This window comes from Macaca fascicularis, chromosome 18, assembly GCF_037993035.2.
Source record: "Macaca fascicularis isolate 582-1 chromosome 18, T2T-MFA8v1.1".
In the NCBI taxonomy this organism is placed as follows: Eukaryota; Metazoa; Chordata; class Mammalia; order Primates; family Cercopithecidae; genus Macaca; species Macaca fascicularis.
In genome coordinates, this window is record NC_088392.1 from 64908032 (window position 1) to 64980120 (window position 72089).

Here is a 72089-nt window from a genome sequence, read left to right on the forward strand (position 1 = left end):
TGACACATGTTGGATAAATCATTCCAAAGCTATTACAGAGAGACTCACTCTGCCATATGGAAAAAGTGGTTAGGGAACAATTAACTTCAACAATGTATATTGCCCCTGGAAACAAAACTGGGTTAAGCCGCTACAACAAGGCTGACTGCAACCTCTATAAATTAGTCAGTAATAATGGCCATAGTTTGAAACCATAAAGACTTTGAAAAATAGAATAAGTACAAGCCATGAAATCATTTAGGAAAGACCTAACAATAAATGCTGAGGGAGAGACACCAAGTACTTCTTTTCTTTAATTTATCACAGTTATAGCTTAAGTAAAGCAAATGTTTGATGAGTGTGAAGACTCTGGTGTAGTGAGCCAGGATAGGATAATTGGCACTGAAATTATTGCAAGTGTTTAATAAAAGAGCCCTTGTTTATGTAGTGAAGAAGATGTAAACAAGTGAATGTAAATGGAGACACAATGCTTTCATTGCTACATGCCCTGAGACAGCCCTGAGAAAGCTGCTAAGGTGATAAATCTTCAAGGAGCCATTGAGTACAAGTTAATAGAGGAATTAACACAGAGGTCAGTTAAGACCATAAACTAAGTAAATAAAAAATTTTAAATATGACATATCTGAGATGATAGAGCCATAGTCACAGGCCAACAATTTCTGGCTAAAAGACCAACAGTTTGCTACATGCTCAAACTAATAAAGTAAATGGCATCATGAGTAAGAGCCAGTAAAGAGATGACAAGATAAAGAGGAAGGCATGTGTGTTTGGAAGAGCAACCCAGGAACCTCACAGCTCAGATGCCCCTCCCCACTGGGGACTTAATAAAAGCAAGTTTATGTTATTTCGGGACAACTCAGAAAATGATGCCATTGGCTTTCTATTCCAATAATAAATTATCTTAAGGTTTTGTTCATGAAGATTTAGTTATTATAATGTTATATATATAATCATTATAATGATTACACACTAAAGCTTCCTAAGAATTTTTTATCATTATTTTAAAGAAATATCTTGCTTATTTAAGTGCTTGCATGTGTTTTATAGAATTTGGTTTTTTGACAATTGCAACATTTATTCTTAATGCCTCATAGCAGATGAGGAATTTGAGCCTCTGATGCAGTAAAATAATACGTCTAAGATAAACACAGATAGTCCAATGGTAGAAACAACATTAGAACACTTCTTATAAGCTACTTCCGTAGCTTTTTTCTCTCACATAATCAGCCTTCCAAGTTTAAAAGAAATCTGAAATGTAAAATATCAGTCGATTATAAGAAAAACATGAATCCAAGTTGGGAGATACATTTAAATCCCATTAAACTAACTGAAAAATTCATGAGCAATACATGGATAATTTGTTTCTTATTAAAACATTAAACTTGTAAAGAATATTTAGCTGTTCAAATGTCAAGTAACAGGATAGCTATAGTAAGTTAATTAGGTACCAATTCATTGCTAAAGATACTTAATTGACATTTAATAAGCATATTAAATACCAATTAACCAACTATATTTAGTGCTAACTATATTTAGTCAAAGCTGTTTTGTTAATTGCTTGCTCGGTGCCTTACTATCTATGGTCAATAGATTATAACCCAATTAAAGATATACATTAATGTGTTTGTCTATATGTCTCCCTAGTGAAGAACGCTGCCTGGATGTCCATGTGTGGGTTTAACCATCATCGGCCATCTTGGTGAAGAAAACAGCATCTTGCAAGCTATCCCAGCTCATAGAAGGTCTTCCGTAGACAAAAGAATCAGTCAAAAGGTGACAACAGGGATGCAGCGCTCTCCTGTCACTGTTGAACTTGGAGACATGGAGAACTTAACAGGTTCTGGTGAGAGGGGCAGAGGGATATTTGGGGCAGAGTTCACAGCCCCTTTGAGATATCTGTAGAGGGGCTTTCTCAATTCAGAAGCAATAGCCAAGGTGTTTTCTAAATACCATTTTTACTGTCATCTACAGGAGGGAGGAACACACTGATGGTGATAATTGCCTCCAAGATCTCAAGGCTTTCCTGGGCTCAAGAGATGTTGGCTAGCGTTCTTTTTGGACCACTGACTAAATAACACTGTCAGTCACACGCTGTGGGATCTGTATTGTGTATTCTGGTCACAACACATTCCTACAGACATGATGCTTGCAGCACAATAGAGAAGAAGCGTGAAAAGAGAGCGGGGACCAGAGCACATTAACCTTGGCCACTCTTCCCTGACCCCATGAAGGCATTTAATGCATCTTTAGTTCCCCATGTTGGGACTCCTTCCTGAGGTTTGTGTATGCAGAAGAGCAGAACGGTGGTGTGAATCACTCACTCAGAGGGCCGAGGGCAATGCTCATGGTCACTCAGACAACTCCAGCAGGCAAGATGCACCCAAACAAGATTAGTCTTATTTTTGTGTGACAGGGTCTCAATCTGTCACCCAGGCTGGAGTGCAGTGGTGCAGTTTTGGCTCACTGCAACCTCTGCCTCCCTGGTTCAAGTGATCCTCCCACCCCAGCCTCCAGAGTAGTTGGGACTCCAGGGGCATTCCACCACACTCGGCTAATTTTTGTATTTTTGTAGTGATAGAGTTTCACCGTGACGGCCAGGATGGTCTCAAACTCCTGAGCTCAAGCCATGTGCCCCCCTCTGCCTCCCAAAGTGCTGGGCTCCCAAAGTGAGCCCCCCACGTCTGGCTCAAGATTAGTCTTAACATGCCAAGACAACTTAGGAGACATTTCCTAAATGAAGATGAATTGATATTGTAGAAGTCAACCTAACCTTGAAGTTTTGGGGGTACTCTCCATTTTTAAAATAATCTAATTGTTGCACCCAGTGTGATCACGGAGCCTGGACAGAGCCAAAGTACAGGGACATGAACATTCAATTATGAGGTCTACACGATCCTGTGTGCTCTGCAATCCAGAAAAGTCAGCCACTTGGGCAGTGAGCTGAGCAATTAGTTTTGGGAGTTCCCAATAAGGGGCAAAACTGTTCCAAGGATGGCCAGGCACAGTGGCTCATGCCTATAATCCCAGGACTTTGGGAGGTCGAGGTGGGCGGATCATGAGGTCATGAGATTGAGACCATTCTGGCCAACACGGTGAAACCTCGTCTGTACTAAAAATACAAAAATTAGCCAGGCGTGGTGGCACTTGCCTGTAGTCCCAGCTACTTGGGAGACTGAGACAGGAGAATCACTTGGACTCAGGAGGCGGAGGTTGCAGTGAGCTGAGATCGTGCCACTGCACTCCAGCCTGGAGACAGAGTGAGACTCCATCTCAAAAAAAAAAAGAACTGTTCCAAGGGCAATCTGAATTCCAAAGTCCAGGGGAAAAGCTGAGTCAGGAACTGAAGACATTACAGCTATGGAAGGCAGGAGTCAGGGACGAGGCACAGAGTGACTCAAAATTATTCCAGGAACATCTTTTTTTTTTTTTTTTTTTTTTTGAGATGGGGTCTCCCTCTGTCGCCTAGGCTGGAGATCTCGGCTCACTGCAACCTTTGCCTCCCAGGTTCACACCATTCTCCTGCCTCAGCCTCCCGAGTAGCTGGGACTACAGGCGCCCGCCACCACGCCTGGCTAATTTTTTGTATTTTTAGTAGAGACGGAGTTTCACTGTGTTAGCTAGGATGGTCTCGATCTCCTGACCTCGTGATCTGCCCCCTCAGCCTCCCAAAGTGCTAGGATTACAGGCGTGAGCCACAGTGCCCAGCCAGGAACTCCTTTCTTAATACAGTGGATAGATTTTTAAAAGCTGTGGCTTTTGTCTGCAATTGTCTTCCGGTACTGCTGCACCACCTCTGTAGGCATAACCAAAAGAAACTCCTTAGAATAACTGTAATTCAAACATATTAAGGCCAGAGAAACAAATTATGGTGAGACAGAATTTCTAGGTGACAGAATATAGTACGGCACACAATATAACAAGGGTAATAATTTCAAATACAAACAGTTACACATATACTAGGCATGATGATAAAATGAAATGAGTAGCTATAAACAAAGATCATGAATGTATTAATTAGATATTAGTTTAGGGGGTGCCTAGTCACGGTGACCTGGTTGACCTCTTCTATCATTTTTTCCCCCACTGAACAGTATTTTTTAGTCTTTTTCATCATAAGTCCATCAGTGATTATCGGCAAGATTGCATTTGTGTGCAGCAGGGGTGGTCTCCTCTTCAACAACTGCCTTGGGTTCTGATGAGAATCTTCCCATCATCTTGAGACTTGGCAGTGTATTAATATGTAACACTCTTTAAACTGTCCCAGGGCGGGTCAAGTAATGCAATTTACCTCATTTGGCTTTTGCATTGCACTTTCCATTGGAAGGCCTTCTGCACTTTGCACGTTTTCAGTTAATGAAGGATTGCAGTGTGCCTGCGAGCTTTGTTTGAGGGTGCCATGAAATGGAGGAAAAAATTAGCACCCAGAAGGAAATAACTGTTGCTCTGGATAAGTTTGATCAATGAGGGAAAGGAATAAAGAGATTGTAAATGGCATTTGAAGTTTTTAATATGAGGTGCTCTTGAGTAAGCAGAGCGCTGCAGCTAAGGTTAGCAATGAATTAGTTAACACAACAGAAGAACAGAGTCTGACTCTACAGACTGAACCAGAATTTCGATTTTCAGCTCAGTTGGCAGTAGAAGTGAGGCTGACGAGGGGGCTTGGCATAAATCATAAATTCCAAGATATTGTTCTATTGCCTTCTAGGGGGTTGGGTAGGCCACAGCTGACATATAGATTTGAGGTTCAGAATCTAGTTACGGTGTTTACAGAGAAAAGAAAGACAGAGCTAAGTTGAGAGCACAAATTCCACAGGAAATTCAAGATAACTAACCAAATGAAGGATCTTCTGATTGAAGAGAAATGGACAAAATGGGATTCCAGATTTAGTTCTAAAAGTAGGTGATTAGGAAGCAATCTGAATGAAGTATTAAATTCAATATGTCATAAATTTTTGGTTGATGATCAATTTGAGTTTATTAGGTAGATCAGAACAAAAGGACATAAATGCAAATCGAGAGGGAATGCATGTGTGTAAAAGAAATTTAAAGAGCTATTTTATGAAGAAAGTGGTGACATTTATGATGAATTTAATAATGACATGGGTTTTTTTTTAAATCAAAAAGAATATAAGTGGTTACACTTACAAAAAAAACTCCCTGAATCTCAATGGCAGTATATGATGATTAAGGAAAGAAAATAGTGCGTTTATTTTAAACTGCAGAATCCCAAACTAAATTTGCCACCTCCATGTTCACCAGAGCAGGGATGGGGGGACAGCCTAGAAACATCTTCTGTTTTATGGCCCTAATCTTTAAGCCTTACTTTGCCAAGTGTTGTCCTATGGTACAGCAACATCAGTATCAACTGGTAGCTTGTTGGAAATGCAGAATATTAGGCCCCACTCTAGACCTATGGAATCATAACCTGCATTTAACAAGATCCCCAGGCAATCTGTGTGTACATTAAAGTTTAAAATGCACAGGTCTAAAGCATTTCAACTACTGCTCTCCCTCTAAGATGGGATTCCAATAGCCTTGGATTTGAATTCTGGCTCTCCCACTTACTAGGCAATCTTGGTAAATGATTTAATCTCTGAATCTCGATCTCTTTATCTGGGAATGATGATAACACTACCTACTTTGAAAGGCGTGAAATGACCATGAAAAGAGATGAGTGTCATGGTTGGGAGCCCAGACTCTGAAACCCAGCAGTCTGACCCAAATACTGGTTCTGTCATTCTCTAGCTAGATAATTTTGGGGCAAGTCATTAACGTCACTGAGCCATGGTTTTCTCATCTATAAAGAGCAGGTAAAAATAGTACCTATTTTAAAGCGTTGTCATGGGGTTTAATGTTTATGTAGACCTCATAAAATAAGCCTGGCATCTAACATAGATAGATGATAGATAGATAGATAGATAGATAGATAGATAGATAGATAGATAGATAGATAGATAGATAGATAGATAGATGTGCTATATAGGCACTGGTTAGTGTTATTGTTACAAATACAGTGCTAGGCATACAATTGGTTTTCGACAAATATTATCTATTCTCAGTAGTATTACTTGCCCTCAAAATGGCTTCTTATGCTCATGCCTTTAATCCCAGTGTTTTGGGAGGTCGAGCTGGGAGGATCGCTTGAGGTCAGTAATTCAAGACCAGCCTGGGCAACATAGCAAGAACTCCTTCCTACAAAAAGCTAAAAAATTAATTTAAAAAAATTAAAAACTTTTCTCCAGGTGTGGTGGCACATGCCTGTAGTCCCAACCACTTGGGAGGCTGAGGCGGGAGGATCCCTTGAGCCCTAGAGTTCAAGGTTACAGTGAGGTATGTTAGTGCCACTGCACTCCGGCCTGGGTGACAGAGCGAGACACTATCTCTAAAACGACGACGACAACAACAACAATAATGGCTTATTGTTATAGAAGCAGTTAGATTAAGGAAAATAGATGGAGAGCAATAAATTCAAGATTTAAGTAATTATAGGTTTGTAGTAGTGTTTGCCTTTAACTTCCAATAGAATAATAATGTTTCTGGCAGAACATATAAAAGTACAGTTGACTCACTTGCCTACACAAGCAAGTTGGAAAATAGGACAAGTTAATATCCACAATGTGATTTAAATAAAAAAAGAAAAGAAAACCTCTTCTAAACAAAAGGGCTTTCCCCTCACCAAATCCTAACCCCTTTTCATCGGAATTAAATTATTTTTGTCTTGGCAAATTGAATTTCCCTAATGTAATCTCTATTTCTTTAAGCCTGCATTTCTGTCTGTATAGGCACTGAGAGAACAATCAAAATCTTGAGCAAGGGCAGGGTTGATACTAACTTAGTTTTCTCTTTCTTTCCCCCTTAGCCTCCCATGACCTCCTTCCAGGAATCTCAATTCACACCCGCTGCCTCTAGCTAGTTTCTCAAAACCTCTTCTTGGAAGTCTAGCCACCCCCTCCTTCCTTGTGACCTGGTTTCTGGCTCCAAGTCTCCCCCTGACCCCTGTTCAACCCCTTTCACTTTCACAGCATCATTTCTGAGACTCGAGGTCGCCAAGGACGATAGCTTCCAATTCCACTGCCTTTTACCAGCCTGTGCAACCCTGAAATAATCTGCCTCGAAACCAATTCTTGGAGAGAGAAGCCTGGTCAGACAAATGAGGGATTGTATTGTATTTCGTTCTTGCAAGCGAGCGCCCGCGGCAACATCTGTTTGTAGCAACAAGATTGGGATGTTGTTTTGTGCTTCTTCGTTGCCCATTCCGGTCCTTTCCCGGGTGTATTGTCTTCCCCGGAGGGGTCACCTCGCAGGGTTCTCTCAGCAGTCTGGGCTTCCGTACTAAGAAACTCGTAACTAATTACCACGACTTCAATTCTTAACTTGACCAGCTGTGTCGAAGAAAGGAAACCCTGGTCTCTCCCAGTGCTACAGGATCTATAATTCATCCTCCGTAAAAAAAAAAAAAAAAAAAAAGTCAATATTGAAGCAAAAATGACATTTAAAAATCATAAAATAAGTAGTCTGGTATTTACCTAAGATGTTCTTTGCTTCCCTTTGCTTTATAGACCACGTACTGTATTGTTTATTTTCTTTGGGGCACTGTGTGTGTTTGTGAGGCTGAAACAGGTGGAGAGATGGTTCTCCTGTTCCCAGTGACTTCTGGATAAGGGACAAAACAAGACCACTGAGAAAAGATAACGGAACAGCACGGGAAGAGCCTCTGCGGACACTCTCCTTGCAGTTGTGATCTTGTGAAATCGGTTAACTTTAAGGACTGAGCTGTGCAATTTAGCTTTTTTCTTGATTCTAAAATTGCGCTGTAAATTTTTATAGCTTTACAGATTAAAGAAAGATTAAAACCACAAAGCACGCATTAATTACAAACAGCTCACCAGGGGCAAATACATTTGTATCCCTCATCAGGGTGGTGCGAACACTCCAGTTTCTCCTCGAATCAGGGAGGCTTCTTCCCCTCCCCACACAACAGTGGCCCCATCAGAAGATGCTCAACAGACTGGGAATAGGAAAGCAAGAGACAGGCTTCTTTACCGCAGGCAAAGTCGGCTTCAAAGACTCCTCTAGGCCTCTGTGCCAAAAGCCTAGATTGATTCTACCCACCATTCAGAGTAGGGAAAATATTTTTAAAGTCATGACCTCCCTGGTAGGCTCAGACAGCTCATAAACAAAGGAGACCGGACCCTTTCCTCAGTCATAATAGTTAGGCCTACCCGGGTTGGCCTCCTACAGAAAAATCTTTATCAATGAGCTGAGAGAGAAGTGGTCAGAACATGGAAACGTAGGTCAGCAACGCTAAACTGGTTTGTTAGGAGAACCCTAAAGAAAGAAGAGAAACCGGGATAGATTTAACTGCTGGGCAATTGCAAGGATGTTGGAGAGTTCAACATAATTTCCTTTTGTTCAACAAGGATTTGCTGAGCCTTGTGCTAAGCAGATAGCAGGCCAAATTTCACTGTGCTAGAAGCAAGATAGGACTGGTAGGAAGAACAGTACACTTATTCATGTACTCTGAAAACTTTCTGGTCATTTAATATTAACTTTAGGAAGTGTACACTTGTGTGTGCATGCTTGCGTGCATACGTGCGTGTGTGTGTGTAGCCCATTGCTAAGTAAAAATGTATAATAGCAAAATTCTAGTCCCTATTGCCGTGATGGGTGATTTAACAGTATGGCATGGTAAATAATCAAATAATAACTCTCAGTGTGTTCATTCAAGTGACCAAATGAAAGATGGGGGAGATTATAGAACACAACAAAATACTGAGATTTTATTCTATCATATTAACTTATTACTTATTTATTGTGAATAATTTATTAAAAGATGGATAATATATGGACAACCTTAGATATCTTAAATATTGATTTGGAACCTCAGTCTCATAGGGTAGTTGTGAGATACACACAAGAAGCACTCAGGAAATTCTCGGCACAATGACTCTCTCAATAAAGTTAAACTCTCCATATGGCTCACCCAGAAAATACTTTTCAAATTCAGTCTGTGGGAAGCTAAAACCAGTGGAATAAGCAGCATCCTCTCTTTCCCCACACATTTGACAACAAACTAGTTGTCACTAAAGATTTTAAATATACAGAAGGGAAAAACAAAATTGAAAATGTTCTATTTATGAATCTTACTGCATTTGTTAATTTTGAAGTACAAAATCTAGCTCATCAGGCTCCATTGTTCTCCAAAACTTAATAAGAATAGTTAAAAGTTATTGTGTGCTTATGAAATGCCAGGTAGTATGGTAAGCCCTGTACATGCATGATGTTAATTAATCCTCAAATCCCTTTATGAGGAAGAGTCTATGTCTATCCCCATCTTACAGATGCTGAAACTAATGTTAAGTTAAATCCCCAGGGTTACATTGCTAATCAATGGCAGAGCTCAAATTCTAACGCCGACTTTGGGCCTGGAGCCCTTAACTGCTAAGCCTGCTGCCTTTCCAAACAGTCTGAAAACCATTGCCCAAAAGTGAATTAATTCTAGTGAGGGAAAGGAGAATTTATTCAGGTAACATTCACCCTGAAAGTTACCTTTTTTTTCTTTTGCCAAAATACAGGGTGATTCATTTTTAGCTAAGATCTTAAACCAGACATCTTTCCTCCTGCGTATCTTATCAGAGCCTCACAGCAACCCTCTGAAGGACTTATTACCCCCATTTTGCAGATGAGGAAATTGTCCAAATGATTTGTCTAAGGTTACATGGTCAGTAAACGGTAGAGCCAGGATTTGCTACTTGGCCAATCTGAAGTGAATGCCACATGTAACTCCACCAAAACTGATGGCGCCAACAGCATTGGCCTGTCAGGTTTCCAGCTGGCTTCAGCTAAAGATTCAGATTCTGAATCTGAGTCTCCTCTGATTCAGAACAGAATCCTAGGAGAGAGGAGAACGAAGTTGGGCTCTCTCCCTATACGCCTGTTTCTTGGTTTGGTTCCTTGACCAAATGTTACTGTTCCCCTCAAGGTTTCCTGGTCTACACTTGGGGTTCCCATAACCATTCCTTCCGCTGATCCCTTTGGGGGAGTAGTCACAGCCAGACTACTCCTAGCCCCAGGTGACTGTACTCATCTCCACGTTACTACAAGATCCCTGACACCAGTAATCCCAACCCTGCTGCTTAGTAGAACTGCAGGGGAGTTCTTTAAAATCCCAATTACAGGCCTTTGCCTAAGACCAATGCAATTAAACATTCCTGAGTGACTGAGCAGGCACTGAACTAGACCCAGGGTAGGTCGGGAAGGGTTGGTCCAAATGGATGTGGCTCCTGTTCCCACAAAACATACAATCTTCAGAAAAACAGGCATTGATCAAATAATCACAAATTGCTACACATGCTACAAAAGGAAAGACTAGGGTCATTGATAGTTTGTAAAAGCTCTCTAGATGATTCTAAAGTCAGCCAAGGTTGACAATCACTGCCTTCACCCACACCTGTGTGAACAGACATACTCCTTCCACAATTGTCCTGTTTTGAGTATACCATCTCTTTTCAGACCCACACATCCCTTTACCTCTTCATTTCATGTTCATCTGGGGGAAAGAGGAGGAGAGAATTGTTTAGTGAATTCTTTCTGCAATCCTAGTAAGCCCGTTTCTCCAAAAAGCGGCAAAAGAGAGGCTATCCGGTATTTCAAAACAAGAAGCATGTACCTATGCACTTAATGTCTATGGGAGAGTGAAAATGTCTTTCACTTAAATACGCTGAATTTGACATCATTCTACTTGGACAGGAGGCTGAGAGTGCGTGTTGATGGGGCTTACAGATACCATCCCTGAGTTCATTTATGTTCATTCTTTCTTTTTGATTAATGTATTTATGTCTTTTTCTGAACACTGCTGTGTCCCGTAGATGCTGACATGTAATTCTTTAATCGTCACTGTTTTCTAACTTGGGTTTTCACTTCCTTGTTGACTCAAGAATTGTTAAGGAGTAAATTTTTAAATTTCTAATGGAAGATTTTTGTTTTGTAAGTTTCAGTGCTAACTTTAGTTGGCTGTTCTTAATTTGTCCAATTAAAAAATTTTAAAGTCTCCTACTTTTAATGTGTTCCATCTTTTCTCTTTTATTTTTGTTATTTCTGCTTGATGAATACTGAGACTATGCTAGTCAGTGTGCAGATTTCATCAGTGTGGTATCTTCATTACACATTATTGCATACATTAGTATCTTCAAATCCCTTTTTTGATTCCATTAATGCTTTTTGCCCTGCATTCTACCTAGGCTGATATTAAGATCTCAACCTCTGCTTTCTTAATGCTGTCATTTGCTGGTGTATTTGTGCCTATTTGTTTATTTTCAACCTTTTTTCAGTCACTTTGTCTTAGGATCATCTCTTGTCCACAATCAGGTGTTTCTTTTTAAATTAAGCTGGAATTTTTTTTTAAGTAGGAGAGTTAAGCTCATTTATATTGATTAATATAGCAATCTTAGTTCTGGCATTTTAAGTACGTTTTTCATTTTTCAGAGTTTCATTGTTTAGGTTTTTGTCTTTGGAGACTCCGCCCCTGTGAATTTTGGATTGCCCGCTTCTGTCTTCCACAGCTATCTTTTTTCCCCTCTTTATTCCTTTTAGACTCTCATTTTGTTTGCATTTATTTTGTTAGTTTTCCTCCCTTCTATTTTCCATGTTCTTTACTATATTTTCAGTGCTGTCAATTCTTCATGCTCTTTACAGTTTTGCCGTTTTTTTCTGTGATGGTTTCGAGGGTGTTTTTCTATTTCTTTCCTGCCAGCTCACACATCGTCTCCTGTTGTGTTACCCTAGCTTCTCTGATTTGTCACATGCTTCCTTTGGGGTTTTTATTTATAAAAGCAATTATTTCATTTTTTAAAGAAATTCAGAGCAAAATGTTTACTCAAAATTTTTATGAATTCTATAGGAACAGGTTTTAGATGGATCTTTTATCTATTGCTACTTGTTTCTCCTGTCAGTATCTTTAATAGTCTCTATATCAGTGTTGTGCTAATGTATTTTGATTGCTCATTATAGAATGAGTTAGATTCCCTGGACCAACTCTATCCAGGAGTTTCCTGTAGGTGAGAGAGAAGTCACGGCCATCCTCCAGTTGGCAGGTTTTAGAACCCAAAAGCCTTTCTTCTCGACTGCCACAGAGATGGCAGTTTCCTGTCGGTATGGCACGTCGGTTTCATTCTTTGTAGGGTCCCACCTCCTCTGCTTCTCTGAACCAAATCAGATCCCAAGTGAAAACATGTAAATTTATACTACTGAGAAGGAGCCCCTTGGTATCAAGAAGTGTTTTCTTTCTGGTACTTTCTGAGACCTGCTATCACAAGACCTTCTCTGTATTCTCCATGTTTTCTCTTCACTTTCTTCCACATGGCTTCTGCTATATCTGAGTCACTTTCAGCAGCTCTTTTATGTATTTTGGAGCCCAAATACTGCCTCTGTCTTCTAGTTTTACAACAACAACAATAACAACATAAAAAACAGACAGTTAAATTAATTTTCTTTCTCTGTATGGTTATAGGAGACCAGTTCCAAAAAAGGAATGGGGAAATGTTAATTTATGCTGCCATGTCTATGTCGGAGGTTCCTAGGGTTACCAGATTAACAGGTCAATTTAGTTAAACAGATAATTCGAGTCAAAATGAAATTGTTTATTTACTGATAAAATTGACCAATTATTTAACATCGTGTAGATAAAGACAAACTAGACACTGGGAGCCTTTTTCTTTCTCCTTGTAAACAATCTCACCCACTCCCATAATTTTTAAATGCCATCATTATACCAGTGTCCCCGTATTTTTATTTCCTCCCCAGATCTATATAGCAAACCATTAACACGACATCTTCCCTTCATATCTAAGACATCTTAAACTCAACCTGTCTCGGATTCAGCATTTGATCTCCAGCTTCCAAATCTGTTCCTGCTAAATCTTAACCAATGTAAATAAAAGAGCTCGCTCTACAGCAAGCACTCAAGGAAGAAATCAAGGCTTATTCTGACACCACCATCTCTCCCTCCACCCATCTTATGCAACGCTGAAGCTTCATGTTTACTTCCGGTTATCTCCAAACTATCTCTTAAATGGATTCACTTTTCCTCATCTTTTCTACCTTCCCTGAACCCTAAAACACCTTTGATCACTTTCTAACTGCTGTTACTGATTCTGCACTCTACTCTTTCTAACCCATTATCCAGAAAGATCTTTTTCAAATTGCAAATACAATCACATCACTCCCTGCTTAAGTAGCATCAATAACTTTGTCTGTTCCAAATTTCAAACATGGTCTACAAAGTTGTCTTGACCATCTCTTCACCTCACATCATCTCTACCATTCTCACTCACTGATTCATTTTGTTCAAGAGTCCTGGCCTTCATTAAGTTTCACCATTAAGATAAGCTTGCTCCTCTTCAAATCTTTTATTTTATTTGAGATGGAGTTTCGCTCTTGTTGCCCAGGCTGGAGTGCAGTGGCATGATCTCAGTTCACTACAACCTCTGACTCCTGGATTCAAACAATTCTCCTGCCTCAGTCTCTAGAGTAGCTGGGATTACAGCTGCCCACCATCATGCCTGGCTAATTTTTTGTATTTTTAGTAGAGACAGGGTTTCGCCATATTGGCCAGGTCGGTCTCGAACTCCTAACCTCAGGTGATCCACCCGCCTCCGTCTCCCAAAGTGCTGGGATTACAGGCATGAGCCACCATGCCCGGCCCTTTTCCAATCTTTTCCATGCTGTTTTCTCTAACTGGTGCACTATCCCCACACCTCCACTCCTTTTGCTTCCCTAGCCCCTACTCAATGTTCAAGTTTCAGCTTTAAAGGACTATAGGTTTCTCATTTATTCACACTCCTCAGCATGTAGCTTGGTGCCTGCACATACTAGGTTTTCAGTACATATTTTTTTTAGTGAAATAAACTATCTAAACCTGTCCTAGACATTGTGAATGAGAAGTAGCCTTTTTTTTTTTTTTTTTTCCGATACAGAGTCTCACTCTGTCACCCAGGCTGGAGTGCAGTGGCATGATCTTGGCTCACTGCAACATCTGCCCCCAGGTTCAAGCGATTCTCCTGCCTCAGCTTCCTGAGTAGCAGGATTACAGGCACCTGCCACTGTGCCCAGCTAATTTTTGTATTTTTAGTAGAGACGGGGATTCACCATCTTGGCCAGGCTGGTCTTTAACTCCTGACCTCATGATCCACCCCCCTCAGCCTCCCAAAGTGCTGGAATTACAGGTGTGAGCCACCGTGCCCGGCCGAGAAGTAGCCTATTTTAAAGGAATTTTTGCAAGTCTTGTTGTTTTTAAGTATTAATAGTTTTTAAAGTAAAGCATTTCAGAAGTTATAAGCATGAAGTGTATACCTGGCTTTGACTGTTCCTTCATAAATGAGGGATTGGGGAGGTTGAAACCACAGGCCTGGGGATCACTGGCACATGCACACAAGGCAGGGCGGATCCTGCCAAGAAATCTTAGGGCCAGCCTCCCCATTAACGGTACATCTGCTCCTTTAGCGGCCAGGCTAAGGAAAGTGGTACAGGAAACAGAACAGCTTAGGCACAACAATAATTCTCATCGACCAGCCTACGTGCAGAGGCTCAGGCCCAGGCTGTGAGAGAGAGGGGCGGATGCTAGCGGGCATGGAGTGACATAAAAGGAATAGCATTAGGAGATATACCTAATGTAAATGACAAGTTAATGGGTGCAGCACACCAACATGGCACATGTAACAACGTTGTGCACGTGTACCCTAGAACTTAGAGTATAATTTAAAAAACAAAGAAAACTATTTTAAGGGGATATAAAAGGAAAAAAGGAATAGCAATAGACCCAAGGAAAATTAGGAGGGCCTTAAGAGCCTTCCACCCCACCGAAAGGCAGGAGGCCTTCGACACTGTTCATAACCCGCTCCTGAGGAAAAAGGAATGAGAAGGTACCCCAGATCATACTTCTCAGAGACTAAGTGAGAAGGGGGATTTCTGAAGCTAATTTGGGAATTTGAGAAGGGGTGTTAATTCTGACTGTTAGACAGTGAGCTATTTTGGTACATTCAATTTCAAGAGTAGGCAGGACTTAGATATCTTGGAAGCAAGAGAATAAATGGAACCCCAAAAAGAACCAGGAGTCCAAGTAACAGAAATAAGTAAGGAACTTGCTCTGAAGCAGGCCAAAGCCGAAACCGTAAGGATGAATGGGTCTTTCTGGTCATGGCTACTCGATTGAGGCATTTGAGAAGCATCAGCGCAGTTGATTATGTTTCCTTCAAATAAGAAAAGAGAAAGTAAAGCTGCTTCAGGAAAGAACTAAAATGTGTTCTAAGCAGTAAAAACATGAACAGGAAATTCTCCACAGGAGCATTTCTAAATGAATAGGCAGGATTACATTTCTCTCGCTGATTTTCAATGTTGAACTTTTTAAGTGCTGAACACCAAACAAGCATCAAGGTGGCTTTTCTCTTTGCTAAATAGAGAAATAAGCAGACATAATATTTATTAAAATTCTGCTCAGTAGCATGCCTTTTTCAATTTACACCAAATTATTTTGCAGTCTTTTATAATCACGTGGGTTATTCTCTCCCTTCTGTGATCTTGTGAACATTCCCCTCTCTTCTTGACATCACGTTCAACTAAATTCCATTGTTTTATATTTATAAAACTGCCTTCTAGAAATCTGAACCAGAAACCAGGGAAATCCCTTAACACAACAGAGACTGAGTTTGTTCACATTAAGCTGAGTTTGGTGCATTAGGGGTGATGCTCAGATTCATTCGTTCATTTGTTGTAAAGATATTTATTGAGCACCTACTACAGGCTGGGTGCTTCTCTAAGAACTTAATGTAGGAACAACGAACAAATCAGACAAAGCTTCTGCTCCCATAGAACTTAAATTCATGGAGAAGGCAGGTTAAGCAAGTAAACAAACAAACAAACCAAATACTCTGAGATGACAACAAATGCTAGAAATAAAATAAAACAGTCTGGTATGAGAAAGACTGATGGGGGTAGGGCTCTGTGTTAATGAGGCACTGAGAAGAGCCAGCCTGGGAGGCGATATCGGAGTTGAGATTAGAATTAGACAAAGGGGCCTGCCCAGCTTGGAGGCAGAGAAGACAGTTGTAGGCAGATGGACTAGCAAGGACTAAGATTCATCTGAGGGATGGAAAAGAGGCCCTCAGGGAGGTGCAGCCAGGAGAGGCATGGGGTAGAATCCAAAGCCCCACAGTGTCGGTGGTCACCACAAGGCATTTGGATTTGGGAAGGGCTCCGAGAGTCACCCTCTTGACAACAAGGTTCCACGGGCTGATCTGGCCATCTCAAATTAGTCCTTCTAAATTCTAGGCAGAATCAGACATGCCGTTGCAGGCAGTTTGGCCCAGATTACCCACCTGCCCCTCAGCATTCACCCAAAGCTTATGGAGCCAATGTGAGAATTATGAAGCTGCCCCTCCCTGACCTGCCATCGCCATCACCAATGATGGAAGTGGAGGGTGTGGCCTCGCTTGACTCCTCCTCATAAACCAAACCCTCCCGAAGCAGCTGGTGACAGCAGATGGCCTTTGCAGGTCCCTGGACCTTCTCTCCTTTACCCAGCACTTCTGCTCCTTATGGGCCCCACCACTGTGGTGTCTTGAGCATGCCCTGAAGCAGAGGGCTGGCTCCCTCTGGGGCCTCCTGCAACCATAGTACCCCGCCCCCCTCCCAAGGGGAGCTCAGTCCCAATAGCTGCCACTGCCCCATCCCAGCTACTTTTTGTGCACTCCTGTGTTCACCCCGTAGACATGGCCTGAGCAACTGTAAAATGTCAGGGCCCTGTGCTGGGTGGTTTCTACTGCATCCCAATCCCTCCTCCCACCGGCGGCAGCGGGAGATGTAGTACTTCGTCCCAGATTCACCGCTTTACCTCCATTCTACCGTCACCCATTAATCCAAACCCACCTCGCCTCTCACTTACACTAGAACAATGGTATGCTGGCTCTAGTTCCTTCGTGTTTTTTTGTTTGTTTCTTTGTTTTGTTTGTTTGTTTGAGACAGACTCTCGCTCTGTCGCCCAGGCTGGAGTGCAGTGGCCGGATCTCAGCTCACTGCAAGCTCCGCCTCCCGAGTTCTCGCCATTCTCCTGCCTCAGCCTCCCGAGTAGCTGGGACTACAGGCGCCCGCCACCTCGCCCGGCTAATTTTTTGTATTTTTAGTAGAGACGGGGTTTCACTGTGTTAGCCAGGATGGCCTCAATCTCCTGACCTCGTGATCCGCCCCCCTCCGCCTCCCAAAGTGTTGGGATTACAGGCGTCAGTCACCGCACCCAGCCTCTAGTTCCTTCTTGAAATTACTTTATACCAGATCACGGAATAACAATCACAATGCTCTTTTATTTGGGACAGAGTCTAGTCATGGGATGAAGGGTGAGGGCTTTACAGCCAGGCCAACCTGAGTTCCAATTCCAGTTTTGCTACTTGCTACTGTGTGACGTTGGACAAGAACTTTAACCTTAATACAGTTCAACTCCCACCTCTATAAAATATGGAGATACGATTTCCACCTTAAAGGGTTGCTGTAAGAAAGAAATGATATAAAATAAACTATGTAAGGCACTTATCATAGTGCCTATCCCTGTAAGCACTTGATAAAAGGTCATTTTCATTTTGCTTTTGTTATAATCCCCAGGGTTTGTAAACAGAGCCTGGCTTTTGTTTGTGTCTGTGTTTGTCCTCTGGTCATTACATACAGATAGTATCAAGAAACATGTTCTAACCAGAGGAGTCAATTCCTGAATGCTTCATGCTAACCAACCAGAGAGCACACTCTACACAATAAAAGAGAGGAGGTGAAGGTGAAACAGTAGAAAAATTAATACCGACGGGGGGCTACTCTGTTCCAGGCACTCTTCTCAATATGTTATAGCTTTCAAAAAACTTAATCCTCAACACAACCTCAGGAGGTAGATTTTTGCAGAAGAGGAAACTAAGGCACAAGCAATTTGAGTTTCAGTAATTTCAGCAAGGCCAAACAGTCAGTAAGTGATAGAAGTGAGATCTGAACCCCAGCAGACAGGCTCCAAAACTGCACTCTTAACCACATGCTAATCAAGACTCAAGGTCATTTTTAAATGAGCGAAATGCAGGGATGAGGAAGTCAGCAGTTTGATTTCTTCCAGGATCCACATGATGGTTTCAGGTGAGCTGGAAATTTTTCTGGACACAGGGATTTAGGGCAGAAGACATAAAAGTATCTCAACTAGAGTCAGAATGGATGGAAAGGAAAAGATGAGAGAAGGAAACCCAAAGCCTGGGCTAATCTAATGCATCAGGTTAAGAGGCAGGAGCAGAGCTTTTACAAACACATCAGAGAGAAAAAAGAAATATCAAGGAGAAAGTGGTCCCATTAATAAATAAGGAAGGCAAAAATAAATCAATGAAGATCTTTCAGCAACTGAACTCCTCAACTTGCTTTCCAAAATTGGATTTTAAGGAGAAAAGTAAAGAGGTAGAAGTCAGAAGAAGCTGAGCGATACCTTGATAGAAGCTATCAAAGGAAGCAGATGTGAATAGAAGGACGTGCTGTTTACCTGAATCAGGTATTCAGTTATATGCAACAAAAGCAAGCAAACGGGCTAAACATCAATCAGGGGATAGAATCCAGAAGGTAGAGGCCGTCCACATGTTTTTGGCTCAGTCTCCTATGTCAATGAGTGTTGCCTCGCTTTCCAACCCAGTCTCCATAGATACCCCTTCCCCATTTATTCATTTGTTTATTACATATTTATTGCCTAAAAGTGGCTAAACCCCCTCCATTGCCCTAGAGGAGCCTATGATCTTACAGGAAAAGCTGATGTGTAAGGAAATCATAAATATGCAACGTGAGAAGCTCTACAACTGAGAAACATACAGGGCCATAGGGATCAAAAACAGGAGAACAAGGAACTCTGCCTGGAGCAGTCAGGAAAGGCTTCACCAAGTTGGGGCATTAGCTGAGAAGGAAAGACAGAGAAAAACGGCAGGGCAGAGTAGTGGGAGGAATAGTACGTGCAGGAGTGTGGCACGTGGAGGGAGCTACAAGCAGCTAAGTTCGAGTAGGCACAGGAGACAGAAGGGAGAGGGGGGAGATGAGACTGGATAGGTAGGAGGGGTTCAGGTCATAAATGGTTTGTATTCCATGCTAAGGATTTTGAACCCATCTCGTGGGCTACAGAGAATGATGAGACTATTGAAAGTGGGAAAGTGGTGTGATCAGACATTGTTTTTTTTTAAGAAAAATAACTTTAATAGCAATAAGTGACTAAGACTAAAGGTGGAAAGGCCACTAAAGGCCACTAGAGGTGGGTAAGACTAAAGTAGGAAGCCATGAAGAACACTGTTGCAGCAGTTCAGGGGAGATTTGAAGAGGGCCTGACATGGCCACAGGGACAGAAAGAAAAGAAATTATTTGAGACATATTTAGAAGATCGTGCCAAACGCAGCAGAGCACACATTAAGACAAAGTCTGAAAATAACCCATTGGGTTGTGCAATTAGGAAGTCATTTGTGCTAGAAGGGGTGGAGCAGGCAGGAGCCACGAGGAGTGTACTGAGGATTGATTAGGAAATTCACATCTGAAGGCAGAAGTCAGCCTGTGAAGGGAGGAAGAGCGAGCTAGGGCCATAGGGAGATATATGGGAGAGGGTGCACTATGGTTGTAGTTACTGGTGAAGGGACAAGAACCTGTAGGAAAAGCAGGTGAAGACACGTCACAGAGGGACAGAGTAATAGAACAGGAAGGCACAGGAGAAAGGCTGTGAGACTGGAGGTGTGAGCATAGATTGGTTTCTCATAGAGAAGTAACTGAGAGTTGGACTTTGTGCCATGTGGTTTCTAAGTTTTCTATAAAGTAGGAGGTAATGGGAAGATTTGGGGAAGGTTTGGAATCAGCTTAGGTGACCGAGAAATTGCTGACTACAAATGAATGAAAGGATTGTTGAAGTCTGTCAAGGACCCAGATGACACTGTAAAACAAACTTTACAATGGCACCACCCCTTGTATTTGGGCGAATTTCCTCTATGATATTCAGCCCCCCTGCTGTTGTTTTGGCTGTACAGTTCTCCCTCCCATCCTCCAATTTTCTGCAGCGATCACTATCCCTTCTGTTCATGTAGGGATAGCAGCAATGACTATGCCACAATTGACTGGTCCTGCAGCATGAAACTGATCCCATCTTGGTATATCAGAACCCCTCCCTCAGGAATTTAAAACTGGATCTAAAAGCTTCCATCTAAGTCTACCTTCTCTGAAACTGTAAATTCAGAAATCGCTGGTGGAAGCCATTCTTACCACGAGGATAAAAAGAAAAAAAAAAATGCAGCAAGAAAAGAGACAGCGGCAGAAGCACAAAGAGAAATGGAGATGATGATACAGATAATTTCCTAGACTTCCTGTAGTACTCCAGCCCCTATTTCTAGGCCACTCAGAACCCTAGCTGCATCCCTGCAGCTTTTTTGTGATTTTTTTTTTTTGTCTAAAATTCTCTTAGGTTGACTGAAGGAGGTTTCTGTTACTTACAACCCAAAAATTTCTAACTAAAACAATGGCAAAGGCAGATTGTTGGATTTACCCAGATGTGAAGCATTTGCAGGTACAGTCATGCCAGGATAAGAGAGCAAGGGAGCAGTAGAAGACAGGGCTAGAGAGACTGAGGGGAATCCCCCAAAGGTCCAGGCTCCTTGTAAGGAGTGTTCTCGGCAGCAGCAATGAGAAAATAGAAAGTTAGGCCACAGAGTCCTCTTTCTTCCTAAGGCACATCCATACCCCATGGAGCTATTAACCCATGGCATGGCCCAAGGGAAGCATTGGAATAGAGGCCAAGAACACAGAGGTGGATCTGAATTTGAACCTCACCTCTGCCACTCTCTGCTGAGTGGCCTTGGGCAAGGTTCTTTGCCTCTCTAAGCCTTCGTTTCCATACAGGTCGAACTGAAGTGCTTTATAATGCATGAAGAGTACATAAGATAGTATATAAAAACAAGTGCTCAGTACTCAGTTTCTATCACCACTGAAGGGGGTCTCAAAGGGCAGAGCAGAAAGTTTTGGTGGATAAATTGGGTGAGGAAGAGGAGAGCTAAATGGGCATGAATGTATAGGAGGGAACCTGGCAAGACGGCCTTTATTTTGGAATTGACCAAGGAGGACGAGGATGAGGGACACAAATGTATGAACTCATCGCAATCTTCCTAGTGGCATTTTGTTTTCTTTTGCTGCTGGAATAAACTACCACAAACTTAGTGGCTTAAAACAATACAGATTTATTATCTTGCAGTTCTGTATGTCAGAAATCCAACACAGGTCTCACTGGGCTAAAATCCAGGTGTCAACAGGGCTGTGATTCCGGAAGTTTTGGGGAGAATCTTTGTCCTTCTTTTTTCTGCATTCCCCAGCTTATGGTCCCCTTCCTCCAACTCCAAAGCCAGCAGCATTGATTTTCCCTGATCCTTTTTCCATCATCATGTCTTTTTCTTTTTTATTTAATGAAAGGTACTTATTTATTTGAACTGTTGGTTTGTTGGTTTTTTTAGAGACAGGGTCTCACTATCTTGCCCAGGCTAAACTTGAACTCCTGGGCTCAAACATTCCTCCTGCCTCAGCCTCCATCCATGTCTCTTTCTGACCACAGCTGGGACAATTTTTCTGTCTTTAAGAATCCTTGTGATTACATTGGGTCCACCTAAAAAATCTGGGTCACTCTCCTCATCTCAAAGTCCTTAACTTAATGACATCTGCAAAGTCCCTTTTGCCATGTAAAGTAACTACTCCCCAGTTTTGGGGATGAGAACCAGAATGTCTTGGGAGTGGGAGAGATGATTATTCTGCCTGCCACATATTGGGATAAAGAGGCTAGCTGCAACTTCTGTCTGCAGACCCAGATTTCTGCTATACTATCAGCAGCATGAAGCAGCTTGGAAATTCACTCAGAGCTCCAAGTGAAATGGAGGTGCAGAGTTGTTTTGATGTCTGTGCACTGTTCTGGCCAGGCAGAGGGCAGCTGGGTTAGGAAAGAAGGATGCACAGAGAGTCAGCCTTCGTGTTCATTCACCTCAGGGTGTATCTTGGACCAGCTGGCAGTAGTGGGCATGATGTGCAGGGATGGATAACTGACCACGGAACTGGCAACAGTCAATATGATGCCAAAGGTGAGTGTGGATTTGCCCTTTATGTGGTTTGAGCTTCCTTTCCAACAAGTACCTTCTGCCATCCGGAGACGTAAGCTTGCCAGAGAATGTGCTTCTACTGTTAAGTCAATTTTCCTCTCCACATTTCCACCCTGCTCCCACCCCGGTCTCATCAAAATTTGTCTTCAGAAACTGCTGTTTGAAAAGGATCTGATGCTTAAATATATCTTGAGGTGAGTGATTATCAGGTTTAACATATTCTTTCTCCCAGGAGTATTCTCATTTTAATAAGAAATCATGTCTTAACCCAAAGGAAAGAATTGCTACTCATGGGTTTTCATAGTCTTGCACAAGCTGGGAGGAGGAAGAGAACCCCTAGGCATATCTCAAATCAAACCATGAGGGTAGGCACCTACCCCGTATGGCCAAGCAAGGGTAGGACCAACTCCACAGTCAGACACTTCACCTGACTGCCTGCCTCTAATGTCTCTGAGGCTATGGATTCTAGCTTCTCCTTCCCCAGCAGGCACTGCCTTGCTACAGAGCTTCACACAAGAACGCCTCTCACTTACTTCCACCTCTCACTTCTGCCTCTCATGTCCCAGATTTAGGAAATCACTCTGACCAACTTCCTGCCAAATCTCACCAGATACAACTGCAGCAGAAGAGGAAGCCCTGTCATGGGCATTGTTTTGAACCAGATCTGACAGCCTACCTGGAGAGGAAGGAGGAAAAGGTGGGTATTGGCAGTGGAGAGATTAGAAGGCTTAATAGCTTCTCTCCATACTTAACTTTTATGATTCTGCAATCCTTGAAACATTAATAACCTATTGGATAACATCTGAGATCTCCACCCCCCAGCTCTAGGAATCTTGATACTTAAAAGGGGCCTTTCAGGGAATTGGCAAGCAAATTTTTGTTCTTTTTTTTTTTGTTTTTATGACTTTGCACTCCTGCTTCTATCAGACACAGTGAAATGTTTTCCATTGCATAGACAAGTTTCCTCTCATTGATTGGAACCTTTTATCTGGGCATCAGACATTATCATTCCCCAGCACAACTTTGGACTTGCTGACAGCCAAGAAGTATTCTGATGGTCAGCACACCCAGTCAAACTCACCCCTGATTTCCTCCACTGTTGCTCTGATGAGAAAGTTTTGAGATTCCAGATCACTCCTTTGCAATGCAAAAGGGAGCATCTTCATCCCTGTCCTGTGGAGTCAGGCTGGTCCATGGGGTTGTCACTAAGATGTGCCATTAAGGAGCCATGGTGTGCTAAACCATCTTTAAAACTGTTCCTTAGGGACTTGCTGGGAATAAATAAGATAATAGTAAGTGGTAGGGAATAAAATGACTAGCCCTGTCTGTGTGGTTCCCAATACTCAGGTATAGCTCTGGTTGCAATAGAGGGTTGTCTATTGCAGGGAACTCCCATAATTCAGTGAGTCCATGTTCCCACTACAGTCAGCTAGCCCACATACACGGCAAGGTGCCATCAGCTGATGGCTGAGATTCCTACCTCTTCTGTTCTAACCAAAGGACAACAAAAAGGATAAATAGTGAACCAAAAGTAAGATCTATGGAGACACCTACAAAAATTAAGTAAAACAATGAGCTAGCAATTGCACTCTTAGAGATATACCCAAGAAAATTGAAAACATGTCCACCCAAAAACCTGTAGAGAGATATTGAGAGAAGCATTATACATAATAGCCAAAGGGGGGAAGCTATCCAAATGTCCATCCACTGAGGAACTGATAAACAAAATGTGGTATATCCATACAACAGAACATATTTGGCCATAAAAGGGAATGAAGTACTGATACTTGCTACAACATGGATGAACTTTGAAAACATTATGCTATGTAAAAGATCCAGACACAAAATACCACAAATTGAATGATTCCATTTGTTTAAAATATCCAAAATAAGAAAATCCAGAGACAGAAAGTAGATTGCTGACTGCAATGGGCAGGGGAGAAGGGAAAATGGTGAATGACTGCTAATGGGTATCAGGTTTCTTCTAGGGAGATGGAAATGCTCTGGAACTAGGTAGTGGTGATGGTTGTATCACTGGGTGCATATACTAAAAACCATGGAATTGTGCACTTTAAATGAGTGGATTTTATGGTATGTGAATCATATCTCAATAAAAAAGTCAAAAATTAAAAAGCCATTGCAGTACAAGAAAGAGTAAGCAAGGAATGAAGGAATGAAGAATGACTGGGACTGGCTAAGAGGGTTACATGGATTACTCATTCATTCAGCACAGTTTTATGAGCACCTACTATGCCTGGCCTTGTTGCAGACAGAGCTGACTTAGAGCGAATGAGACAGATGTGGCTCCTGCAGTCTTGACGTATCCCGTCTGGTAAGTGAAATAGACATTAATTCAACAACGTACAAATAAGTATGAGATTACAATAGATTACAAGAGATGGATGAATAGATTGATGATAGATGAATAGATAGAAATATATATTATATATATAGAGAGAGAGAGCACGTACTTATTAAATATGGAATCCTACTATATTATGCGACATAACTTAATAAATCCTTTTCAATCAGACTCCAGAGATATTACAAATGAGTCATCAGTAACATCCTAATAGCTAAAGACATTTTGGGTTTTCTCGATCCTTAAGTCAAAAGCATTTCTCCTTGAGGTTTCAACAGTGGTAAATGACACAGCATTGAAGCAGTCATTCTTACCATTGATGGGGAAGCTAGAATGGTTGGTCATCTCCTACCCTGTGAGCACCAGCAGAATAAGGCAGGCAACGACCAAGATGAAACCAGAGAGGGTCAGGCAGGGTGGCTCACGCCTGTAATCCCAGCACTTTGGGAGGCCGAGGGGGGTGGATCACTTGAGGACAGGAGTTCAAGACCAGCCTGGCCAACATGGTGAAACCCTGTCTCTACTAAAAATACAAAAATTAGCTGGGCATGGTCGTATGCATCTGCGATCCCAGCTACTCAGGAGGCTGAGGCAGGAGAATTGCTTGAATCCCAGAGGTGGAGTTTGCAGTGAGCCGAGCTCATACCACTGCACTCCAGCCTAGGAGACAGAGTGAGATTCTGTCTCAGGAAAAAAAAAAAAAAAAAAAAGGCCAGGTGTGGTGGCTCACGCCTGTAATCTCAGCACTTTGGGAACCCGAGGTGGGTGGATCACAAGGTCAGGAATTCGAGACCAGCCTGGCCAATATGGTGAAACCCCATCTCTACTAAAAAAAAAAAAAAAATACAAAAATTAGCCAGGCATTGTGGAGCACGCTTGTAGTCCAGCTACTTGGGAGGCTGAGGCAGGAGAATCACTTGAACCCAGGAGGCGGAGGTTGGGTTGCAGTGAGCCAAGATCACACCACTGCACTCCAGCCTGGGCGACAGAGTGAGACTTTGTCTCAAAAAAAAAAAAAAAAAAAAAGAAATCAGAGAGGTATAAACTTGAGACTTTACATATGGAGGAAATTAGACCCTTAGAAGTGGAGTGAATCACCCAAGTCTGGCAACTTGTGATAATGGAGCTGGGCCTTGAACTCACGGGAAGTCTACGCTCCAGGGTCTGAGCTCCTAAACACTAGCTGTGTTGCTCTCCTGTTTGAAAGGGAGCTATCCTAAAACAACAGCAATAAATAATCACGGATGATGTGGTTTGGATCTGTGTCCCCACTGATTCTCATGTCTGATTTTAATCCCCAGTGTTGGAGATGGGACCTGGTGGGAAGTGATTGGATCATGGCGGGTGGGTCTTCATGATTTAACACCATCCCTCTTGGTGCTGTTGTGACAGTGAGTTCTTGTGAGATCTGGTTGTTTAAAAGTGTGTGGCACCTCCCCTGCTTTCTCCTGCTCCAACCGTGTAAGACCTGCCTGCTTCTGCTTGGCCTTTCACTATGGTTGTAAGTTTCCTGAGGCCTTCCCAGAAGCTGAAGCCACTATGCCTCCCGTACAGTCTGCAGAACTGTGAGCCAATTAAACCTCTGTTCCTTATAAATTGCCCAATCTCGGGTATTTCTTTATAGCAGTGCAAGAACTGGACTACTGTGCTTTCCCCTCAAGGTAATCTACTTTCACTTCAACCAGGGCCTTGTTGGGGAAAAATATGTATGTCACATCTCAAGAGGAGACTCCTTAATGACAGAAACTAAGGGAACTCAAAGGCAGAAAGACAGACTTTGAAAGCTTCACTTTCTAAATATCCAACCTGTTTCATAAAAGGCCACATGCCATGTCCAACACATACTCAGTCAGCTTCTTACCAGCTCCAGGATCTTCACTCTCAGTAGCTGGCTGACAATCCTGTGACTGCTGCGCCCCGAGCCCAGGGCTCTCCCTCCCATCTCTTTTCTCTCTCCCTTTCCCTCTTTTGCTTGGGCACTAACTGTCCATGACCCTCTTTCCTTTCTCCTGACTCACTTTCTTTCTCTTTTTTCCCTCCCTCTTTCTCATATCTCTTCCTCATCTCACAAGAGATGATTAAATATCCTCATACTAAATAGTTTAATATGTGAGTCAAGTTCATAATACCGCTATACATTTATTTATACTCAGAAGCTCATAAATGTATAAAGGAATGCTACATAAATAGATGCACATCACTTCATCCAGTTTCTGAAGGAGCCTTACTCAGGCTCAGCCCTCCAGTGAGCTGAGTTTGTCTCTAAGAATCTAAGCATTTCCCCTGGTGAACATTCTAATTTCTGTCCAGTCCTTTCTTTGTATATATTTCCAGTATCCTTAAGAATGATCTTTGAGAAAACAACACAGAAGAAAAAACAAAGATAGAAAATCATAATAATGTCTAATGTGTATTTTGAGTTTTGTATCTGCAAGGCTTCACAAATACTGTCCTATTTAATCTCACAACAACTCCATAGTTAATGAAAGTGTCATTGAATACCTATATGGATCATCTCATTTAGCGGGAGAAGAAAATAAGGCTTCAAGAAGCTGAACAACTTCCCGGTGCACGCACGAGAAAGAGGCAGAGCAAAGCTGAAGGCTCCTGACCCCAAGTAGAGCGCTCGTGTTACTTTACTACAACTGCCTCGGGGAAATGAGGAAGAAGTCCAGAGATAGATGCATAAAGGAATATAAGTTGAGCGAGGAGAAGATCAAAGTCAAGAAAGAGGTGGGGGTGTGACAGAGACAAAAGAATAACCACTGCTCTGGAAGGCGGTTACGAAATCTTCAGTCAAAGTTTCGGAAGGAATGTCTCAAGATGGAACACGCAGGAAGTGGAAAGTTATTCTGCAGCTCAGTGTTTTACTAGGGGTTGTGCTAGGCAGTGTAGGTGTTCTCGGACAGGGCCATGCCTCATGTCTCTGAAATGCTGTGGCTGTTACCCAGGCCCATGCACAGGGAGGAGGGGAGCAAAGAGATGGGGTGCCCAGCCACAGGGCTCCCCCAGATATGGATTCTGCACAGCTGGCTTCAGGGACTAATTCATGTTAAAGAAATGTGTGCTTTCCTGAGCACCCATAGAACACCAGGAGTTATCTGGTTTGGAGGGAGAACGAAGAGCAATAAAACCCATCCTGCCCTCAGCAAGCTTGGCAGGGTGGAGTGAAGCCCACTGATGCTGAGTGTAGATACAAAGCTATCTGCCTGTGAAGGGAGAGGGTATCCTTGCTACACACCTCTCCATTCATTGGGTGTATTTTACCGTTTGGAATACTGGTCCTATGAGGTACTCCCTGTAAAAAGCAATCTGTGGTCAAGTCTGACTGGGTAATGGAATGTCTGCTTGAGTAAATGAGAAGAAGAAAGCTATCTCCTCCCTGACTAGGGGTGCTTGGATGCATATTTAATCCTGGCTCTTCCACTGATTAGCTACGTGAGCTTAGACCACACATAACCAACTTTATATTTTTGTTTACAGAGTGGTCTGTTAGGAAGCTTGTTGCCTGGTGCTCTGTTAACCTAACAATCAATGCAATGCCTCTGTCCACTGCTTTCCCTTCACCTCCCCCTACCTCATCCCGAACACACACACATAGACACACACAGACACACACACATGCGTATGCACATACACACACACACTGTGTCCTCACATGGTAGGAGGAGCAAATGAGCTCCCTGGGACCTATTTTATAAGTGCATTAATTTCATTAACAAGAGCTCCACCTTCCTGACCTAATCACTACTCAAGGCCCCACCTCCTAATACTACCACTTTGGAGGTTAGGATTTCTTTCTTTTTTTAATTTTTAATTTTTGTAGGTACATAGTAGGTGTATATATTTATGGTGTACATGAGATTTTTACCACATCAAAATAAATGGTGTATCCATCACCTCAAGCTTTGATCATTTCTTTGTGTTATGAACATTCCAATTATATTCATTTAGTTATCTGTAAATGTACAATAAATTATTGTTGACTGTAGTCACCCTGTTGTGCTATCAAATACTAGATCTTATTCATTCTAACTATACTTTTGTACTCATAGGATTTCACCATATGAATTTGGGGAGACACAAACATTTAGACCGTAGTAGGTATTTATGTGCCAAGTACTCATCTTAGTCCTAGGAATATAACGGGAGACAAGCTAAACAAGGTCCCTGCATTCATGGTATTTACATTTCATTGGGGGAAATTAATAGGATAATACATATCTCTTAATATTGATGTAGGGTTAGTAAGGTAATCCATTATTTCATTTAATCCACATTTAAGACCATGCCTTTCTCATAATAAGTACTCAGTAAATATTAGCTTTTATGATGATTATATTATGGGGAGGGGGTATACATTTCTCTATAACCTTACAAACTTTTCTTCATCTACCCCTACTCTTACTTGTGTAGCAAATTAAAAAGTTGTAATCCTCAAAGCTACCCATGGTGGGTGAGACTACACCTTCTCCTATGGCCATGATCTTGGCACTTCACTCCAACTTGCTAGACCATAAGGAGGAGTTTCTCCCTTGACAGCTAGAGGGAGGGGAAGGACAGGAACCTTGAGATTAAAATTGGCCCTAGAATACCATAAATAAGTATATAGATGCTAGAAACCAGAGCATTTTTTAAAGTTTGAGTAGCTTTCTGGTTCACTGGAGGTGGAGCCATGGACTCCAACTGGAAAGAGATGGCCATGAAACTGGCCCAAGTTCATGTGGCTGAAAAAGAGGCAGCACAGGATTTGAACTCAGGGCTCTCAGACTCCAGAGCCTATCCTGAGCTGCCTCACCACCTCCTCACTGCCTGGCCTGCTATTCCCAGATCGAGGGCACTGCCTCCCTGAAGCCTCCTTGATTGCCCCAAGTTGGAATCAGTGGCCCCTACTTCTGTGATTCTGCAGGCCACCCCTATGGTTTATGGACAAGTGCTTTGATGGACATTTTAGCAGTGCAAAAGTAAGGCAAAAAGATTCTGCTAAAAGAAACAGATGTCCCAAGACACTGTTGCTGCAAGGAACAGGGGAACAGGGAAAATCATGACATCAAGGTAGACGGTTGCTTCTGGAAATGCATTTCAGCTGGGGGGAGAAGAAGACAATGAGGAATTATCCCGTCTCTATTCCCTCCCTGCCTTTTGGACTGAGTTTATGCCCCCATGCTTTAGATATATGAGAGCTGGAAACTGACAGATCTTGATAATCTTGAGAGTCTTTCAAATTTGAGGCAAAAACTAAATACCAGAAACTGTCCACAGGAGACTCGAAGACTCTGGACATGAGAATTGACTTGGGCCCATGGGACATAGTGTGACCTAAGAGTAGGAGCAGGCCACCTTCTCTCTTCCTCTCCATGGACCTGCCTGGCTTGGCAAGCTGAGGTCCGCAGCTCTAGAAGCACCTGGGATGACCACAGTGGTAGTGGTGAGCCTTCCTTGAGTGGCCTCACAAGGCCTGGACCTCCTCAAGGGGAGCAGAACAGGAAGAACATGATGAGCACCATGTAGACTGTTGGTACTACAGAATAATTGGAAGAATAATTGGGGGCTAAGTGCCTTCTTGGGTAAAAGGAAGGGGCTCTTGGCAATGCAATTTAATCTTAAAAAGTTTGCATGTCTTGACCGGGCGCAGTGGCTCACACCTGTAATCCCAACACTTTGGGAGGCCGAGGTGGGTGGATCACGAGGTCAGGAGTTCGAGACCAGCCCAGCCAACATGGTGAAACCCGTCTCTACTAAAAATACAAAAACATTAGCCGGGTGCGGTGGCAGGTGCCTATAATCCCAGCTACTCAGGAGGCTGAGGCAGGAGAATCGCTTGAACCTGGGAGGTGGAGGTTGCAGTGAGCCGAGATTACGCCACTACACTCCAGTCTGGGCGACAGAGCAAGACTCCGTCTCAAACAAACAAACAATAACAACAAAAAAGTGTGCATGTCTTTATGTTTTAGTACTTAAAGGTGAGGCTAAGAGGATTTAGAAATATTTCTTTATTCCAGTCAAGAGGAATTGGAGGTTCTTCTATTATCCAAAGTTAATCCCCTACTTTTGTTCTGGATTTTATCCAAACCACACAACTAGGAAACTCATGAATTACTACTCAGATCTGCATAGCTCCAAAGTCATCCTCCCACAGAATAGTACTTGCCCATCTTTATCCCACATGATTGTTTACATTCCTGCCCTCTCATTAAATCGTAAGCCCCTATGACAGAGAATCTGGTATTTCGCTATGGCTGGGTACAGCAGCTTGACTGTCACAAGTGCTCCACAAGTTAATGAGACAGCACTTGGCCTGAGTTCTAAAGAATGAGTAGGACTAAGATGGGTTAAAGCTGCTATTCAGGGCTTCTCAAACTTTCAGCATGCATCAGCATTGACTAGGTGGGTTATAAAATGCATATTCCCAATTCAGACCCAGCAGGTCCTAGTGAATCCCAAGACCTTAGTTGTTAATAAGCACAGGCAAGGATACTGATCAACCAACACAGAGACACTGCTACAAAACTTTCCCCAACTTCTCCAGCCCTTCCTGGGCTCCCTTTCCCCGGACGTTGCTCAGCACTCTTGTCTATGGACCATACAATGAAATACTTTCTTACTTATGCTGTTTTTCATGATTCAAGGGCATATCTCGCAAGCCTTCTCTGAGTGACCCCAGCTAAAAGCCCTCTCTGAACTTCGTAACATTGTGTCTGTGCTTCCTCTAAGACATACACACCTGATACTCAGCAGTGTTCATGCTCATGCCTCATCTGCTCCACTGAGCTCTAGCCATCTGGAATTTTGCAGAAGAGAGAAGGGAGCTCACAGTCATTGAGTACTTCGAGTACTTTGAGTACTGTGATGCTCTGCCAAGATCTCCTGCCTTTGGGCGGGGGATATTGTCTGCCTATACCAGGGATGGCCTTCCATTGACAGGAGCTGCCTCACCCAAGGTTATACGTCCTCCCTGAAGACAGGAAGTCAGTGCAAGGGGACAAAGGACAAAGGTCCCCTTGCCTCAGGATATCTCTAAAGGGCCAGTTGCTCAGCTCTGCAGCTGCCAAGGAAAAGGCTCATCTCTCTGTTGCAAGTCAGCTCCTTCTTCAGCCCAGTCCCGCCTCCCTCCAAGGACTCCCTCTGAAAGCACCCACCAGCACTTACCTGTGTACCAGTCTCAGAATCTGAGAGTCTGTTTCCTGGGGAATAGGACCTATAACACACCTACTATGTGCCAGGCACCAAGCTAGGTATTTCATAGGCAGGGGCTCATCTAACCCTCACCAAATTCAAAAGGTGGCCCTCACCGCTCTAGTATAGCCGAGGCTGCTGACACTTGGAAAGGGTGACTAACTTAGCAAAGACCACAGAGATGGTGAGTGCAGCATCGCAGTTCAAATGCGTGGCTGACTGACACCAAAGCTCTTTCCATCACACTATGAAAACAACATTAGTCAATTAATCTTTCTTCGTCTCTTCAGCACCTAGTGCCAAGGAAATTGCAAAAGAATGAACACATTTTGAGGTTCTAGGGAATAGGAACTATAAGTTGCATCTGTGTGAAGTTTCTGCTGCAGCTTTGTGCTGGGCTGGGTATCTAGCTCCACCAATGCTCCCAAATACCCTGATGATATCTATGGCTCAAGGAAGCATAGCCTTAGAGTCCTGGAATGGTATGTTAGTCTTTGTTGAGATACAGACTGGCTAGCAACCTAATTTCCTTTTATATTTGCCTAGTTTTATTTGAAGGTGAGTGGCTGTGCAAATATATATAAAGGCTATTACTTGGACTTTAAGATGCTACTTATCCCTCAGCCTTCTCCACACTTCAGGGTCAGGGAGCACCTGTTGTTCAGATGTGTAAAACTTGCCAAGATGCTCCATCATCTCCATCCAAAGCCTGCCACGCAACCACATAACCTAGTAACAAGACTGCTCTTGTTACTAGGTGCAGGTCTGCCGAGAATGCACACAGAGGTCAAGCGATCTGTGAGGGGGTCCTTGGAGCACACCTATCTATGGCTGTATCTAAAAAGTTAGCTCATCCTGCTCATCCTTGGAGGGGAAGAATCCATACCAAACCTTGACTCTGGATTCTACATCAGGCTTTATGAGATCACGGAGGATCTGTTATTAACTGTGATTTGCTCAGTGTGCATGTGTGGAGTTTCTTAAATTATTCAGTGTGGCTGGGAGAACATCTTCAGTGAAGCTCTGTCTGTGTCCACTTCTGTTCTAGGATACTGTCAGATCTGGGGCAGTTCTGTGTACTCAAGGGATGTTAAGTGGGTCTCTAAAATACATATGTGCAGCTAATGAGGCAGCCCAGAAACTGAAGAACACCTGATAACCCCCCAAGACAGGGATTCATACAGTGCTGACCCCAGAGGGGGCAATAGCAGATGACTTTCTGGTATGTTTGTTCAAAACAATTTCCCATTACTATGGGTTCTGTGCAACCTGAATGAAACAGCAGTTTCGATGGAATCTCCAGGTTGTTTTTTCATCTGTCTTCAAAATGAACCACACTCCTGTCTTAATGAAAATGCTACTCAATTACTATGATTTTATTAACAAGACAAGTGTAGCTATTTAGTGTGTAACAATGCAAGAGTTATAATTCCAAGGGGATTGTCAGATGCTAATTCTATATTCAGAATGCAAAGTAAAAGTTTTATTAGCCTCTTCCCTGCAAAGGATACTTCTGCTCCGTGCTGCAATAATATTTGGATTTGGTGCCTGGGTGGTTAAAGTTGTAAAGGTTGCTGTAGTCGTCAGCACATTATAAGCCCATGAAAAATTCAACAGTTAAAGATAGCTTAAACTAGACCTTAATCTTGAGTTTTGTTCACATAAAGCAAGTAGACCCAAGCACATTACCTTATGTGCCCAAGGTATCTCTTTTCTCTCCATTTGGATTATGGATTTTCACAGAATTTAGACTAAAATCCCAAAGACCCATTGCAGGTCCCCTAACCGTGCATTAGGCTTGAGCAAAGGAGAAGGGAGAAATTTTTAATTGAATGTGAGATGGAAATTTTAAATATGACGATACTGGACTTTTTAATAACTGAATGTGAATCTTAACTATCAAAGTGGGAGTTTTTGTATAAGTGAAAGTGACTTTGAAGACATTACAAAGGTGCAGAGAAAGGATATTTGCCCAAAGATGGAAGTGATAGTTGAGGAAAAATAAAGCCATTTCTTGTTTGTATCCTATTGAATTTCATGCATTTAATATACAAGGTAGAGAAATCAGATTCAATTCAATATTACAGAAACTTTGTTAATAACTGGTATGTGTGAAGCACAGTGCTAGGCATACTTTCAGACAATAAAGGATGAGAAATACCTGTCATGGCCCATATGGAAGTTATTATTCAAAGTGGAAACATATTTGTAAACAAGTACAATCACAGATCACAGACTCTAAATAAAAAATCAAGACACATTTTGATAAGGTTTTGTTATATTTCTGGCTGAAAGAGGCAGTCTGGAAATGTGGATGCTTGAAAATGTTAGAATTTTTGGATAAAACAGTAAGAAACATTTTCATCTGTTTGGTTTCCACCAATCAAAAAGAAATCACTGCCATATGGGTGGATCACCCGAGGTCAGGAATTTGAGACCAGCCTAACCAACATGGTGAAACCCCATCTCTACTAAATATACAAAAAATTAGCCAGGCATGGTGGCAGGCACCTGTAATCCCAGCTACTCCGGAGGCTGAGGTAGGAGGATCGCTTGAACGCAGGAGGTGGAGGTTGCAGTGAGCCGAGATCACTCCATTGCACTCCAGCCTGGGCAACAAGAGCAAAACTCCATCTCAAAAAACAAAAATGAAAAAAAATCTCTGCCATAATAAAATTACAAAGTAATGTGAGTTCCCAGAAGAAGATTTAAGAAACTTTCAAGGAGGGGACAGCGTTTGATCTTGACCTCGAATAAAATCTTGACCTTGATTTTAGCAAAGAGACAAGAGTAGGTAGGAAGGACATTGAGAAAACAAAGTTTTCATGGCCTCATTTGTCTTCATAATGAACTGGTTGAACAAAATCCTTATTGTTTATGAGCAAATAGTCCGAAGGATTTATCTACATGTGAACACTTAGTAAGTGTCTCTCTAACAGATAGAAAACGTCAGTTAAAACCAAACTTATTGCCGGTATTTTTCAGTTTCTCCATTGAAAGTTCTCTGTGCTGGGAATTCAGCTTGCCTCCTCCCTGCCACGAAACACCCTGTAGCCACAGATCAGACTCCAAGATCTGGGTGTTCAATAGATCCAGAAAAAATTCAATTTGCTTTAGATCATATTTCAAGCCATCACAGAATTGTTTTGTAGCCCTTCTTTGTTGTAATCCCCTGACTTAAATTCTTGTCATTCTTTCCCTGAATTCTGAGGTCTCTTCTGGACACCTTTCTTCTGAAATCTGTGGAATTTATCTGTACTTATGACTAGTGCCACAAAGGATTTGATAGAGAAATCTAATAAGATTATAAACTCCTGGAGGCAGAGGCCTTTCCTATTTAACTCCATTGCAGAGTTCCTAGTGCGTTGCCTGAACATGTGTTTAACAAAGGTTTTTAAATGAACGGATTAAACTCCACTGCTGAATGGCAATGATTAATCACAGTATCTAATAAGAGACAATACAGGATGAATTTCAGCAAAAGAGCTTTGTACATGCTGAATAATTATTGGAATAATCATAAGTAACTTAAGAATGTTTTAGGGGCTGCGAAGTTGTTTTGGCTATCCTGCAAGGTCAAAGCACCTCATAAAAATGATTGATGCTTTCTGCCTTCCGCTAAGCTGACAGCCCTCATCTCACGCCGCAGTTTATGGTTCCTGACCCCACATTCCGCAGCCGACCTGGAAGGGCTGTGTTTCTGTGAGCCAGCTCTGATAAGCCACCTGAAAATCTCCCCCGGAGGCAGGCAAGCAGACAGGCAGAAGGGGTCCACTTGAGCCAGCTGGCCCTCCCCTGCGCCTTCCCCAAACTTCCCCAGATTCAATCATGATGTGTGTGACAGACAACAACACTAATCTCTTCAGGAACACCCTGGAACACAGAGCTCATCTGTGCTTCTAGGCTGGATTTTGCTGAATATGGGAGATGGCACCCAACCCCCTCCAGCGTGCCAAGAGTGTGGCTGGTCTATGTGATACTCAGGCAGCTGGCACACACTGGCACTCTCTGGGGTCACCGCAGAAGCTGGTGAATGGTGCTCCGACTCTCGAGGGGGCGTACAATCTGCATTACAATATGTGCTCCGATGCTGTGGGGAAGGAACTCACGGTGGCCCAACACTTTGTACAGGATGCCACTGGGCACAGAAGCCAGCCTCTAAGATTTGTGGTTTAACATCCACCCATAGGCCTGAGGTCTGGAAACCTGTCTGAAGGCAAGAGGACCAACCACATGGACAGTGTGTCAGAGCTGTTCAGTGGTCAAGTTTTTCCCTGCCCCTGAGAAAGCCCCCGGATGTGCCCAAGGAGCCGCAAGCCCCATTTGTAAAATGGAAGACTCCTTGCTAATTGACAGGACCGAGAATGGTGTGGCACTTTAAATTACCTTGGCATTAATTGCCTGGACAGGTTGTTCACTCAAATTGCCCTGGCTCGCTAATAACCTGAACGGGTTGGTGTTTTAAATGACCATGGCACTAATGGCCCAGGCTGGCTTCTATTTCACATCGTCCTGGCACTAATGGCCTGGAAAGGGGGCTTGCTTTGCAGATTAACGAGTGTCCTCCAAATGGTAAAGGATTATGGAAAAAGAAAGAAAAACAAGCATTTGCAAGGGAAATAAGAAAGAAGTTTTGCCTCTCTGTTCTTTCCCAGCATTAGGTACTTTGTGAGCAGGTCTGGAGTGCATGCCTTCTCTGAAAAATATTGCACTTCTAACTCCTTTTTCATTTTCTATGCTAATCCTAGGCAAACATTACCTTTTTTTTTACTTTAAAAAATTATATACAGTTCGTTGAAGAGGAAACAACGCCTTCTCTGCTCCAGCCATAGTTTCTCTACTTTAATTTCTGTTCATTCCTATCCCCCACTCTCACTTATCCCCAAATCATTTACTTACCAAGCATTGATTGATTTATTGATTATCTTCTATGTACCAGATCCCTGTTGAGTCCTTGAGGATAGAGATGTGGAGCCATAGACTCCGTATCTAGGAGCTTCCATGTATATAGGAAACAAAGAGCCATTCACAAATAATTGTATTGCAACGTGATGAGCACTGTGACAGAACGATGATGCATTGGGGGTGTGAAGGGGGCTTGGAGGCTGTGAGAGGCTGCAGGATGAGACAGGCTGGAAAAACTTCACACTAGAAGTGAGTCTTGAGAAAACAATAGGATGAGCTCCTCAAGGCAAGAACGCCTTGCAGAAACAGAATGTGCACAAAGGCAAAAGTCATGAAAAGGCATGGCTGCAAACCCACAGCTCAAGAACCAGTTGTTGGGAAGGAAGACTACTTTTCCCAAGGGAAAGGTAGGCTGGAACTAGATTTCAAAAGCCTTGGGAAAGCAGGAAGAGCTTTGGGCAGTATTTCTGAGATGGAGTCTCCTGTATTCAAGAACTGATTGCAGATGGGGTTTGACAGGGAGGAATTGGGGATAGCTTCTAGCCTTCTGGCATTGATGACGTGGCAAATGGTGTGGCACTTCACCAATATGAGGTTTACAGGAAGGAACCAGATTGGGGTGGAGGACGAGGGACATGAGTAAGTGATTTTTTGAGGGGAAAGATACTGAGTTTTTGTTCATCTCTGTCAATTGCATTCTACCCATCTTTGGCATGCCACTGTGTTTTGAAGCAAACACTCAAAACACAAGTGTTTGAGGCACTGTGAGAATTGCACATTTCATGGGAGGCCTCTTAGGATTTCATCAAGAGGGGGACTTAGATCCTAAAACTAATCAGTGTAGAGGGTTTGGTCCCCACAGTTATAACAGGAATAAGAGAATAAATGGAACAGAAATCCCCCTGCCTCCTCCTCTGTGTTCCATTCTGGCTCATTTTCATGACAATCTGAACTTGCAGTGGCTCTCAGGGGATGGTTTAGAAGGAGGATTTTCTTGGCCCCTCTTATCCCTTGTGATCAGGTGAGTACAGAAAGAGAAATGGTTTTAAAAAGGATAGAGCGTCTGTACAAGATTAACTATTATTGGAAATCTAAATGCTACCAATGTACTTTAACAAGGGAAACAGAAATTGAGAACTTTTTTTGTTTTTTCCACATTTTCAAGACTGACTGAATAAATGGAGAGAGTGATTGGATGAAAACAAATGGCTTTTATCGAGTCGACTGAAGTCAATTGAATAGAGATTAATTGAGAACCTACCATTTACAAAGCCCCATGCTAGGCACTGTGGGGTATGTCAAAATGAATAAAGTGTGGTCCCTGCTGTCAAGGAATTTAATGTCCCAGGCTGGGTTACAGTCACTACACATTGTATTTAAAGCTGCTCTCTAATATGAGAGCTGGCCCCAATGACCAGCCTCTCCAAAGTGAGATATAAACCTTTCTCTTTGTAGAAAAGGTACCTCCTTTTGGAGGGAAAGTTGTTCTTTCATCCAGCCATCAATAGACATAATGTTTGCTAAGTGCAGGGCACCTTGCTGGGCACGATGGGAGGTTTAAGATAGTAAGACACACATCCTGACCTCTAAGGTTTTACCTGTGAACATCCAAAGCCCCTTAATGTCTGAGGAAAGGTATAGCAACCTCAATATTTTTTGTTAAAATAAACTCTCCTAGGATGTCTTTTAACCCAAATAATGGTTCTTAACAAAAACTCATAGAGTTTGGACCTAGAAGGGAGCTTAGAAGTTTGATAATCTCACGCCCATTTATTAAGAGTAGACTCAGAGAGTTTAGATGATCTGCCCAAGAACACACAGGTGGTTAGTGAGTGGCTGATCCAGAACAAGGAGCAAGAACAGACAGGTGGTTAGTGGCCGATCCAGAACGAGGACCTATGTTCTTATCTAGTGCTTGTTCTATGTAGCCCATCTCTGGTATCAGCAGATGCAACAAAACAAAAGCAAAGTTGAAAGACAGACAGACCCAGGAGCGTCATAAGGGATTACATGAGAAAAATCTAGGCATGCCCAGCTGAGCCTTTCTTCAGGAAAATAGATTTGCAGCAGGCTCACCAAGGACCTATCTTTGCCAATTTCATCAATTGCACTCATAGATATGTAAAAAGGAAATTTTCCTGCAAAGATAGGAAGTATGAGATCCTGTAAAACTGAATTATTGCCAAAACCAATGACAAGGTGAATAATTACAACTAGTAGCCACAGATTTTTCTTCCAGAAAAAGATGAAATGCTATAGTGTGCTTTTTCCTGATAACATCTATAAGGTCCTAACACTGTCTGGCCTTTAGTTTGCCATCTTTCACTCTCTCAATCACTTTCATCTCCTTCAAGAAGCCTTCCCTGACTTCTTCTAGACCATACCAGTGAGTTTAAGAGGTGATAAGAGGATAAGGAGAAGATTATGATAATGAAGCAAGTTTTCTGCTTTACAAATTTCTCTCAGATCCCTTAGAATCCTCACAGCCTGAGAATTCATGAGAGTGAACAGCCTGAGATCATTAGAGTAGATTTTATTTTCCCATTTTACAGATGAAGACACTGAGGTTCATTGTAAAGGTGGGGTCAAACCTCAAAGCCAGGCTTTCTGCCTTCAAATCCCATGCTTTTTTCCTTATGCAACACTGTTCTCTCCCTCTGTGAACTTACATGCTAGTCCCATGATATCTTCCGCATTTTAATTTATCATTTTTCTCATGCCTCATATCTCCGAAACTAAAGTATAAGCCATAAAATACATTCCTTTGTCTCCCCGACATCTATTTGTTGAATGAACAAGTAAACAAAGTACAAATACAAATAGCTTCACATTCAGAAGGCAAAAATATATGCAAAAAAGGCAAAAGCAATAGCAGGAAAACATAGAGATCAGCAAATAGTTCAGAGAGCTGGAAATTTAGGACTCGGGATCCTCTTTCAATGTATCTTTATGTCTCTTATGTAAGCTATTTAACTGCATTTAAAAATAATCAATTCTTCAGGATACACAAAAAGCATACTCAATTGAATTTTCCATATATGAATCTTTGAAACATCTTCCTCTAAGTGGAAAGGAATGCTTTTGAAACAAACTATTTTAGAAATTACTTGGGCCAGATGGAAACCATTGAGATGTCAGGCCATGCCAGTCTGTTGTCTCCCCCACTTGGTTTGGGTTTGTTAGTGAAGTTGTTGTATAACTTAAAAAGAAAAAAAAAAGTTATAATACTTCTTAGTAATGGGCTCTGCTAGCCCCCAAAGTGGGTTCTGGAAGATCAAATTAGCTTTTGTGATAAATATTGCCATGAAACCAGTAATTAGCTTCTAATGATCCTGCATTTTTCATCGACTGTGAAGCCATAAACAGATGAAGATTTTGGCTCCTTGGCAAATTCTTTTTGACATAGATACCTGGGAAAAGAAAAAAAGAAAAGGTCTTTTGTGGTGCCCCAGGCCATAGAAACCTGGCAAGGAGTTCATATGCTTCCCCTCCCCTCCGGGAAGCACAGCAATTTATCCACCAATATTTTTTAACTCACTCCAAAATTGTGACTGTAGGCACTGCAGGTCAAGCAAATGAGTGAAGTTTTTCTGACTTAATCCTAAAAAAAAAAAAAGAAAAAGGACTGTTGGATCTGTAAAATGCTGCACTGACCTATAAAACGAAGAAAGCTCAAGCAATAAGAAGTAAGCTCTACAAAAGCAAGAGAAGCATACCAACTCCTTACTTAGATTTTGTCTGATAAATTGAGATGCAAAAAAAAAAAAAAAGAAAGAAAGAAAAAACCCTACAAGGATTATACTTACATTATTTGACAAATATTTGTTGGACATTCTGCATGCTAAGCACTGGCCTAGTTGCTGGTAGGCAAACCTAACCTAAATTAGACATTGTTCTGGAAAAAGCTACCACCCCTGCTAGGAGTGTTAGGAAGACTCTCAAGAGAAAGTGAATTTACCGTTAAAAATATCTTCATGAATGAGTAGGGATTGTTAGGCAAAGGAAATGAAAGTGAGCAAAAACAGGAGTGAAAGGACACACCATTGAAAGGAAAAGCAAGTGTTTCCGTTATCAACCAAACTGGGGTTGGCTGTCCTGGCAGAGTAAAGCCAACACATCGACACCAGGGTTTGCAGTGGGAGAAAGAAAGACATTTATTTGGAGGCACCAAGCAAGAAGATTGGGCAGCTAATTCTAAAGTCCCGACCTCTCCGATTACTTGCAAGTAAGGGTTTTTAAAGGCAGGGGGAAATTTCAGGAAAGCAGACATTAGAGGCAAAATCATAAATCAATACATGGAGGTTACAAGGGTGGGATATCTTGAAGTGGGGCTTACAAGTCATAGGTAGATTCAAATATTTTCTGATTTGCCATTGGTTAAGGAAGAGAAGCTTTGGGGCAGGGCACAGTGGCTCACACCTGTAATCCCAGAACTTTGGGAGGCCAAGGTGGGTGGATCACATAAGGTGAGGAGGTTGAGACTGGCCTGGCCAACATGGCAAAACCCCGTCTCTACTAAAAATACAAAAATTAGCCAGGTGTGGTGATACACGCCTATAATCCCAGCTACTCGGGAGGCTGAGGTAGGAGAATTGCTTGAATCCAGAAGGCGGAGTTGCAGTGAACTGAGATTGTGCCACTGCACTCCAGCCTGGGTGAAAGAGCAAGACTCTGTCTCAAAAATAAAAATAAAAAGATAAAAATTTGGGGTTGTTAGGAAAGAATGTTAGCTCTGTCTCATGGCCGTGACTCCCTGCAGAATCCTCAGGAAGAAATTTAGAACAAAGAATGGTGGTCAGAGTTCAGGCCTCGGTTTCCCCTTATCTGAAGTCTACAGATCCATTTGGTGGGGATCTGGGTTTCTGAGAAACAACTCAGGGACATATGTGAAGATGTTCTCTTCAGTTTCTGTAAGGGAGCCAAACATCTCCTGATTCTAACTTCCTTGACTACTGTTGTAGGCTACTATTACCTTCTTGCTTATCAAGTTGCTTATTTACTTATCAGAGCTAGCTAGGTGCCTGGAATTTCCCCTGAAGGAACTCAAGATTTTCCTTTATTTCCATGCTTGGAGACCCACCCCCTTTCAGAGGGGCTCCTTGTTTCTCTCATTTCTGGTGACTGGGGTAATAGATGTATGTGAGATTGGGGCAGCAAGCACGTTGAGACCTGAGTTTTTGAAGCGTCCATTCAGCAAAACCTACTAACCAGTAGGTATTGCATCATAAATATTAATGAGAACCCATGAGAACTCCATAAGTGATCTGAGAAGTAGTCACTGAGAATAGAGTCGACTTATGCTTTGCTTTCAGAAAGAATATTTCAGATTCTTCATAATATCCCATGCAGAAAGCTCTTCTATAGCTTTAACCTCTCATTGACATTCCCACAATAGGAGGGAGACCAGGAAGAAGAAGCACACAATAGAAACCATGGGACCCTATGCCTATTTCTCCTTCTAATCCTTTCTTCTTTTGACACATCATTTAGCCTCTCTGAATCTCAATGTATTCATTTATATGACAAATTTGAGTAGTTAATTAATTAATCTGGGTTCCCTAAATGAGTTTCAGAGCCTTTGTGGACACCCTGAAACGTATGAAACCTTAGTGTAGGTATGACTGTGCATCTTCCTACAAGAAGGTCCACAATTTCCATGAGCTTTTCAAAGACAGCGACCGCAACAAAACACTGAATTAAGTTATGTTTAACGTCAGCTCAAAAATTCTCTAGTTCTGTAAGTCTGTGTTTAACACAAACCCTTAGTTACAGACTGCCATATTGTCAACTTTTCTAAAACTCATGGACTAGTCATTTTTAAAATAGTGCCACAGCATATGTGTGTCTATTAATCATTTGTGTGATAACAGGATCCTAAACCAAGTAACCTGCTGAAGGCCACACAAAGGATAAGGTGACCTTTTCACTTGCAAAAGAGAATGAAAGTAGGTTCCATCTGGACGGGACCCCAGGGCAGCACGCTTAAACCAGCACTATTCTAGGCAGCCTCAATTGTGTGGTCTTCCTGTACAACAATCAAGTACTATTGTGAACCAACTGAACATTCATTCTACTCAAAATTTGAGTCAGTTCTGGAGCTTCATGTAACTGCCTCCATATTGACGAGGTTTACGTTGGCCATACTGCTCCCTAAGACTGATAGGTTTAAAAACTTTATTCTATTTTGCAACAATCAAAATTAAGGACCCTTAACAGAAAGATGTGATTGTTATTGAAGGTGGTAGACAGGAGATGGCAAGAAAGTCTCTTAGAGAAGTCTAGTGAGTCACCAGGCAGGTCCCACAGGGCGACAGTACTTTGATGTGATCACCTCCAGGGATTTGCTGGTGGAGGCAGAAGTGATGAGCCTCGAAGGCAAAGAATATAAAGTCATGATTCACAGAAGAAAGTCAAAGGGTCAATAAAGAATATAGGAAAAATTACTCTCACTAGTAATCTGGAAAATGCAAATTAAAGCAACAAGGTGATATCATGTTTTACTAATAAGATTGGCAAAATTTAAAAATATGAGCAATAACTAATGCTGGAAAGAGTAGTATTTTATATCTACGTACCTCTGTATTTTTAAATGAGTTGTGTTCATGCAGTGTGTCATTTGGAAAAGTTAATTTTAAAAAATAAACAGAACAAAACAAAAATGAATCACAGAGGAGAGCAAAGATAAAATGGAGGAAGTGTTCAAGAAGAACAGGAAGTAGGGGCCAGTGAAGAATGGAGTCTTTGGAAGAACGTGAGTGGAGAGGAATCGCCAGCTGTAGAGTAGCTATGGTCTCTTTGAGAACGTGAATATATAAAATCCAACTTTAAATGTTTCTAAGTCTATGATATAAAACCTTCTCCTTCACCTCAAAACTTGGGTAAAATCTGCCACTCACAAAGGCCCTATGTAATTGTTCTTAGACTCCTGGGAAGCAGGGGGAAGAGAGAAGCCCCAGTCTGGAGACACAAGTAGAATCAAGAACTCTAGAAGGGCAGGGACTCGGAGTCAGAGTGACCACGAGAACTCAAGCTCCTGGGAATTCACAGAAATCTTGGGGAAAGCATTGCAATCCCCAAAGAACTGGGAAAGGGCATTTATGGCAATTTTAGCTAAATCTCAAAAACCCAGATGACCCCAGCTAATATTGGAGTCACAAACAGTTACACAAGAATTTCAGCAGACCCTATTCCACCTTGGCCTGGGAGACACTGTCTCTTTCAGATAATTTTGTCCATTTCTTCTTTAATCTGTTATATGTTAAAGTTTTGCTTTAATTCTCAGAGGGCAATCTTATTTCCAACTCCTGGGGCTCTACCTTCCTATTGTTCCCCGGTATTGACCCATAATCAGGAAGTGCAAATGTATGCCCTAATTTATGCCCTTGTTCCTTTTATTCTCTGCTGCCTATATAGCTAAAATACTTGGGGAATCAACAGAATCACTTAAGGTACAAAGCTCAAAATGATTCTGTTAATTCGCCAAATTGGGAACTTTATACTTTGCAAATGGAAACAACAGCCTGGTGTTAATATAGCATCTCGAGGGCCAGATGCCATGACTCACACCTGTAATCCCAGCACTTTGGGAGGCTGAGGTGGGTGATTCACTTGAGCTTAGGAGTTTGAGACCAGCCTGGGCAACATATTAAGACTCTATCTCTACAAAAAATCAAAAAATAAGCCAGGCATGGTGGTGTGCGCCTGTAGTCCCAGCTACTTGGGAGGCTTAGGTGGGAGTCCCTTGAGCCTAGGAGGTCGAGGTTATAGTGAGCTGTGATTGCAACATTGCACTCCAGCCTGGGCAACAGAGCAAGACCTTGTCTCCAATATGTGTGTGTGTGTGTGTATATATATATATATGGCATCTCATAGAAGGAAGTTAGCCATGTACTTCAACATTGGAAATCTGGCATATTTCTAAGTTGATATGTAAAAGATGATATTGCAGATGCAGGGCAGGATACTAGGGATATGAAAAGAATGCAGCACCATGTTGGCTTTCAAGCAGCTGACCATCCATAGTGGGAGGCAATGTACAGCTCAAGGGGGTGACGCAGCACAATAGAAGCACCAAGAGCCCAAAGACACAGTGAGAGGGTCAGATCTGAGTCAGACTGGGCTGCTTTATCCTCTTTGTGTCAGATACCTCCATTGGCCTTATCTGCCCTGCTCTATTCTCTGCCCTTTACTGTGGCCCTTGAAATGGAGACTTATGAACTCTATCACCCAGGCCAAGTGCCCCATGGCTCCTGGTTGGGTTCCTAAGGGAGGCACGATGCTAAGCACCTCTGGGTGTTTATTGCCTGTTGACTCCTTCCTTCGACACTGCAGTTCCAGCAGAATAAGTATTTCTTCTCCAGGTTTCAACTCCATGGCTCAAGCTGCCCCTGGGGCTCCAATCACACAGTTATCTCCTCCTTGTTCCTTCAGACCTAGAGGTGGTCAGGGCTTCTCCATCTCTCATCTCTGGGTGCCTCAAAATCTCTTGTTGAGTTTCTCAACCTGCTCGCACCTTTCAGTAAAAGCTACACTAATGTCTCTTCAGTTGAACCATCCGAAGAGAAATCCAGTGGACACACATTGAAACAAACACTGATCTCTCCTCTGTGCTGTATGTCCATCGTGGGTTAGCAGGCAGCTCTGCTCAGAGTCTAAGACTGATGGATGCCCCACCATCTCAGCATGAGGCTTCCTCAGTGCTTGGGCCAGGAAGCGATGCATATCATATCATACCTTTGCACAGTCCATTGGCCACTGAAAGTCATGTTTCCAGCCACACTTGATTGTAGGGGGCTGGGAAATGTGGAAGAGCGGAAGCGTATCTGGTGAGCAATAAACACCTCTCTCCTCCAGCCACCGTGGTCTAAAAAGGGATGCGGCCAATTCCACTCTGGAAAGGGCGCAGTAGCGGTGGAAAGTAAGTCTTCAAGGATTTGGAGAAATATGGTTGAGAAATCCTTGCTACTTGTAAACATGTTCATGAGCATGCTTCCATGTGTTCATATAATATATAACTCTGGTTGTGATGTGCCAGTAGCTGGTAATGGTAGCGTTTACAAAACCATTTTCCAGAGCTATGGCTGCTGTGGATTCTGAATTTTTGAAGATAATACTAAGAGCTTGTTTAATATTGCTGGGAGGCTTTACATCTCAAAAATAAACATCCCTAACTTCATAATTTTGTCTGGGAATAGCCCTGATTATAGCCTTATAGTTATTATTCTCACCAACCGCTACAACTCTTTAGGGGGTGATAATCCTGGGTAGAGACAGGTACAGTAGGCCTGAGATGACTTTATGTAATGGAGAAACTATCCCCATAGACTCATCTCTTCTCTCTACCCCCAAGGAACCACTGAAAGGAAAAGAATCAAGTTCACTCTGTTTTCCCCAAAACAAGAGTTTTTAGTTCAGCATAACAATTATAATTACAGAATTGGAGATATTCATGAAATTATTCAGCAAATATTTATTGAGCTCCTATTAAGTGTCAAATGCCAGGCAGAGCTTTACACACTGAAAATACAGCAGTAAATAAGCAGGCACAGCCCTCCCCTCCTTGCCCTCCCAAGGAAGATGGGCATTAAGTAATGAATTACACAGTCACCTTTTTAGGTTACAAGTATGACAAAAGCAATAAGAAGAAATGCAGAATGAGATATGAAAAGTAGGAGGGTAGTCCCAAGACACAGAAGTCAGGGAGGTGGCAGAATGGGATGCTTGGTTGATTTCTATCCTGGAATGCCCGTAGATTTTCAGAGAGGCTAGGAAGAGGCAGGAGAGGCTAAGGCTGAGGTAGTTTTATTGCTCCAGGATACGTACATGTAGAAAAACATGCACTTACGTAGTCCAAAGCCCAAGCCCTATCAGTTAGTTACTAGAGTTTCCCAAATCCAAAAAAAGAATTCTAGCAGTATCATGGCCAAAGTCTAGACCTCCTAACGAATGTAGGAAACTCTTGTTTGAACTGAGCTCTATCCGTCTCTACTTGGTCAGGTTCAGTCATGTTGGATTGGCTGGCAGGGCAGTTCTCCAGAAATTTCCTGGCCTGAGAAACCAGGCCACTAGCCTTCTGCAAAGACTTCTTCATGGAAGAGAGAGTCAGACACATATTTTTTTTATTCTTTCTGATAGTAAATCTTACAGCATTGGAAGAGAAAGGTGAGAACTTAGAGGAAAGAAAGAAATGCAAACAAAAACTAAAATGTTGATTTGTATTTTTACCAAAACACCTCTCCATCAAGGCCCTGGCAAAGCACTGTACAAAAAGGGAAGGAGGTGTCCCACCTTCTAAAGTGGGAGAGGCCACAGCACACTATGGCATGGAGAGGGCCTGTGGGGCAGTGCCTAGCAGCCACAGCACAGCCCCACGACCACAGGGCCCTGTTGGGGCCACTCTGCTACCGAAGTCATCGACAAGGCAGGTCCGTGCTCCTTCATAGGAAGCAGAAGTCCCGTCAGCAGATATCAATGAAGGGAGCCAGAGCAGATAAGAAAAATAATTGATGGAGACCACCTGGTAGACAGTCACAATTCATGTGGAGTGAAACCTCCTCAGGGCTCCCAAATATAATTTGAGGGCATTTTGTGAGGTATTGAGTAACCCTCAATAGTAAGTAAGGAAAATGTCTGAAAAACGCAGGTAATTGGAAATTAAGATTGTGGATGATAAGTTCACTGATGGCCTCACAAAGCTTCTTTGGGTCAGAATTGTGCAGTGATGGGATTTTGGCTATCCAGATACCCCACTGAAAAGACAAGTCAGCAGGCCAAAATTCTCAAATCAGGGTTTGGAGAGTATCAGTAAATTTTCTACTATGGAAGTCAGAAAAAGCCAAATGACCAGAAACCAGACAAGAATCTAAAAATCGAGGGAGAGAAAGAGAGAGAGGGAGGGAAGGGGAGAGAGAGAGAGAGAGAGAGAGAGAGAGAGAGAGAGACTGCAGAAGCAAACATAATAAAGGTCAGACCCCTGAATTTAAGGAAAGGAGAGAAGTCAGCAAATACAGCAATGATCTTTAGGAGATCCATTTTTAACAAGCTCGTGGGCCTAGCAGGAGGACCAAAAATGGGAAGAAAGGCTGAAAGACAAAGGGATCGGAGGAGCTGGACGCTCTTCAAGCAAACAGACCTGCAGGCACTGGGACAAGCCATACTAAGGTGAGAAGGGACCAGAAGACAGCAAGATGCCAAGTTGGCTGCGCACGGATCCCTGCAGAGACCTCAGAGGCAAATAGGGCCAGATTGCTATGGAGGAGCTTAAAGAAATAGCATGATTATATAGAGACAAGGGAGACTGATTTAAAAGAAAACTTTCCTAGAAATAAAACGTTTCCCTGGAAACACTCAGCTGAGCCCCTTTCAAATGTGACTGAGCCTGAGGCCACATGAGAAGGGGGTCTGAACCCCATTCCCACCTGCCCCAACCCCTTGGAAATTGGGTAGGATGTGCCGCTCTGGAGATGAGGAGCTGGCCCCTGCACTGGCTGTCTGCACTGGCACAAGTACCAGCTCACCCCTTGGGCACAAGCTGCTCACTTCCTTTCTGAATGTCAGGGTTCTTAACTGTAAGCAACAGAAACCAACGCCGATCAAGTTAAGCACAAAGTTTGGTTCTTAAAATATTGATTAGTTCACAGACACACTAGGATGCCTGGAGAACGACATTTGGGGGATTATGTCCCAAATCCCAACACAGAACTCTTGCAGAGAGGGAATCCCTGTAGCTAACAAGCCCAGATATTCCAGCCGGTACCACCAAGACCCTAAAGCTGCCAGCCACAGTGGCGCCAGGAATCCTAACGTCCTGCAACCAGAATAAGGGGTTCTTTGAGGACCCTGACGCTGGAATGGACAGTGCCCATGTCCTAGCAGGGAAACTGGGAAGGCAAGCTGTTGGCATTTTCAACTTCAATTGCAGAAGGCAGTTCCGCATCCCATGAGAATCTATATGGTGGTGGCTCCCTGAACAGAGGACAGGCTTTCAGACACAGAGGGGCCAAAAAGAATGACAAGCATTCCACCGTAGTGACACCCGGCCTCATTTGTGACAGGAAAGGTCACATCCATCTTGTCATTTACCGACATATCCCAGCTCTGCCCACCTCCTCCCACCTATTCACCTCCCCGGTACTTAGAGCTTTTCTTAACCATCACACAGTTTGGAGTCAGGCCTTAGTGGCAGCTGAGCAATTCTCCCTCAGTCGCCAGGAGGATATGGGGGAGGGCCAGGGAGAGAGCGAGGAAGGGAAGCTGTGTCTCCTCTGTGCCCAGGAGGGCCCGTGGCTTCTGCCCTCCCTAGCTTGAAGGGGAGGAGACAGGCTCTGTGAACATTCCCCAAAGTACAACTGTCCATCTGTTACACTTGGATGTAATGGGGGTGTTCTTTTTTTTCTTTAATCATTTTGCTACATTTTACTGGTGCTTCCATGCTGTTTAAGCAGGTAATCATCTAGTCCTTAAAAACCCTGGCACGATTTATCAGAGAGTCTGCTTGGCTTTCTAATGAGTGATCATAATAGCTGCGCTTGCTGGTGGCTTCTTTTTTTCATTTTCAGATTTATCAAGGTCTGATTTAATTGCCATAAACAAGGAAAAACAAGATCAAATTAACAGATGAAATCATAGGGTTTGGCGCTGATACATATTAATGAGCTCTTACTTTTGTGATCTGGCTAATAATGACCCCAGACCTTGATAAAATTACCCGAGAGGAAAACAAACATATCAGGGCACCACAGTGCTCGAATGCTTCTAGGCTGAGAAGCCACCCGATGCAAACAGAGGCTTCATCAGAGGGGGTGGGTCAGGGGTGGAAAAGGGGTCTGTAGGACAAACGGCCTCCCTTGCCCCCATGCCCGAACCTGTGTCCCCTTCAGGCTAGACAGTGCCTGCCAGTGCTGTTAGTGGCCCAGCCATGCCAGCTCCCCATGCCCTGCAGACACCCACACAGCCTGGTGGTGCCTGAATCTGAGAAATCAGACACAATATAAGGCACTCGTTGGTGGAATTCTCTTCAGTCCTTTTAACAGGCTTGAAGTATTTTACATCCATAGGAAAACCACCTTTGAATTAGTGGTTTTGTTCTCTGAATTGGGCTTTGTATTTGCTCTAATCAAATTCCCTCTCACCCAGATAAGCATTAAATGTGGATCACATCATAGGCAGACACTTGCAACTCCCTGCCTGCTCTTCTCGGGGAGGAGAACTTGCCTTTGTTATGGAAATGTTTCTCCATGGTGAGCCCACTCTGGGAAACCAGGCACCAGCCACAACACACGCTTTCTGCCCCTGCGTCTGCAAGGTTTCTAGGCCCTGCAACTTCAGCGAGGAGTCTGATTTGGGATGAGAGTTATATTTCTACAGAAACACATCATCAGATTTTTAAACAAGCACCTGGGCAGCAATATCGAGAGGAGGTTAAGGATACCAGCTGGGAGTCTGAGAGTCAGGCTCTGCATCCCCATCCACCTCCAGCTGGGTTACCTCAGGCAAGTCCTTTAACCTGCCCAGCCTCACTTTCTCCATCTGTACAATGGAGGTAATAAAAATACCTACCCCCAAGGGTCACTGACAATTGAATGAGGTAATGTATATAAAGTGCACAAAACAGTTAGAAAACTCTTACAGTCAGAGGTTGTTTTGTTTCAGAGGTTGCATTAGTATTATTCTTAAAAAAATAAATGAATATTTATCTTAATAGTTAGTCAAAAGTAATGCTTTTATTTTATTTATTTATTTATTTTTGTATTCCCAGAAAGTGCTGTGGAGCCTGAGGCAGACAATGCCACTTTGGGGCTATCTGCAGATTTTACATCTTGAATTACTTGTCTCCAACACTTGCAGCAAAGTTCCTTTCAGGAAGGTGTGGCAATGATTATATTCCCTCAGCAGGGTCTGACATCTGTCAATCCTATTACACTGTATAAGCTGTGGCTGCTTTAGAGAGGTGAATTTTGGCTAGTGGAATGGGTCCCATGACTGCATAGTTATATCTCTTGGATTTAAAATCCTTTAAAGATTAGAATTTCTCTGGATTGCAGAACAACGTGCATAAAAGTCATTCTTCTCTCTATCTCGATGTTAGCTGAAAACCTTTTTTTAACTGGTGATTGTAGTCTGTTGCGGGACTGTTTTAGCTTAACTTCCCTTTTATATTTTAGAATTTCTTTTGATTTCAAATTTAGTATTACAACCACATTAGCATAGGGTCCAAACACAACATCCTGAAAATATAAATTCATATATGGCTAGGCTTTTATTAATTTGGCAATCCTGGAAATCCTGTTGATGTTCGGAATTCAATATACACATATATTTTTTGAGACAGAGTCTCGCTCTGTCACTGGGGTTCAATATTTAAAAAAGAAAGAGGCCAGGCGCGGTGGCTCAAGCCTGTAATCCCAGCACTTTGGGAGGCCGAGACGGGCGGATCACTAGGTCAGGAGATCGAGACCATCCTGGGGAACACAGTGAAACCCCGTCTCTATTAAAAAATACAAAAAACTAGCCGGGCGAGGTGGTGGGTGCCTGTAGTCCCAGCTACTCGGGAGGCTGAGGCAGGAGAATGGCGTAAACCCGGGAGGTGGAGCTTGCAGTCAGCTGAGATCCGGCCACTGCACTCCAGCCTGGGCGACAGAGCGAGACTCCATCTCAAAATATTAATAAATAAATAAAAGAAAAGAAAAAAGAAAAATTAGGCGGTGGTGGTATACAGTTATTAGCCACTGGACAGCTAGATTATTCCCAGTTTCTAAGACCCTGGGGGATAAGAATTAGGCTCAAGAAGACACATAGAATAGATCCCTGAGACCCATTTAGGCCTAGACTAGGGACCCAGTTAGCGAATAGTACTGGGAATCAAAGACATAGTGTAACAGTTTTTAACAACAAACGCAAGAATATGAGACAGGTTATGTACTTGTAAAGGGCTGGCTTAAGATGGAGAAAGAAAAAAAATGCAAATTCCCCGACAACCTCCCCCATCTACTTTCCTTTCCTTTGTTAAACTTAAGGCAGAAAAATACAGTGGTCAAGTATGGGGGTTGTGGAATCCTATAGACACAGATCCAAATCTTGTTTTATTCTGTTATTTACCAACTGTGCTTCATTGGGCAAGTTACTTAACTCCTCTAGGCTTCCATTTTGTTATCGGTAAAGCTAAGAGAATAATAGCACCTACCCCTTGTGAGAATGAACTAAGTAACGGCTTGGCGCAGAATAAGCACTCAATTAGCACTATTATTCTATCTCCACGAAGTCCTGCTTTCAGTTAAGTTATGAATGAAGTACACAGAGCGAGCCAGGAAAGCAACAAAGCAAGGGGGTTGAGACAGCTTCCTGGTAGAAATGCTAAGCGGAGATTTGCTGGCTGCCTCTTTGTTTTTCATCACAACTTTATCATATGATTTTCTGAGGGTTTTTCCTCTTGTTTCCTGCATCATAATGGTAGGCAGAATAATGGCCCTCCAAAGGTGGCTCTATCCTGATACCCAGAACCTGTTAATATGTTACCTGATGCAGCAGAAAGGACCTTGAAGATGGAATTAAATTACCAGTTTTGAGACAGGAGAGTCTCCTGGATTATCAGGACATACTGATGAAATCACAAGGTCCTTATAATAAAGAAACGTGAGGATGGGAGTCAGAGGAGACGTGGCAACAGAGGCAGAGTTAGCAATTTGAAGATGCTATGCTGCTGGTTTTGAAGGTGGAGGAAGGGGCCATTGAACCAAAAGGTGTGGCAACTTCTAGAAGCTGCAAAGAGCTTTTAAACAAGGGGGAAAGAGTTTTTAAAAGGGAGAAGGAAATAGATTCCCCATTAGAACCTCCAGAGGGAGCACAGCTCTACCAACATATCAGTCTTAGCCCAATGAAACCCATTGAAGAACTTTGACTTTCAGAACTGGAAGATAAAAAATTTGTGTTGTTTGGAGCCACCACGTTTGTGGCAATTTGTTATAGCAGCAACAGGAAACTAATCCAAGGGGACAATGTCGTGTCACTACAGGAGAGAACTAAAAAGAAAATCAACTGTTGGCCCATTAGAACCAACAGGCTGATTTGTTTACTCTAGCAGTTCTGTAGACTGCTCCATTTTGACCTTCAAAGAATATGTAGCAAACGTGAATTTTTATTTAAAAGTGAGTGTGATTCACTCAGCAGAAATAATTATGTTTCGGAGGAAGAAAGTGTCTGGGTTTCATTTTAAAGATGGTGGAGGAGGCCGGGCGCGGTGGCTCAAGCCTGTAATCCCAGCACTTTGGGAGGCCGAGGCGGGTGGATCACAAGGTCAGGAGATCGAGACCACAGTGAAACCCCGTCTCTACTAAAAATACAAAAAATTAGCCGGGCGCGGTGGCGGGCGCCTGTAGTCCCAGCTACTCAGGAGGCTGAGGCAGGAGAATGGCGGGAACCCGGGAGGCGGAGCTTGCAGTGAGCCGAGATCGCGCCACTGCACTCCAGCCTGGGCGACAGAGCGAGACTCCGTCTCAAAAAAAAAAAAAAGATGGTGGAGGAAGGGAATTGGAGGAGGGTCAGTATTAAAGCTTGGTTTTTATATCATTTTCAATGAATAAACAGTGATGTTCAAAAGAGGAAGTTACCAGAATGCAGTCAACCCCTATCTGTCACGCAGCCTTTGCATACACAGTAGGTCAGAATGGGCTGAAAACCTCCAACAGAGCAAGCTAAGGAACATCATCTTGATTTAAGGCTATGCCTCCGTCCCCAGGGGTGGCAGTCATGGTGCAATTGTCCGGTTGCCCCATGTTATGGCTCAATCTCACTTTCAAGACCCTTTTGTTTCACTTTGAACACATCTTTACTCTCCTGCCTGAATTGGAGTCACCTGACTTCCATACATTTCATGACTACTCATGATTTTCATATTAAATTCTGTTTTTATAGGGGAAAAAAAGCTTTGCCAAAGACATAATCCAGGACTTTTAGGCAAGGTCTAAAAAGCATACCAAATTGATGACTTGAAAACTGAGCCCCAAGTAATAGAATGAACCCCCAAATAATAGACCAGATTCAGTTTTTACAAAAAAGGAAAAAAATTAATCCATGAAACACAGGGTAAGTGATCAGTTTGCCTTGTTACATACAACCACACACTACCAATCTGCAGCCCATAAGAATAAAAATAAATTGTATCAATTATACATTATCTAGTAAATAAATACAAACAGTCTGAAATAAACTTAACAATAAATTATCCCACCTACTAGCACCTGGTGGGCCCTCAATCAAAATGTGTTTGTCTTTTTATAAAATTCCTTTCAGAAGGCAATGACTCACAACTTTGACAAAACAGGCAGATGTCCACCAGAAAACACCAAAGAATGTGGTGACAGTAAACATTTATTGAACAAATACATAGGAAGCACCTATTGCATAGTGTGTGGGCTCACTTTGGAGACCAAGTCACATCCTGAGACTCTCTCTGCCTGTTCCCTCCTCTGTATGCTCATTCTTCAACTCCCAAATGGTAAGCAACCTTCCTCACAGTTCCCTGCCTCTGTATGTCTCCCCACGGGTGCCACAGTTTCTTCCTAGTCATTTGTGATGATGTTGGAAGTTCAAGGAAACCCAACTCACAGAGAGGAGAGGGCAGAGAGGGCCTCCTAACCACCAACGAAAGCAACTGGGAGGCCCTCCCCTAGGACACCCAGCACAGTACGAGCCCCACCCCATCTGTAGGTCTCTGCTGCTACCCCCAACATAGGATTCCAAAGAAAGATCCAGATGGTGGTCAGGTGCAGATTCGCCTGGGCCTGGAAAAGGCTCTGGGCAAGTGGAAGACAACCTGGTTTTAGAAATGTACTCAAGAATGTAGCTATGAGGGTTTTCACATCAAGAAGCAAGGGGAGAAGGGCAAAGAGAAAAATAGGTCGGGGTAGGTGGGGACTGGATGGGATTTGTTCAAGACCAGATTTAAAACATTCTGCTCTTTTTTGAAACAACTTACTTTGTAATCATTGCCTTGGCGTCTGGCCGTCTCTCATTTAACCTCATCTGCCTGACTTTAAATTCATGGAACAGATTTTCACTGCCTTGGACTCCAAGCAGTTGGCTGGCGGAGTGTTCTTGGATGTTACCAAAAAAAGGCATTTGATACCATTAATCATATTGCCATATGTAATAAATTGGCTGCCTATGGTACATCGCCTAAAATTGTCACATGGTTCCAATCAGAGTTCTGCCAACTGAAAGCGGTTACTGGAAACTTTGACTCTCCCTTTCAGGCACGCCTTCCCTGTGTTCCATGGACCGGTCCTGTTTGCACTGCACGTTAATAACCTGCTGGCTCAACATCTGCACAAAGGCCAGTCCTTTTGAGGATGCACATGTTTGGGGGTGCTGCTCTGCAAGCAATAACCTGCTTGGTATCAACGTCACATCTTTACAGTCTGCCTTTGACAGCCAGGCAGGGACTCGAAGGCTAATCCGATACATCACCCAATTTGTGGTTTTGCGTCTGCCTCCACCCTGATTCTTTTTTAACCTTCTCCTTCCCCCCAAATATATGTATATGGAATTTAGCAGAGCAATGTCCGTGTCCTCTGAGGAGAATCTTGCTGCCTGGATTCATCTCAATCCAGGTGAGAAGTATCTGCTACATAGCAGAAAGGATGCCCCAAATTCATTCATTTAAGAACCATTTATTTCATCAGGTGAGGAAGAGGAGGTGGACAAAGCCCTGCGGTTGTTGGCAGTATCAGTCATCACTGCTCCTGGCTTTCATAGGTTACATCCACGTGTTGTTGGATTTGGGTTTCTTTGTTTGTTTCTCTCCATCTTTTTTCTCTAGCACAATCATGCGAATCTGGATGAAATTGTAATGAACTCACCCGTTTCCCCTAAATCAGATTGTTGTTTGGTTTGGTTTTGAAACTTTGAAAAACCTTCATGAAAATGTTTTGGAATTTGACTACATTTTATTCAAAGTGGAAAGTGCCATCTGTGTGTTTTAAGTAAATTTTTGTGAGTACCTACACATACCATGCCCCTTTCTAGGTATTTGTGTGGGTGTGAATGTGTTTGCACATGTGTCTTTTCTTTGTGCACATCTGTATGTCCAGATTCCAGCTGGGGCCAGGTACTGAAATCCTGAAATACAGTTTTTGTCTCAATTCCAACAGCTCTAAAACAGGAAGTACAGGAAATCTTAGCCACCCCTCCCCCATCCTGGAAAAAAGTTCTACTCTCGTGAAATTTGCAGCCTGATATTTGCAGGCCCAGGAGGTTCAGGCGGTTTGGGTAAGGTTCATATAAACATCCCTGCCACCATCTGAAACCCATAAATAAGGCCTGGAGAGAGGGGGGAAAAAAACAAGATCCCTCTTTTTTTCACACATCGACGTCTTTTATCTTCGGTAAGACCTTGTGCAGTGGAGCAAGAGAGCATTTGGGGAGAGTCTGAGCAAAAATTAATAGATGGCCTTAAAAATAAGAGCTCTGGGTGAAAAACAGAGCTAGCGGTGTACTCAGACTCACAGAGACCCAACAAAAGTTCCAAAGTCCCCACCAGGAAGAGAAGGTCTGGCATCCCCGCTGCTTTGGCGAAGTGCCGGAAAGATGACGATCCAGGGCTCAGTCGATCTCAGCCGTTTCCATATAGGTGGTACGGTGCAAATATAACAAGTTTGACCTTTGGTTCCCAGAAAAACAAATAATAAAAGTGAACTAAATGGCAAGTTCTGAAAAGAGTTAGAGGTTACTTGCATATCCCCTGAATCGACAATGCTCTGGAGACCCATAAAAATTCAGTATTACACCCCACTGTGCAAAGGATTTTCCCTCCATTGGCTGCAGTGAAAAGTTCAGATCTGAATATTCATCACTTGTATATTCAGGCGCTTTGTTCCAGAATTCTGGTTTGAGGATGCACAATGACCGCGTATCTTTATTAATTGGTTTGTGTTTTGGACTGACAAATAGGTTGCCCTCACAGAGCCTCAGACACACCTCATTTAATCAGTCTTTATTGAGCATGTGTTGAAATTAGCAATGGGGAACAGAGAAAAAAAAAATCTCTGCCCTGGAAGGTCATATAGTTTAGTTCAAACACACACATATCAAATTACGTACTATAATCTTCTGTGTTGGTTTTGTTTTTGTTTACTTTTCATAAAACTCTTTAAACACATTTTAATTCTACTGTATTGTAGGAACTACAGGCTTTTTCTGACCAGTTGGTGAGTGTCTAGTTGGAATAGTTTGTATGCATGGTCAGGGAGCTATAAATGTTGCTAAAGACTGAATACTTGATGGAAGGGGATAGGCATGTGCACTGTTAAGAAGGAAACAACAAAATATAAACAAAAACGGATACGATGAAAAAGCAATCTGGGAACTCTTCTAAATGGGCAGAACTCTCATGCGGGACATTGGTGTCACAAGTGGTCTTTTTTCCTTTGATAGTATAGTAAAGGGTTACCAGGAAACCAAAGAGAATGGCACAAACTGTTTGCTGATTAAGCAGGCAAGTTCAGAGGGTCATGTGAAGTGGACTACAGCCCAAGCTGGGTGTGCCAACCATTTATTCCTGGGATGTAGCAAAACCACTGGCAGCTGAGGAAGACCACTTTGGCAAGCCTGTGCCAAGGGGTCATATAATTATACAAGGAGACACCTTACTCTAAGACAAAGTTCAGGAAGGGTTAAAAGGAATACCTCAATCAAGCAGAGGTCAGCAAATGTTTTCTGTAAAGGGCAAAATAAATATTTTAGGGTTTGTGGCCACACAAGGTCTGTCACATTAATCTTGTGTGTGTGTGTGTGTATGTGTGTATACAGTCCCTTAAAAATGCATAAAACATTCTCAGACTGAGAGCCTTACGAAAGCAGAACACAGGTTGGATTTATCCCAAACGTTAGATTTGTCTTGCAGGTGGTAGTTTGCCAACCCTGTAAACTTTAACAAGCATTTAACTTTAACATTTACATTAACTTTAACATTTAACAAGCATTTGTTGTGCACCTATTATGTGTTAGGCATTGTGCCAAGGGTGGAGCTATCTAGACACATGGTCTGTCCCTGTCATCAAGCAGCCTCTAATTTAATATGCTCTTGCAATTCAACAGGGAGCACATTAAGCTGTAACTGAAATACTAACGGTTATTGTGTAAGGTACCAAATGGCACCTCCATAAAATTAGCTTCTCATCTTCATCAGGGCTTAATCATATCGGTATCTCTGTCACCTAACACATAGAAGAATCTCAAAAACTGTGTGTTAAAAATATACCAATGTTTGGCTGAGATTTTATTTTCTTTAAACACGTCCTATGTAAAGACTTAACTATAATATTTGGCAATATTGTTTAACAAAGCTTTTTTTAAATTGAGGAATTTACTAAAGCATTTTCTTTTCTAAATTGTACCTTCCACTATGTAAATCCTTTACTTATCCCATATCTTGTCACTAGAATACATTTACATGTACAATTTGCATATGCAGATGTAGGTAAGATTCATAGCTTTTATAAATTGTAAATTCAGTATTTTTCTCCCAGTTCTAAACTTTCTATTCACTATTTACAAGCCTGTAAGAAACCAAAACTTGACTTCCTGCTGGCAAGAATTGGAAAAAAAAAAATCAAAACTATTGTATAACATTTTTTAAACCACACTGCAAGAGTGCAAGAGTATACACTCTTTCCTTGAAAGACAGAGTCATCATTCACAGATGTAGATATGTACTTATGCTGAGATAGATGTGATTCTATTCACTTGGGGACAGGTGGTTTATTTATTCCTTCTCTAACATTCTTCTCCAGATAGACCCATGCTTCTGACCTATATTATTTTCTGTCTGCTGAATAACATTTTTAAAAATATATCCTGCAGGGCAGGTCTGTTGTGATAAATTCTCTCAGGTTTTATTTGAGGTCTTTATTTCTCCTTCACTTTTGAAGGATAATTTTGCTGGATATAGAATTCTAGGTTGTTGGTCTGTTTCTTTCAACACATTAAATATTCCATTCCTCACTCTTCTTGCATTCATGGTTTCTAATGAGAAGTTTATTGTATTTCTTATCTTTCTTCTTCTATAGATAAAGTGTTTTTCCCCACTTCTTACTTCTTTTAAGATTTTTCTCTTTGTCTTTGGTTTTCTGCAGTTTGAATATGATAGGTCTTGGTGTGGAATTTTTTTAAAAGTCCTGGATAGTGTTCTCTGAGCTTCCTGAATTCATGGTTTGATGTCTATCATAACTTTGGAAAGTTATCAGCCATTATTACTTCAAGCATTTTTTCTACTCTGTTCTCTCCTTCTTCCCCTTTGTGTGTTACACCTTTTAAACTTGTCCCACAGTTCTTGGATGGTCTCTTTTGGTTTTTTCATTCCCTATTCTGTTTGCATTTCATTATCTTCAAGCCCACTGATTCTGTATCAACTCTGTGCTGAGTCTACTGGTGATCTCATTGAAGGCATTTAATTTTCTTACAGTTTTTTATTTCTAAAACGTTCTTTTGATTTTTTTCTAAGACTCTATCTCTTTTCTTATATTACCCATCCTTTCTTATATATTGTTTACTTTTCCATTAAAGCCCCTAACACAGTTATTTAAATTCCTTGCTTGATAATTCTAACATCTGTGTCATGTCTGAATCTAGTTCTGATGATTACTTTGTCTTTTCAAACTGTGTTTTCATTTGCTTTTTGGCATGCTTTGTAGGTTTTTGTTAAAAGCAGGACATGTTGCGTTGGGTAAAATGAACCCAGATAAATAGGCCTTTAGTGTTGAGGATTTGTGTTAATCTGTCTGGGAGTTGGGCTACATTTAATGTTCTCAGTAACCATTAGCTCCAGAGATTCAAATTCCTGTAGTGTCATTTTGTCTTTCCTCTTGACCTTGGGCTTCCCTAAGTACTCCTCCTCAGAGAGACCCTGTGTCCTGCAGCTCTTTCAGCTGTCATCCACTGTTACTATGCTGGAGCCCTGTTGATATGGTGGTAAAGTGTCCAAAAGGAAGTGTTCTATAATCTCCCAATTAAATCTCAATCTTTTAGTGGGTTTGTATTTGGGGACTGTGACTTTCATAAGTGTTTCTTCCATGGTATCGCTTTTTTTTCTCGTCTGATCTCTATTCCTTTCTCTGGATGCAGTGTTCACAGTCTATTTCCTTGAAAACATGACCTCTGTTGACTATGTTCTTTATCGTCCCCACAGCTCCTTAGGTGAGACAGGAAGGCTAGAGGGTGCTAGAATGGGATGAATGCCCCTCTTCAACTGGGATAAGGCTCTATCTAGTAAAGTCTTTTTTTCGAAGGAGTAGGCCTTTGTTCTAGAGAAGTCTCTTTGTGTCTTCCTTCCTTTGTTTTGTCTTCTCTTCTCTTCTCTTTTTCTTTCTCTCTGTCTCTCTTTCTTCCTTTGAGACATGGCCTCACTCTGTCACCCAGGCTGGAGTGCAGTGGTGTGATCACAGCTTACTAAAGCTTCGATCTCCCAGGCCCAAGTGATCCTCCTACCTCAGCCTCCTAAGTAGCTGGAACCACAGGTGCACACCATCAGGCCTGGCTAATTTTTAATTTTTTTTACAGAGATGGCATCTCCCTGTATTGCCTCTTTGTGTATTTCACAATAATTATTCTTCTTGTATTTTGTCCAGAACCATGAGGGAATCTTTCCCAGATCTCAGCTATGAGAACCTGGTAGGGTCCTTGGAGATAAAGCCCATGAAAGTGAGAGCTTCCCTCAAGATTGCAATCCCCAGGATTTTCTCCCTCTCCAGCCAGTCCACCCTCAGCCTCTAGGAATTAATCAGAATGAGCATTTGAGTGTTCTGACAGCTTACAGCTCCAGCAGCTTTATTCCAGGTAAGCAGATCTCAGGTGTGCCTCTCTGGATATGCCTGTCTCTCCAGATTTCAGGGTTGAGGTATACCCTGCACACTCAGTTCTCTGATGAGTACAAGAAACGTTACTGGTTTTCCATTTGTATAGTGTTTTCTCGTTGTAAGGATGGAAGTGATAACATCCAAGTTCTTTACACATCAGAACTTAGGACAGACAGGTCTTGCTGGATTTCCCCACTCAGTAGAATAATGTTAGATCATACCTTTTGTTCAATCATATTGCTACACAGCTGTGCTGTCCATACTTTGCTGAACCTGAGCATAAAAAAGGACAATTTGCCCTATATCTTTGGGTCCTCATTCTGAAGGCTTCCACGTACATGTTAAATAAATTTGTATTGATTTGTTTAAATAACAAAATGTTGTAATGAATAGATATTTGAGCAGATAAACAAAAATAGAAAAATGTACCCTCGAATCAGTCTCAAAGTTGAACTTTTCTTTGAAGGCTACAGACTATGACTGAAGTATCAATGTCAATTAATTGCAGAAAACTATCTAAGAAGCAAGTAAGTACAGGGTCAACATGACATACAGTAATAACAAATGTTGTATACATTTTTGTATAAAATTATACCTTCACATGTAAGAGAATATGATTGTGTTAAGGTATGATTTCAACTCCAAATCTACTTAGTCATAAGATTTTATACCCAGAAAGCACTTCACCCTCCTCATCAAGCAGTCATCAAGCACCTACTGTGTACTAGAATTATTGGGTATTGGTAAAGGATGTGATTGGTGAGCCTGAGGGACTGGAACACTAGCTACAGATGAATTACAAGATTAAATAACAAAGTGTACATAAATATAATGAATTTTCATATATTGCTAAAGGGTGGAAAGGGATTCAACTCTATGTTTGTTGGAGCCTGTGGAAAGCTTTCCCTTAACCCTCTGAAGATTTGCTGAAAAATAAACTCACAAGACAGACTAATTAGAGAAAAGGCATATACATTTATTTAATGTGTACATGGAAGCCTTCAAAATGAAGACCCAAAGATATAGGGGAAATTGTCCATTTTTATGCTTGGGTTCAACAAAGTATGGACAGCCATATAGAAATATGATTGAACAAAAAGGGTTTGATCTAAATTACTAGACTGAGTGGGGAGACCCAGCAAGGCCTGTCTGTCTGGATTCTCCTTGGCCTCTCTAAACAAGCGTTCCTTCCTTCTGGGTCTTGGGCAAGACTCCCTCTGGAATGGGGGTTTTATGACCTACCATCGAACAAGGTAGAGAGATCATTTCTTTATGGCCAGTTTTTACACAGACAGGTGGAAGGAAAGTTAGTGTAATATTTTTAGGTTTTATGGCCGGCTTTGGGAAAAAGGCGTTCTGGTTTCCATGATCCACCTTGGGGTTTCTATGACTAGGTTTAGGGGAGAATGGGACTGATAGTCAGGAGGGCAGGAGAGGGTCGCAGAGAAACTCTTGCTTCTGAGGTTGCTTCTCAGGTCTTCATTTGGGGGCACTGTTTTCTGAGTCCCAGAAATGTAGTATTTTAAATACTTATATGGATTGTCTATTCATGTATTGCTTTGTAATTAGACATTAATTAAAATAACAACTCAGAGCCGTACATGTTAAGTACCAAATAAGTGGTGGAGGCAGTAATTGCCGCAGATCAGAGAAGCTGTGTATAGCAGTCAGCTGGGTACTCATCAGCACCTCCCATTTGCAGACTTTCAAACATACTCCTAAATGTTACATGGCCATCATTTGTAGCTGAGCTTCTCCACCACATATATACCCAGAAAGCAGATCATCTTCCTCATCAAGTAGTTACCAAGCACCTACTATGTGCTAGAAGTACTGGGTATTCACAAAGGATGTGATTAGTGAGCCTGAAGTACTAGAACACTAGCTAGCTATCTTCCCCATCAAATGTATATGCCATGACAAAATGAGGTTTGAAATCACCAAGCAAGACTTGTAAAAGAAAGTTTAAAACCATTTTATGACTCTTTGATGATTGCCCACTTCAGCTGAGAAAAACAAGAGACTGAAAAAAAAAAAAAAACTTTGATGATTAAAAGAATGTCGAATGTTTTGCCTTCTCACCAAAAGGAGGATGTGCTTCCTTCTTTTTACTTTTTTTCCTGCTGTTTAATAGGATCCCAGCACCCCTGCAGAAACTTAATATGTCCATCCAAAGAGTGGGGGGATCCATTTGGGATGATATCTAACTGCTGGCTGGAAAATCTAAGGCCAGAGAATGGCAGGCTAGTGTGCCGTCAGCATGAGATCATTAGAGACGGCCCAAGAGGGCTGCCGGGAAGGTGGCAGTGATGCCAGCGAGACAGTGAGATGTGGGATTCCTGGGGCTTAAGGAAAGAGCCATAAGAAGCCTAGAAGAGATGTGTTCCCCATATCAAGGGAACTGGGGGAAACTCTTAAAAGCATTCAAAAATGCCCTGCAAGAGAAAGGCCAGCTTGAAACACTACCAAACCTGGGGATTGCTTATGTCACCTTGGAGTAGCAGAAGTCCCACCTGAAAGGCTCTTCACTTGCAGTCCCTTCTGCCGGGGTGCCTCTCCACCAGGTATCTGTTAGCCTAATGCTCATTGTTTTCAGGTCTGTAATCAAAAGACAGCCTCTCAGGGAGAGGAGGCTTTTTTGTCCTAAAAATGCTGACATTGTGTGTCTCCTGATCCTGTATTATTTTCACTCTTAGCATGTTTATCTAACATACGAAGTGTTGTACTTTTTTTTTTTTTTTTTTTTTTTTTTTGAGGCAGTCTCACTCTGTTGCCCAGGCTGGAATGTAGTGGCAAAATCTTGGTTCACTGCATCCTCCCCCTCCTGGGTACAAGTGATTCTCCTGCCTCAGCCTCCTGAGTAGCTGGGATTACAGGCATGTGACACCATGCCCAGCTAATTATTGTAGTTTTAGTAGAGACAGGGTTTCACCATGTTGGCCGCGCTGGTCTTGAACTCCTGACCTCAGGTGATCTACCCTCTCTGGCCCTCCCAAAGTGCTGGGATTACAGGCGTGAACCACCGCACCTGGCCAGTGTTGTACTTTTATATCTTGTTTTGTTGTTCTTTTCCTCCACGGGATTGTAAGCTCCACAAGTGCAAGTATTTGTATTTTGTTTAGTACTGTATCTCCAGATTTTCAAATAATGCCTGGACATTGTAAACATTCAACAAACATCTATTTAGTGAATGAATTAATAAATAAATGGGTAGAGGAGTGAACACATTGGCAAGGTCTGTGAGAGGCAAAAGTGACTTTTTTATTATACTCCATGAGCCTTCCTTATTCAATGTGCCAATTACACTAGTTTCTGATACCCAACAGTGCTTACAATGATATACTGTATTACACATGAACATATAGAAAATGGAGGTGGTCAGGAATACTTCTTATAGGAGCTGGAATTTAAGCTGAGTCTTAAAGGATTGAAAGGATGTAGAGATGCCAAAAAGGCCCTGTTACAAAAGTGAAGAACCAAGGATGTTCATGAGGTGCCCACTGAGCTATGAATAGGTTTGTTTGCCTAAAACAGAGGATTTTGTAGCAGAAATAAACCTTGGGAGGGATGTAGAGGGCATATGGTCACTATAAGGGTAGGCCCTGGCACTATGCTAAAACCTGTGGGTGGACCCAGCCTTCACACATACCTGTGAGTAGGCTTCAAGTTAACAGAATAAGTCAGAGATAAGTGGGTCAAGGCTAAGGGCTGGAATTTTAAGGACCAGAGCAATTGAGACCTCCAATCGGAGCCCAGTCAGTCAGTGTGGGTTTATCTGGTGACCAAGCAAGAAATCCTGAGGTCCATGGTGAAATCAGATGGAGTGTTGCAATAGATGCACACTGTAGTCCCTGTGTCACCAAAACTTTATGACCCTAGGGTTTTATTCTCTGGCAGACTCCTCCAGGGCTTGCGAAAGGGTGTTGTCCAGCAGACTTTGAGCCTCCCAGCTGCTGACTAGCCAAGCCATAGCAAGAAGAATGTAAGAGATAGGTTTGCCTCAATGGTGCATTGTGTTTGCATCTGCTTCTGTGACTTTTGCTTGCACTTGAGCTTCACTGTTGACCAACAAATCCTTTCACTCCCCACCTTAGAAGAGTTTTCTCAGCTCCAACCTTCTCTGTCATCTTTGACCAAGAGCATTGAATTCTGCTCATAGCGGGTTAGGCCCCTCAGTTTGACACTGCATTTATTCTCAACCCTTCCTTAACTAGTGCATACATGTATTTTTAATCTTCATCTTTAATTGACCATTCATAGTTAGGTTTGTCATTATTTCTGATGGGTCCAAATCTGTATGAGGCTTTCTAATTGTTAAGTGAAACCCACCATCCTATTTTCTAATCCTTTCTGCCAAAATTTAAATTACCAGCCTCCTGTATTCTCTTTTTTGTAATTCTCTTTTAGAGGCTTTATCTCAATTTGGTGAGTGTTCATTATAATATATATTTATTTATCTGTATGTTTTACATCTGGGGCTACTGACTAGTTGTTAAGTAATGAGAGGTCCTAAGACTTTCTGCTTTGTTAACCACTGTATCTCCAGTACCTGAACAGTGTGTGCACCTTGCAACTATTTAATAAAAACTTGTTGTTGAATTTAGTCGCTATCAGGATGAATGCTCCTTTTGACCTTCCTTATCTAAGTAGGTGGTTTATTTTATGGTACCCTTCCAGCATGGCATATTCAGCCCCTTCCCATGGTCTGCAGGCCTGTTCCTGGTCCATTATGAAACTTACATGGTCAACCTTCATTTATACAATACTGTTTTGAAAAATTTGACTTCAGCACAAAAAGGTAATTACAGCACAAATCATAATGAAACGTGTTCCTTATCAGAAAAGGAAGAGATCAGAAAGAGGATTATTTTCAACCACCATAGTAGCCTCCTACCTTCCCAAATACAGCCCAAGAGAAGGGCCCAGAACATTCCTTGAATGGTGTTCTGAGGCTCGCTGAGCTTGGATCGTGATGTATGGAAAGCAGTGAGGATGTTCCCAAATCTAAGCCCTCTCAGTAAAAAGGCACAGCCTGCAGACAGCATTTCCCACTGAAATCTGACCAACATGAATGAGGACTCTCCTGGTCCTCTCTGCCTGAAGCTAGGACTTGTTTGTGAGTGTGTTTGGCGTCTGAAAAATCGATCCTTCACTTTAGGTTACATATCCTAGCATATGGTTCCTAAGGAAATTCATTTCTCCTGGAGTCACATGAATTTCTCCAAGGGCCCTGGAATCATCTGTCATCTTCTTTTCCTTTTTTCTTAGGCTCAACATGCCCAACTTCACCCCAACTGAACAGTCCTGAACTCTTAAAACTAGTAACATTCCTTGGCTGCCTGGGCACTAACATCACATAAGTTCCAACCCAACACTCCCCAAACCAATACCAGGCCTCCTAGGCTAAGAGAAACTAACCACTTCTCATGCCTTAAGAGTGTTTCTGATTTTGACAGGTAAAGAGAATATTTTCAATGCAACAGCTGTATTCCTCTTTTCTGAGTATGCTATTTGAGACTAATGTGCATACTTGTGACCCTTTGATGTAAAATTGTCTACATTTTTGTCAATCCTTTTCATTTCTTTATTGCATATATACTCTAGCCTTTTTAAATTTCTTAAACAAATTCTAAGGAGAATTCCTTCCTCAGACTAGTGGGTGGCCAGGCTGATTTCTGATTCAATTGGCCCATGGTGGAGTCCAGGCATCAGAACTGTTTTAAAACCATCCAGGTGATGCCAGTCTTCCAGGTGATTCGAATGGGGTCGAGATCCATTGATCTGGAGAAGGACATCTCAAAGTCTAAGGTGTATGGGAATCACCTGGAACCTTCTTAAACTGAAGACTCAGTAGGTCATGGGTGGATCTTGAGATTCCACATCTCTAATAGTAGATATTACTCTGACATATAATAATAAAATTATTTAAAATAATGTAATTATTATCATCTAAAAATCACATAATTATTATTATCCCAGAATTCCCAGAATCTTTGGAGCACACTTCAAGTAAGAAGGTTATTTAAATGATGTAAGGCTATTTAAATATGAAGTTTTTTTTTTAACTTTGTAAAGTAAAATTAAATGAAAGTGAAAAATTTTAAATTTTCAGTCCTGCTAGCTACATTTCAAGTGCCCAGTGGCCACATGTGTCTAGTGACTACTGTCGTGAACAGGGCAGGGGCAGAAACACTTCCAGCACAGAGAGTTCTACTGGCCAGTGCCGTGCTAGATTCTTCATTTCCTGTATTTCAACTTGCAAAAAATTACATTCACCAAGCCTGCAGGTAATGCATTTCTGCAGTACCCATGGAGCTTAATGACACATATATTTTGTCTGCATTCTTGCTTTGGACTCTTAAAGGTGGGACACACACCAGAAACCTTTGATTTCAGGACCAGTTTTTAGCCAAATAGCTAATGTATAGTATTATTGGTTTTGTTGCTGCTGTTTAGTTAAAGCAAACTATTGAAGATTGGGTTGAGTTCATGCATGCTCTGTGGTTATTTTTAACCTTCTTTTTAGGAAGGACTTGCCAATTTCTCTTGCCAGTCTATTTTACTGGCATTGCCTGAAAAACAACTGTGTCATAGTATTTGTTTACCTTCTCTCCACTCAGGTCTAGCCACCTACTTCCCTCTTCCTTTAATTCATTCAACAACATCAATGTAGAGTACTCCTAGTCCAGCACTCTGTGGCTGCTATGGGAGTTAAGGAAGAAATAGCAAATGGCACTTCCCCCTCACCGAGTTTATAATTGAATAGAGGACCTGTGATGAGACAAGTAAAACTCAAAATCTCATTAAGTTGCTAGCAGAGGCTAGCGAGTGGTAACACATTAAAACATTAAAACAGATTAGTTTCTCATATTAGCCAGCTATCACTGAGCAAAGGGCAGGCTCCAATAAAATGGTACACGGGAGAGGTAGGATTTAATGGAGGGGTAGGGGAGGCCAAGGTAAGGGCAGGCAGGGGCTAAGATATGGAAGGACTGCAAAGGGAGTAGAGTATAGCTCTATGGAAGAAAGGACTTGAGGAAGGCAGGCAGAGTCAGATGGAGAGAGCACAGGGAGGTAGGAGGCATGAAAGAGGAAATGTGCAGCAAAAATAGGAGGTCCATGGAAGTGATTGACAAAATTCTCTTGTTTCCCATCTTGATTGTGCCTTCATCAGGGCAACTGTGCCCTCTGATGGACAGGATGCAAATATAAGGGAGGGAGTGGAGAGAGGGACGAGTCCATGGAAGGGACTGGCTTTGTCCTGCTGCCTCCTGGGCCCACTATAAAAGCAGATCTGCACAAAAAGAGGTGGTGAGAGAGAGCTGAAGTATCCACAGCACAGTGAAAATAGCGCTGGTCTGGGAGGATGGGACGGCCAAGTTCTATTTCCAGCAAAGCCTGGTGAGCTTAGGACACTCTCAGCCTTCTCTGGGCTCATTTTCCAACTGTGCCATGAGAGAGTGAAATGAACTTTCACCATGAAACTTCTGCAGTCTCTGATCCTATGCTCTAGGGCATTAGTTTGCAAGCTGGGATTGGTAGGGTAGTAGGTGGGGCCTGGCACCGTCCCTACACCTGCCTCACACAGAGGAGCTCCATTTTACACCACTGACGAAGACATTGTATTTGTTAGAATTGACTGAGCCATTGCCTCTGAGCTTCTCTTTGGCTCTTTAACCCTTATATACATCTTAGAAATGTAAATGTGGCTTCAAAGAGGGAGGAGGGGGGAGAGAGAGAGAGAGAGAGAGAGAGAGAGAGAGAGCGAGCACAAGCACTATGCCTCATGGTGGTGAAGAAGAGACTGGATGTCTCCACTAAAACAAGCCACAGAGAGTCCTTTCCCATAACTCATACTTGTTAATGAGACAGGGTCATAAAGATCACCCACCCCACTATGTACAGGAAGCTTATACAGAAAGTTGACAGATCATTTAACAACTATACCAAAACTTATACATCCACATTACTTATTATTTTGGAAAACTGTACACATACTTGAATGACATTGCCTTTATTCAACCATTTCAGGTCCTTAAAATTCCTCCTTTGAAGCCTGATTAGTTTCCAGGCATGCCTTTCCTAAATCTTTGTGAAATTGATAGACTACCTTTCATTTTCTGAACAATCAGAGCTTTGCAGCATACACCTCTGGAGTGAACACCTTGTTGTGGAAAGAGGTGAGGTACGTTGGTTTGAAAGGCAGGTGGGGGCCAATCCATGATGCTCCTGTTCATGTGCCCAGGGTCACCACCTTCGGGAAAGGCTAACCCTCCTGACATGTGACCTTGGCCAGAAGGTCACCACAGAAAACTCTCCTCTCTGAAAACAGAGCCCTCCGGCTGAGAAAAAGAACCCAACCATGATTTAGAGAGAAGTCTATTTCTCTTTTCAAATTTTCCAACTTGACATGTTGCTGTAGTGCACTTCACATCTGATTACATTAGTCACATTGCATTATCCCATATCAGATGTGACATGATGCAATGGGATTGTGAGCTGTGTATAAAGATGTAGCAGCAGCCAATAGCTTCAACCCACTCCTGATGTGAGAGCCGAGCCACCTACCTTCCCGGTAGCCCTTTACTAATTCAGATAAACCATCTGATTCTCCTGTCAAAGAGGAAGCTCCGTAAGTACTTACCTGAGTAGTCAGCCAGAAAACAGATGATTCTAGATGCTTTCCTGAAATCGGGGCTGCTTTTACTATTTCAGGAAGCAACACTCCCAACAATATGCCTTCTGTGTGTCCAACACATTGTAATTTGCAAGGTACTTTCAAATCCATCATCTAATTCACATTCTACGTTCTTAGAAGCCAAACCTTAGCAGATTTTGTCACATTTGGTTCGGTGACATGTTCAATAGTTTCTTCCTGTCCCCAGGATTTGGGAGTGAAGAGAATGTTGGATATGCACCTTGGAAAATGCATGATAGTAAATGTCTGCCCAGGTTACTAGTTGGCATGAAGCGGGGGTTAGGGGAAGAGATGGCCAACCCAGGAAACACAGAGTATACCAATCCATTCAAAGGATAACTATCTTAAGCTTCATCTCTGTCATGCAGAAAAATCAGCTGGCCATGGCCACTGTGTGTGGCACACTCTGTGTGGCCATGTCTTCATGATGGGCTGCTTTATTTACATTTGGTGATGAACTTGACTCAGTTTTGTTTTAATCTAAGTACTGATTAAGATAAAGCTACTGAAGATATGTATTACAACTATGGTACACTAACTTCAACATGAAAAGTATAATATTTTCCTGATTTCCCCCACAGGGAAGAACAAAGAAAATGATGCCATCTTTCCAGAAAACACAAGACCAGACACAGTATGGTTTGAACCAATCTAATTAGAAGTTGTACTTGATTCTTCTCACAGGTTTTCTTTCTTTCATGATTTTCAAAGGAGTTAAAGAAGCTTCCAGAATCTCATCATGAAGAATCCATGACTCTGGCTTCTACATCAGGCCAGGGAAAGATGGTTGCTGAAGTTCAGGCATTACAAACTGACACAACCACTTCTAGGGGGAACGAGGTAGACCCTGTCTTCCTTTCTTGGAAGAAAGGAAACCCTTCCCAGGACCACTATCCCTACCCTAAAAGACTTCCCTCAAATGTATTGGCCAGGATTATGCCACATAATTTTTTAAACCAATTTTTGACCAGGAGAATGGGATTATTATAACCAGACAAGAGAGGCAACCACAGTGTTCACGACATTCCATCTGTCATCAAAGCAAGCATGTAGGAACACCACTTGGACAGGAGAAATGGGAACTAGTTGCAGAATTGTGACGATAAGACCCAGCTGGGAAAATGCCTTTGGTGCCATTTAGCCTGGGTTTATACTCCTACATGAGGTGAGAAGGATCAATAATGAGGCATCCACCACATTGCTATCCCACACTGTCACCCAGGACCAGGCTTTCTCGGCTGGGTCTGAAGGTGCACTAGGCTCAACTTCCAGGAACAGTGCGCTCACTCCCCTCAGGACAGATCATCATCCATTCTTGTTTGCACAATATAGATGTATTCTGCCTCTCACACATTGGAAAGATATATATATTTGAAAATAGCTGCTGTGACCTTCCTACAATGCTTCTTCTCTAGGCTAAAAATCCCATTTCTAAAACCATTCCTATAATTCCAAGGTTGAGCTTCCTTTTGGCTCACTAACTACCACCCAGGGCTATACCCTGAAGTTTACTGGCTTAACTGCCCCAAATTGTTAGTTATCAGCACTTTGGTATGAATTGATTTCATCAAATAAAATTTCCCCTGGAGTTTCTGAGGGAGAACTAGGAGGAAATGGAGAAGATGTAACTAGAGAAGGAAAAAAAAAAAAACAGCCTGGAGAGAAAAACAAGGAACTGAAGACACATCTTGCCAATGACACCAACTTACCTAAGATGTGTGGTATCTTCGTGCTGTGTCCCAGCTCATGGTAGGGCAAGATAACCTGGGCAAACTGCAGTGAACTGAGATCTAGAAACCTCTGAGATGATGGACCTTGCCAGAAAATACTGGAAGGAAGTCCTAGCTGGCCGGGAGAATGAACTTATTTATTCGAATGAATTCATTTATTTATTGAATGCCTAGTATAAATTAGGCATTCTGCTAGACATTGGACATGCACTTTGGAAAGTGTATGATAATAAACATCTGTCCAGGCTGCTAGTTGGCATGAAGTAGGGGGAGGGAAGAGATGGCCAACCCCAGAGAGTTGGGTATCCTAACTCCCCCAGGAGCAGAGGGTATCCCAATCCATTCAAAGGATAACATGAAGATTCTAGAAGCTAGTAATATCTAGTCCAGCAGGAGTTAAGAGATAGGGAAGGCTGTAGACCTTTAGATTTTGGATAAAGAACTGGCAATGAAGACAATTCTAAACGGACTAGGGCATTAGATAGATTACCCACAAGGGGCAGGACAAGGACACAGATACCAGGATGAGCATACAAAGTGGAGACCGGATATTCTACTCAAGGGACGAGCCCCTTTATGAAAACTGGAGTGCAAGGTCAAGGTCACACCTGGATGATAGCAAGACTGACTTAGTCTGATTAGGATGGGGACTGGAGCCTAGAGCAGAGCTGACCTACTTTTGAGAGTCATGTGGGTGTGGAGGTTATAATTTCCATTCACAGGCCACCACTGCCTTTCAGCTACCCCTCTTCCTTGACATACCAATCCTCATTTCTTCAATTTGGGAGCTACTGTGGCCCATTAGATCAGCAGAGTGTAGCAATCTACTCCCCCTTGAGGCTACTTCTAAGGAATAACAAGCTGAGCTTGAACAAGACATTTTTGCTTCTCTGCATTACAGGAACTACTAACCAAGAAAAGACAGAATTACTGTAACCTAGAATTTAAGATGCACATATAATGCCTAAATTGACTTTGAACCACTGAAATCTAAACAGAGTTCAGATACTTGTAAAATTTAGCTAGACTTACCTCTAAAACTTGTAAAGCCATATTCACCCCAAGTGTACCATGTTTGATAACAAAATACTTTCTTCTTTTATCACCAGAATGTTCTCCCCTTATAAGCATGTTAACAGTTGCAAACTTCAGGCAATTGGTAATTTTCTAGCAGTACAAGATTCTAGAGTGTTACATAAATGCTTAATACTCATC